This window comes from Eurosta solidaginis, chromosome 2, assembly GCF_040869045.1.
Source record: "Eurosta solidaginis isolate ZX-2024a chromosome 2, ASM4086904v1, whole genome shotgun sequence".
Taxonomy (NCBI): domain Eukaryota; kingdom Metazoa; phylum Arthropoda; class Insecta; order Diptera; family Tephritidae; genus Eurosta; species Eurosta solidaginis.
The window spans coordinates 186,425,110-186,497,198 of NC_090320.1; the positions used below are offsets into that span (position 1 = coordinate 186,425,110).

General features: G+C 37.2%; 1 protein-coding gene across 3 annotated transcripts; it reads right to left on the reverse strand.

The window, feature by feature from the left end:
• Positions 1–6,587: 6,587 nt before the first annotated feature.
• Positions 6,588–31,387, reverse strand: GluRIIC (Glutamate receptor IIC). Of its 3 annotated transcripts, none has more exons than XM_067766571.1 (14): positions 31,239–31,387; positions 31,028–31,180; positions 30,874–30,936; positions 28,574–28,777; positions 28,293–28,504; positions 19,882–19,998; positions 19,578–19,814; positions 19,265–19,521; positions 18,999–19,188; positions 16,905–17,128; positions 10,839–10,976; positions 10,339–10,769; positions 10,009–10,265; positions 6,588–8,120 (listed from the first exon to the last, which is right to left on the reverse strand). In XM_067766571.1, exons 1-14 carry the CDS (start codon positions 31,312–31,314, stop codon positions 7,872–7,874), a joined length of 2,808 nt encoding a protein of 935 aa, XP_067622672.1. In that variant the 5' UTR covers positions 31,315–31,387; the 3' UTR covers positions 6,588–7,871. The 3 variants fall into 3 exon arrangements, with proteins under 3 accessions (XP_067622672.1, XP_067622673.1, XP_067622675.1); XM_067766572.1 differs by having other exon boundaries at positions 6,610–8,120; positions 19,265–19,491; XM_067766574.1 differs by lacking the exon at positions 6,588–8,120 and adding an exon at positions 9,481–9,929.
• Positions 31,388–72,089: the final 40,702 nt, after the last annotated feature.

The following is a 72,089-nucleotide window of genomic DNA, read 5'->3' on the forward strand; positions in this document are numbered from 1 at the left end:
CAACTGCTCCTAAAGTACGCGAACATATTTGACCAGGATGGTTCTAAACCAGGCCGCACCAACGTTGTGAAACATCAAATTGACACTGGAGATGCGAGGCCGATCCGTCAAGCTCCACGTAGTGTTCCACTGGCGAAGCGGCAAGTTGTGAGTCAAATTATACAAGAAATGAGCGACAGCGGCGTCATCGAACCATCAGCTAGTCCCTGGAGCTCACCGGTAGTACTTGTAAAGAAGAAGGATGGAAAAATGAGGTTTTGCGTCGACTACCGGAAGTTGAATGACGTTACGAAAAAGGATAGCTACCCATTGCCAAGAATTGACGACACTCTGGACTCGCTCTCTGGTACGAAATGGTTTTCCACACTGGACTTGAAAAGCGGCTACTGGCAAGTGGAGGTAAATGAGGAAGACAAAGAGAAAACAGCCTTCAGCGTCGGAGATGGTCTTTGGCAATTTACAGTAATGCCCTTTGGACTATGTAATGCACCAGCTACTTTCGAGAGACTCATGGATCAGGTATTGAAAGGACTACATTGGAAAACATGCTTGGTGTACCTGGACGACATCATCGTATTGGGCAAGAATTTCGATGAACATCTTAAGAACTTGGAGGAAGTTTTCCAAAGAATAGCTGGCGCTGGTCTGAAGTTAAGTCCCAAAAAGTGTGCGCTGTTTAAAAAGGAAGTAAATTATTTGGGTCACAAGGTAACGACAGAGGGCATCTGCACTGCGAACGAAAAGATAGAGGCTGTAAAGGATTGGCCAAGACCACAGAACCTACATGAATTAAGAAGTTTCCTTGGGCTGTGCACATATTACCGCCGATTTGTACAAAATTTTTCCAGCGTAGCCCATAGCCTCCATGAGCTTACAAGAAAAAATAAAGCTTTTGAATGGAAGAAGGAGCAAGAAGTGGCTTTCCAAACATTGAAGGAGCGTTTGTGCACTGCCCCAATGTTAGCATATCCGATTCCAGGAGCAACATTTATTCTAGATACAGATGCGAGTGGATATGCTATAGGAGGCGTTTTATCACAACTGGTCGATGGACAGGAGAAGGTAGTTGCATATTACAGCCGTTCGATTGGAAAACCAGAGAGGAACTACTGCGTTACGCGGAGAGAGCTGTTGGCATTGGTAGAGTGCGTTAAACATTTTCACAAATACCTCTACGGCCAGCGATTCCGTGTCAGGACAGATCACGCAGCTTTAAAATGGCTACTGCAGTTCCGTAATCCAGAAGGACAATTGGCACGGTGGATCGAGCGACTACAAAGCTATGACTTTTCCATTGAGCATCGAAAAGGTAGTACCCATGGAAATGCCGATGCAATGTCACGAAGACCATGTAGTTTGGAATGCAAGCACTGTTCAAAAGCCGAGGCTAAAGAAGACATTATAGATGTCCGGCTAATGACTATAACATGTACAGATGAATGGGACAAGGAACAGCTAAGAAAGTGCCAGCTAGAAGATGCAGATCTGTCACGTGTTATGCAAGGGCTCGAACGAAATGAAAGACCAAACAGAGAAGAGATGTCAGCAGAGAGTCCCATTGCGAAGTCATATTGGGCACAGTGGAACAGTTTGGAATTGATATCCGGTTGCCTTCATCGAGTATGGGAGAGTGAGGATGGTAAATACAAGAATAAACTGATAGTTGTTCCCAGAAAGAGGATTCCTGATGTGCTCAGCGAGCTGCATAATGGTCCAAGCGGAGGTCATCTTGGAATCACGAAGACGCTCGAGAAGATTAAACAGAGATTCTATTGGGTTGGTTGCCGTCAGTCGGTCACTGATTGGATTGCGAACTGCGAGGTTTGCAGCAGAGCGAAAGGGCCCAGAACACGAAGTCATGGCCAGATGAAGCAATATAACTCAGGTGCGCCATTTGAAAGGATCGCTATGGATGTCGCCGGTCCATTTCCTACTAGCAACGGCGGAAACAAATATGTACTGGTAGTTATGGATTATTTCAGCAAATGGCCAGAGGTATACCCAATCCCAAATCAAGAAGCGGAAACGGTAGCAGAAGTTTTTATAAACAATTGGGTTGCAAGGTATGGTGTACCAATGGAGTTACATTCTGACCAAGGCAGGAATTTCGAATCAGCTGTGTTCCAGGAAATGTGTAAGTCATTGGGCATTCGAAAAACACGGACAACTGCATTGCATCCTCAATCCGATGGTATGGTAGAACGATTCAATAGAACATTGGAGGAGCACTTAAGGAAAGTAGTGGACAAGTACCATAAAGAATGGGATACCCGCATACCATTATTCTTGATGGCTTACCGATCAGCAGTGCATGAGACAACGGGCCAAACCCCTGCAAAAGTAATTTTTGGCAATGACCTTAGACTGCCAGCTGATTTGAAGTTTGGGATAGATGCCAATGCGGAGAGAAATGTCAGGAAATCCACTAGTGATTTGGAAGAAGAGCTAAGAGAAATACATGATCTGATAAGGCAACGAACAAAGATTATGAGTGACAAGATGAAAGCCAGATATGATAAAGCAATTAATTCAGAAGGTTTTCAGGAAGGAGATTTGGTGCTGTTATACAACCCACAACGTAAAAAAGGTTTGTCCCCGAAATTGCAGTGTAATTGGGAAGGCCCATACAAAGTTGTAAAACGGATCAACGATGTAGTGTACCGCATACAAACCATCGGTAAACCACGAACCAAAATGAAGGTGGTCCATTTGGAAAGGCTAGCAACGTTTAGATCGAGAGATTTGTCTGATCGGGACGATCAGACTTAGGTGGAGGGCAGTGTCACGGATATTAGCATCACTAAATTATCCCATCACTAAGGCGATGCTAAGGCCATGCCAAGCAGTATTTACGTTAATAATTAAATCAAGTATACACATATATAAGGCAGCCCAGAGAGATGTCACACACAGATGCATTTACTTATATGCCTATGTGCGCAAACTACAAACATTCACATCAATAATTCAATCTTTATGTATCTACTTAAACGAATAAATAATTGCGTCTACACATATGTACACATTCCGACGAGCAACATTTACATACAAGGCAGCAAGAGATGAGATGTTACACACCGATGAATTTACTTATACGCTTATGTGTGTGCGGGAGACTGTAAACTACAAACACATGCATATACCTTATCTGAGTTGTCACAAGAGTGAGCAATAATTTGTGCACGAAGTTGTGGCTGGCAATTTTGTAGCCGAAACAACTAGTAAGTTCTGGAAATCGAAGAGCCTAGAAGTATGCAGCGTAAACTATAAAAGCGGCGCCAGCGAGTAAGAAGTAATTCAGTTTGATTTGAGTTGATCAGCAGTTACGACTAAGAAGATATCTAGCGAGCAATACCAGTATTATTTTGATTAGTGGAGTTTCATTTGAGCTATCAGTTTGGTTATTAAGCTATTCGTTGCACAGTTTGAGTGTTATTGTGAAGCATTTTAATAAAGGCCATTTTTCCATTATTCAATATTGGAGTTATTTATTCAACAGTTTAGCGATACGAACCTAGCAAAAGGGGCAAATAAGAGGATTTGCAGAAAATTCGTTACAATATATATCCCATACAACCGATCGTTCAGATAGAAAGATTTTTGGCCATTTCCCCCTTAATTTCCAACCTAAAGACATTAAATTTTATTGATATTTATTCCAATATATCAGAGAAGATTTTCTGAAATATTCACTTTGATCGGAGCTATATATAGTATATATCCCAGATAGAATGAATTTTAGCAATTCAAATAGAATGAATTTTAGCAATTTCTCCCTTAATTTCCTATATAAAAACGTTAAACTTGGTGATATTTATTCTAATATATCATAGAAGATTTCATGAAAAAATCATTTCGATCGGAGCTATATATGATATATATCCCATACAACCGATCGTTCAGATAGAAAGATTTTTGGCCATTTCTCCCTTAATTTAGAAAGTATAAACGTGAAACTCGGTGATATATATTTTAGTATATCATAGAAGATTTTCTGAAAAAATCACTTTGATCGGAGCTATATATAGTATATATCCCATACAACCTATCGTTCAGATAGAATGATTTTTAGCAATTTCTCCCTTAATTTCCAATATAAAAACGTGAAACTTTGGTGATATTTATTCTAATATATCATAGAAGATGTTATGAAAAAATCATTTCGATCGGAGCTATATATGATATATATCCCATACAACCGATAGTTCAGATAGAAATATTTTTAGCCATTTCCCCCTTAATTTCCAATCTAAAAACGTTAAATTTGGTGATATTTATTCCAATATATCATAGAAGATTTTCTGTAAAAATCATTCCTATCGGAGCTATATATATATATATCCCATACAACCGATCGTTCAGATAAGGCAGTTTTTTGCCATTTTTTATTTTATATTTATCTTAAAAATCGTTTAGGTATGTACATCTGTTCACTATATATTTCTTATCTTATACATCCGATTTTTCGGAGATTACGAACGGGATAAAATTATTGTTCAGCCCCATTCATGAAAGGTATGAAGTCCCGTTCTTACTTGTTTATTTTATATTTATCTTAAAAATCGTTTAGATATGTTCAAATTTCACCAAATGCTTACGTGTATAGCATATATTGTTGTCTGAAAAAATCATTGAGATCGGTGGTGTATATAGTATATATCTCATACAACCGGTTGTTCTGATAAGAAACTTAGCGCAATTTCTGCCCCATTTTAACAGCTATAAGCTTCAAATTTCACCAAATGCTTACGTATATAGCATATATTGTTGTCTGAAAAAATCATAGAGATCGGTGGTATATATATTATATACCCCATATAAACCGTAATTTTTGCCCCTTTTTTACGGCTAGAAGCTTCAAAATTCATCAAATTTCAGCAAATAGTACGTTCACGTCATATATTTTTGAAATACGTGATTCGTAGTCATAGTTTTTACACGCAGACCACAAAAAAACGGAAACTTTGCATCTTCACCCAAAGTACCTACCTGTTTTTTATTTTATATTTATCTTAAAAATCGTTTAGGTGTGTAGATCTGTTCACTATATATTTATTATCTTATACATCCGATTTTTTGGAGATTACGAAGGGGATAAGATTATTGTTCAGCCCTATTCATAAAAGGTATTAAGTCCCGTTATTACTTGTTTTATTTTTACCTTTTTATTAAGTCGCTTTCATATTTGTCCCCTCATTTGCATACGAATTTTTGACCCACGGGAAAGTCTTTTTCGGTAACTTTCCGTTGAGCTAGGCACTTGATACTTAGAACATAGTTCAGATCTGAGAGACGTTTCAATGCAAGTGAAAAAAAATCCGGTAGGTGGCGCACGGATCGAGATATACAGAAGATTAATTTTAAAATGGAAATTTTGCGATCGACTTTTAACTAACTTCTCGGTGATCAAGAGACTTGATACTTAGCACATAGCTTGGGAGTCGATGGCACTACAATTCGTGGAAAACAAAATGTCGCCAGGTGGCAGACGAATCGAGATAAACGAAAATCACTGAAAATCCCTGAAAAAACGCAGGGAATCTTGCAATCGATTTTTGAGTAACTTCCTGGTGTTCTGGAGATATGAAACTTGAGCCGGTGAAAATGCAATATTTTATCAGAAATATTCAACTAGGTGGAGCATGGATCGAGATATTAGGAAAACTAATTTTAATTTGGGAATATTTCATTCCATTTTTTACTAACATCTTGGTTACCTAGAGACTTGTAACTTAGCACATAGTTCGATACCCGATGACAATACAATTTACAGAAAACAAAATTCCCCTAAGTGGCGCGCTATGTGAGATAACTACAAATACTTGAAAAACGAGGGGAATCTTGCGTTTGATTTTTGAGTAACTATACGATGAGCTGGAGATATGAAACTTGCGCCGTAAGTCAGAACCCAGTGACAATTCAATATTTTTTCAAAAAAACTCCGCTAGGTGACGTATGGATCGAGATATTAGGAAAATTTCTTTTAATTTGGGAATATTTCAATCTATTTTTAACTAACTTCCCGGTTACTTAGAGACTTGTAACTTAGCACATAGTTTGAGACCCGGTGACAATACTATTTATAGAAAACAAGGTTCCGCTAGGTGGCATGCTAGTTGATATAACTACAAATCCCTGAAGAGCGAGGCGAATATTGCGATCGATTTTTGGGTTGCCGGTGAGATAGAGATTTGAAACTTGGGCCGTGGGTCAGAACCCGGTGACAATGCAAAATTTGGTCAGAACAAATTCGCTAGGTGGCACGCGGATCGAGATAGAAAGAAAAAAGTTTTTAATTTGAGAATCTTTCAATACAAATAAATAAAGATACGAATTTTCACTTAAGCATTACATAAATTACTAATCAAAGTTGCAATTGCCTTTTTGTGGGCAGTACTAAAGAATTGAAAATAAAAAGATGATACAAAATTTTTAAGGATTACCTCTATATAAATGGACAAAAAATAGAAGGCCATTTTTCCTTTAATACAGACATAGCCTTGTTGAATTTTGACTAAAAAACTTAACAAAAGCTCTTGTAAAAGAATTTGGGGATTTAAAATTATAAACGTAGAGTGCGTGTTTAATTTTTAAATAATCAATTAGTTAATCCAATTAGGTACATGGTTTGCCTTAAATTGAAAGATTGCGCTCCACCTTTATAGTTTTAAGTCCCAAAATCCTTTTACAAGAGCAATTGTTAAAGTTTTTTAGTCAAAATTCAACAGTGCTATGTCTGTATTAAAAGAAAAATTGCCTTCTATTTTTTGGTCCATTTATATAAAGGTAGTCCTTAAAATTCACCATAAAAATCATCTTTTTATTTTCTTTTTCTCTAATAAATTTTTGGTTCAATTTATTTTAGTAACTTTTTTCTCGCCACGACTGTCAGTTTACAAACCAAAATGTGTTCATAATCACCCTGGTAGGGCGCTCAAATAGCGGACGAGGCGATACATATGTACATCGATGGTTGCAAAGTAGTGGAAGGAGTAGGATCTGCGGTATACTGGGTTGATCCGGAAATAAACAGATTCTACAAGCTGCCAGAACACTGTAGCGTTTTCCAACCGGAAGTATTAGCCGTAACCAAAGCAGTAGAAACACTGGAAGAGAATCGCTTAAGCTGCAACCGTGTTAACTTTTATATTGACAGCAGCAATAAAGGAAATAATCTCGTATAGCACAGCATCTAAAGATGTGTTAGAGTGTAAGCAATCCCTGGAAAGAATCAAGACGGGGAAAAGCATTCATCTATACTGGGTCCCAGGGCATATGGCAATAGATGGGAATGGAAAAGCGGATGAACTAGTTATAAAGGGCGCATCCCTTGAAGCTTGCTCCGTGGACGTGCCAATAAGATTGGGCGAGATTAAGAGAAGGTGAGAGCTGCACATGGTCGAGCAAGCGGGAAAGGCGTGGGTCCAAGCGTGGGCTGTAAGGTGTCGAAGATAATGTATAGGTCTTACAACCTTAGACTGGCAAAGTTGCTTCTATCATTAAAAACAGAGGACTGTAGACTCATGACTGGTATTCCAACTGGACACTGCCTTCTGGGATCACATGCCTTAATTTGGTGCTCCTTTTCAAGTTAAATGTTTTTCTACGGGGACAGAAAGGTTTAGAAGCGATAATAAAAAATCGACTAATATTAATTTCTCTTTGTTATAATTACAATTCCTAGAATAAAATGCTTCGTTCTGAAAGTCTCGAAATCTCATCCACTTTTATATGCATGGTTACAAATTAGAAACTTTTTTCGATTTGGTACTTCCAATAAACTAAAACTTTAGAAGGCGTTCGTTGAGAGTAAGCAAGCTGGTAAATAATGAACAACCTAATATTGTATACATAATTATAAAAAATACTTTTTAAATATTTGCTTCCTTGATAGTTGACCCATTCGGCTTGCTCTTAATGGAGGTGATTTCACGTAATTCTTCCGATGAATTGCTGGATTCACGAGAATTCTTTTTCGTTGATGATTTGACTGTTCTGTTTGAAGAATGGTGTGAAGAGGCTGTAAGACTTTCCGTAGGTGTGCAGCTAATAGGTTTTCTGTTATTCCAAATTCTTAAAACGAACTTCATTTCATTAACAAAAACCTCTTTAAATCGCAACTGAAAAAGGAAAAAGTATAGGTTTAATCGTTATAAAATCATTAGAAGGTATAAACGTTTATGTCATTGCTAAAATATTCCACTAAGGCGATTTGTAACCATGCAATGCTAAGTTAACTGCTGGCATGGTAATGCCAAGTTAACTGCTAATGGTTTGCTCTTGCGTTTTCCTAGCAAAACTGGGAACTATGGGTGAAGTACAACGAATCTGAATTCGACTTGTTATCACCTTGTTAAGATTATTCATGGTTCCAGCAAATAAAAAATCGTAGGTCTTTCAAATACACACCTGGCCGGTTCCATACTAGCTGAAATAGGTAACTCAGAGTTTGTTATTGTTATTTGCTTAACTCCAGAACGGATGGTTTGTATCATTTCTTGCTGCCCTAGCTTATTTTGCACCTCCTCTTTAATATATCCAAAAATTTAGTAGAAATATCTAGTTTTGGATAGTATGGAACTGTTAAGGTGTGTATTTGAAAGACCTAAGACTTTTTTTTGAATTACATATCTCTGTTTTCAAAGAGTTCTGGGGGCCACAAGTGAGCCGAAGATTTGGCGTAATCTCACAGAGTACTTCATCAAAATTGTCCTGGAATGCAAAGAAGCATTTGAAAAACTTCGCTCAGGCCGGACCATACATCTGCACTGGGTTCCCGGTCATAAAGGAATAGAAGATAACAAATAGCAGATGAGTTGGCAAAGGAGGGTGCAGCACTCGCGTATTCGACGGTAAACATCCCAATCTGATTGGGAGAAATCGCAAAGGGACAGGACTAGGATAGGCGTGGGCAGAAGCGCGGGGCTGCAAATCTTATAAGATCATATGCAAATCCTACGATACTAGACCTAAAAAATGGCTTATATCTCCGAAGACAGAAGGCTTAAGGCTACCGATGTGCATACTAACTGGATAATGCCTTCTGGCGACACATCCTTCTAAGTTAGGCCTCGTCAGTAACAGCTGATGTAGAAAGTGCGAGCTGCTGGAAGAAATAGTTGAGCACGTTCTGTGTTCGTTTGCCGCACTCGCCAAGTCAAGGCTCCCGCTATTAGGAGTGGCAGAGTTGCTAGATCTTGAGGCAGCAATTAAGGTCCTAGAAAATTTCAAGTATTTGCCAAGAGGACAGAGTTATTCTAAAACATAAGTCCTGGCACCTGATTTGGGTTCTTCCTTTTGGTCGTCAAACAACAAATTCTGGTAAAACTATGGACACATTCAGTCCATGTATGGTCTTATTGACCGGCCAATTCAAACTAAGCTACCTTGTTCTGAGTTTATGAATTTAAGCTTCAATGTTCTGCAAGTGGGCCATATAATTATAAAAAACGTTTTCCATACTTATTTTCAGTTAAGTAATTTTATTTTCTTTGCAATAACGATATATTTTTAACAGTTTTGTATCTTCTGATAGAAAACCCCGCCACTGACCTTCCATCACAACTTCGACCAACCCCACAAAGGAGTATCGGCGTGGTGATGGTTGATCACTCAAGAGTCAGTGTACGATAATAAGCGAGAGGTCTCAGCTCTAAAAAGAATTAATTTAGTTTTGCTAAGGTTGACGATATGACACATAACTTGGCCTGCCTATTCACTATAACCAGTTGGTCCTACAAAAACCCCTGATGAGGACTGACAGGCCATAGGGAGCCACTGGTTTCAAGGAACACCACCACCACGTTTACACCACAACCCAAGGTGGAGAAGTCAGAACTCCCCCTTGTAGGTTCTCTTGCACACTTATCCCTTCATTTTCATTCCTTCCCATTGCGCTGCTTTACTACACACTCAAACTATATCAAAATCTAAAAAATAGCATGGAATGATTGACATATTTTTTCCATTATGATTTCAAATGCTCTAAGGCGGTATATTCATATTTACCTTTTCTTCACAAGCTCTTTCATGCGTATAAACTATAAATTCGCCGATACCGAAACAGTAAGCCGTAAAGAGGCCCATAAAAAGCGTGTAAAATATGCCCCGCACTTCATGGAAGCCCATATCAGCATTATCATCGTCCCCTTCGTTATCGCAAGTCGAGTTTTTATTCTTCCACCATTTGTTTTTCAATTCAAGTAATCTGCCAGTTTCACCCAGTCTCAATATTTTAACGCTCAAGTTATAGCGATATTCAGCACCTACAAATAAATGTGCAATATAAATGTATGGAATTCTCTAAAAACCGTACATATAAACCTGACAAACTCTTACCGAATGGTACTGCTATGGCGTAATGCTTTTCCCCGAACTTTTCGCCCACCATGCGCAACTTACAATTACGCTCTGTATTATATTCTAAACTAGTCGTCTCCATTAGGAACATATACGAGCCATTGTTTTTTAGTACACGTTCCACTCCCGCTTTATTATCTTTCGTGTATGCTGAGGGATCTTCGTTGTTCATCTTATTGTATGCCAAACGATAAACAGTTTCATTAGACTCAGCAAACAGCGTGTATGTACTTCCACCTTCCATTGTACCAAATTTAATACTCGTTTGATCTACAAGACTTTTTAGATCTGTTACACTACTTTCCATTTTCGATTTTGTTAAAAATGCGGCTAAATTCGCTGTATATGAATTGGGAATTATTACTGCAATTATCCACCAGGTTGCGCAGAAGGCACGAAACGGGGCACTTCTATAAAAACGAAAAGATTTTTCACGGAATGATACAATTCAAAAGAAGAAATCAAGAAACAGCACTTACTTCGGTAAAATATCACAACCAGCCTGCATGATGGACGCTGCAGATAAATAAAATGTATTGAGTAAACCCCATTTGTTTTCCAATAGCTCAGGATCTTTGTTACAAGGATGTGGGTTTTCCCATTCGTCTTCTGCAATCCTGAAAATATTTAATATATAAATAAAAAAAAAAAATGTAAGGCGCGATAACCTCCGAAGAGATCTAAGGCCGAGCTTCTCTTCCAATTTGCGTCGTGCTCCTCTTGATTTTCCCTACAAATTGGCCGGACGGGACCTACATGCTTTATGCCGACTCCGAACGGCATCTGCAAGGCAAATGAGTTTTCACTGAGAGCTTTTCATGGCAGAAATACACCCGGAGCGCTTGCCAAACACTGCCGAGTGGCGACCCCGCTTAGAAATTTTTTTTTTCTAATTGAAAAACCTTATTTCTAAAATGTTGATGTTGCTTTGCCCGGGAGTTGAACCCAGGGCATACGGTGTGATAAGCGGGGCACGCTACCATCACACCACGGTGGCCGCCGATATATTTTATATATTTTTTAAATAAATAAAATGGGACATATACGTGGTTAAAATAATAAAACAAAAAACCTGGCAACATAACTAACGTTTGAACCACAACTTCCAGAACGACAAGTTAAGTTTACACTCACAGTTAATCTGAAATGATGGGTTAAAGTCATACGTTTTTACAAGTTTTAAAATTAGCTCTGAGTTAAAACGATAACTTGCCGTTTTGCAAGTGAGACTAAGTTAGGTTAGGTTGAACTGGCCCGTCCGGGACCTCACATAGACTGAATGAGTTCATAGTGTTACCAGAAGTTTGTTTAACGACCGAAATAACTCTGTCCTCTTTGCAAATTCTAGAAGCTTTCTAGGACCTGTGCTACACGCTACTTCTGGATCTGACAGCTGTATCTCTCCTTACAGCTGGAGTATCGGACTGGAAAGGGCAGGGTGCGAGCAAAAAACTTGATCGATGATTTCCTCCTCCAACCCGCACTTCGTACATCTGCTATTACTGACCAAGCCTAATTTAAAGGCATATCATGCCAGAAGGCAGTACCTCGCTATGTGTAACAGTCCTCTCTTTTTAATGATAGGAGTGACATTATTAATCTAAGGATGTAAAACCTACACATGATCTTCGACAATTTACAGCCCCGCGCTTGGGTTCACGACTTTCCCGCTTTGTGCAACTCGTCCTTTCTCTTATTGATACGTCTACGGAGAAAGCTTCGAGTAATGCGCCAGTTTTAGCTAGTTCGTCCGTTTTTTAATGCCATCTATTCCCATATGCCCAGGGACCCAATATAGATGTATGCTTCTTCCAATCCTGATTCTCTCAAGGGATTTCTCACACTTAAAGACATTCAATACTCTGCTTTGCGAGATTATGGCGGCCGCCGTTATGTGGTGGCAGCGTGCTCCGCCTACCACACCGAAGATACTGGGTTCCCGCCCCGGGAAAAACAACATCAAAATTTTAGAATCGAGTTTTTTCAATTAGAGGAAAGATTTGCTAAGCGCGGTCGCTCTCACTTCTTCACTCCTCAGTGAATACTCATCTGCCTTGCAGATGCCCTTCGAGTTCAGAGTCAGTTTGTCGAAAAATTAAAAGAAGCACGGCGCAAATTGGAACAGAAGCTCGGCCTAAAATCTCTTCGGAGATTATCGTGCCTTAAGCCTATTTTTGATTATGGCATATATGTTGTCAAATGTTGCCAAAATAATGAAAACGGGTTGCCAAATAGTGTCAGTTGCGTTTGCAGTCAGGTTTGACAGCTTACTGTCAGACAAAATGGCATCCAAGTGAAAACGACCAAATTTCAATTGGTCAGCGCAGGCATTGGCAACGTTTGACACACAAAACAGGTTTGCCAACATGCTGGCAAATCTGTCATTAAACGTGCGCACGGCTGATTTCACACATCACATATAAAAGGTAAATTTTATAAAACTTTATAAAAACGTTTATTTATTAATTTGTTTCATTGTGCTTTTTAGTTTAAAGTTAAAATGGAGGACGTAATGGATGAGTCAGCTTCAAATTCTGCAATTTTCGTTCACCCAGTCGGTAGTACCACTGAAAAAAAAAGCGGGTGAGAAAACTGACCGAAAAATTGGCAGCCGAGCAAACGGAGAGGCTAGTGCAGGAGGTAGAGGTCAGGGAAGGGACCTGAAATTTTCTTTCGCCTCAATACAGGACCGGAATTTGAGGGAGGCTCAATGGTAAGATGTAGCGGATATTTTAAAGATGTCGCGATCTGATGTATCTGCCAAGTGGAAAAGCCTGCCCTGCTCTTTCCGCGTGCGTTCTTTTTTTCTTTATAAATATATAATTGCTAAATTTAACATTTATAATAGGCGGCCTTCAACAGAAAACATCACAGCAAAAGTGGACAAGGTGCAGTACGATCAACTGCCGTAAATCCGCTATACAACTCCCTCAAATTTCTTGAGCCGTCGCTGAAAATTGAGGCCAACACAACGTCCAATCTTCCAAATGTAAGTATATATTTATAAAAATACAGTGACGAATATATGTAAGTTTATATATAATATATTTTTCACCGAGATAGTTTCCCGGAACTTTGTACACGTATGGGGTTATGCGCTCCACAAGAAAGTCAAAGTCCTCCAGAGTCATCCTCAAAAAACTGTTACACCATTTTTGATCTCACACGAACAGCTTAGAACGCAGTGTAGCGTAGAACCCACATGTTCCTCTATCCCGAAACCCTGGCCCAACCCACCACTGCTTCCGCCTCCTTAGCTTGTTCCGCTTTCTTGTCCATGCCCTTAGGCTTGTCTCAAAACAAAGAGTCGCAGCAGCTATCGCCATTTGTTTATTTTTCCGCATTTTTTTTTTGGTTAAATTAATTATTTGATCGGCTTTTACAAAATTCACTTTCGCACTTCTTCTATTTTAATTTTTTGTCTTTTGTTCAAAAGAATGTAACAGCTGATGGGCTGTCAAAAATATTTACTTAACGTTTGACATCATTGTTGAAAACTGGATGTCAATCGACTGGCACCACAATTTGATGACAGTCTTTGACACACACTGCTATATCAACTTCATGCCACTTTTTAATATGTGAAAACACATTTGACACCAAATCGTCATGGTGACAGTTATGTCAATATTTGATGTCAGTGATTTTGACGTAGTGAAAACCAAGCATTACATTTATTTATTCTTTATGCGAGATTATTGCCTTATTTGCTGCTTGACTGTCAATAGGGCCGTTCCATTGGTTTATCGAGCTCTGTCTCAAATATCATTGGAACATCTGGATCAACTTTATGAGAGCTGGCAGCACTAATATATAACATCTGTTTTGTTGAAAATAAGAAGAAACGTACACAAAATTTTAAGATACCGATAGAATTATTAACATTTAAATAGTTTCGCACGTAAGAAAACTATTTATTTTCCTTACATCATCTTCAACTTGTTTACTCTTTCAGTGGTTTTGCTTTTAAATATGGCGAAAGCTTTTATGTATACACAAATGTACACATAATTAGTTCAGTGCTACAATGGCTCAACTATGTGGTTGGCTCATCTCACCATCTGATTTTATTTTTTTCATTTCGCTGGAGTAGAGATTGTCAGAAGGAGATGGCAAACTTTAAATGAAACCAACGAATTTACAACATTTTACTACATACAAATGCTGCTAAGTTTTATGTTTTCATTCCATTCCATTCGTCTAACACCAACGCGCTGATTTTGGCAATGTTAACAAAGGTATGTTGTTGCTGTAGAGATGAGCCAACCATATAGTTGAGCCATGAGTGCTACCAACTCAACATCAATGATCACCACAAGAAGTAAAAAACTTTAGTTGCCTAGCTATAGTCACTGTAAAAATGCTATGAGAGGGATCAAATTTTCGTCGAATTTTTTTTTTTTTTTTACCGTGTGTATGTATGACTAATCTTCCCCGCCTTTATGGTTCTTCAAAAGTACGGTACATCACTCAGTCTTATGCATCCATTTAATATTATTTAAGTACGTGAGCCTAAATCGATAAATAAAGCCTTAGCGTGCGTTCATATCAGAGATGTGATAAGCGATAAGAGCATCGATCAGAGCAGCGACAAGAGCATAGCATCGAGTTTTAGTTTTGTGTGGTGCATATAACAGAGTTGCGATAAGAGCGTTAGTTGCATTTGCAATTTAAGTTTTGAAGAGTGAACAGCTATAATATTTATAATAATGAGTGATTCAGGGGAAGAAAATAATTTGTTGCTGACGCCTACCTACATAATACTGTAAGGGAAAAACGTCAGTTTTCGGCGCATCCTATAAACCAAGCAAGACTAGAACTCGGAGAATTTCACCATCTCAATAGTAGTTTGAGACAGGGTCCAGAAAAGTTTTTCGAATATATAAGAATGACAAGCGATACACTCGATTATATTCTGTCTTAAATTTCGGATCTACTGCAGCATAATTGGCAAAACTGGCACAACCGGCCAATCTTGCAAGAGGAGCGATTGATGCTTACAATAAGGTGCGTACGAATAAATTTATTGGAGAAAAATTAACAAACAATTGTTAATAAAAAAAAATTAATAATAATTAAAATTAATATAATTAAAATTAACAAACAATTATTAATTAAATCAATTAAATTGATATTTTAAGCAATAATTTTACAATAAAAAACATGAAAACATATTATTGCACTTACTTGTTGTATTTAATTATTTGGATATCTGTTGCCACAATTTATCCAAAATCAACCTGTTGTGGTGATTTTGATCTTTTTGATCCCAAATTGCAGTTTTAAAAATACTGCACTTATAAAATCTTCTGTGTCCATCATCGATAATAGCGAAGAAATTACTGACCTACAATTTCTACGCTCTTATCGATGATAGCGAGCGAAGAGTGAGTTAGCGCGCTGCTCCGACATGCACACTTCCATTAAAAAACAATTTTTTACGCTTCGCTCTTATCAACGCTCTTATCGCTTATCGCATCTATGACATGCACGCACCCTTAAGGTTCATGCACATTATACGACGCGACATTTATCGACACCGGCACGACACGTTCCGACAAAATTTGTCAATGCACACTAAGCGACAGTGGCGCGACACGTTCCGACAAAAATAATTGTTTCTTTGTGTAAACACATGTTTCAATGAATTTGTAAAATAACATTTTAATTAAATAATAAGGCATTTTATACCATTTCAATAAGTCCAGGCGATGTCGGGCATCAGCGACATGTTTGTAAATAATTACTTGAAAATGGTATGACATGTGGTAGAAGTGCCACGAGGTAATGCACACCTAGCGACAGTGGAACGACACGACGCGGCATTTTTGCCTATTTGGTCAACTTGGTCGTGTCGGGTCGTGTCGTACGACTGTCGCTAGGTGTGCATGGTTCCATAAGAATACATGCAAAGAATATTTTGTCGGAACGTGTCGCTACATGTCGCGTCGTATAATGTGCATGAACCTTTAGACGTTTTCAGTGAAATTTTCAAAAAGCGAACGAAAAATGACACTAAAGATGTCACAACGCCGGAACCGATTTCCCTGCAAAAAAAAATTTGATAAGCGATAACGGAATTTCGTTCCAATATAGTTACATGAGTAAGAATGTACTAAGATCTTTATAAGCGTCAATCGATTGGATAACCAAAGTAGGTGTCGTTTTAAATCAAAAAGTCATTTAAGACCAAAGACTTCAAAAGATAGTTATATGCCAAAGCAAGACAATTGAAGCGACACACAGATTTCGAAAACCGGACATCCAATAAGAAAGTTAAAACAAGAGATGCGATTTATATGGGTTTAGATGGTGCCGAAAGATATGTGAAACGTAAATCTTCAAATAAAACTGAAACCAGTACAACATGGCACCAGCACTCGTTATACACTGAGTATATGTAGCTGTTTGTTTAGTGAAAATTTTAATCATTGCGTCCCATTTATTCGAGCCAAGAACTGTGGAAAAACGCTCCTTATAGAATACGAATGCCGCAAATCAAAAAAGTATATTAATTTGTAAATTATATAATTGAGATTACTTACCTGGCCGAGAACACAAACAAAAAGGATATGACATATATGGCAACCATGACATACATCCACACTTCTCCTTTCAATGGTTCTAAAAAAGCAAACAAATCTTTTGGTGCTGGCGTCTCTGCGTATGCCAATATACTAACGCCAAGTTGCATAAAGGGTACAGTAAAGTCTACAGCTGTTCGGCGAGCCTGTGTTATAGTCAAGTCACAAATACCCATATGGGCATCCTAAAATAACAAAACGGATATGAGTTCAGGTGAGACAGAACATATAAAATATGTTCAGCTGCTCTTTCTGCAAAACGGGGAAATAAATAAACTGCGCTAAAAGAAACCAGTTTTTTATACTCAGCTGTACTTGCACCTGGAGTATTAGAACTTCACCTCAGTAAAATGGGTTGTACCGGAACAAAAGAATTGAGGATATAAACTACCATCGTAGAGTACGCTAATTTTTCATTGTAATAAGCATCGGCCGCAAGGTGTGATTTTAGCGTAGACCGCCTACCACACCGAAGATCTACGGTTCAAGGCCCGGGCAAAGCAACATCAAAAATTTAGAAACAATTTTTTTTTTTTTGTCAATTACAAAAAAGTTTTTCTAAGCGGGGTCGCCTCTCGGCAGTGATTTGGCAGCACTCCAAGTGTATTTCTGTCATGAAAAGCTTCTCAGTGAAAACTTATCTGCCTTGCAGATGCCGCTCGGGGTCGGCATAAAATATGTAGCCAATTTTTAGGAAAACTCATAAGGAGCACGGAGCTCGGCCTACATCCCTTCTGAGGTGTATCGCGCTTTTTATTTATTTGATGAGCATTCCACAACACTCAATCGTATTATAACGAATTTACTGCAATTCCCTTTATTTGCAACCTTCTGCTAACGTTCGAAACACTAAACTGTTGAATAAATAACTCCACCATTCAATAATGCAAAATGGTCTTTATTAAAGTACTTCAGAATAACACTACTATTGCTCTCCAGATAGCGTCTTAAATCAAAGTGATTGTCGTGCCTCTACTGTTGCTGCTTTTTATACTGTCTGGTTTCCTCGTTGCATACTTCTAGGCTTTTCTATTCTAGAATTTACTAGTTAGTTATCCGCTACAACTACGTTTATAGTTTCTCATATGCGCGTGTATACGTGAGTAATACTTGGCTCCTTTATTGCTGTTGTGCATTTATTTATTAGCAGCTTAGTGATGCTAATATTTGTCACAATATATGTATACATACCCCGTAGAGTACGCACATCTAGAACACTGGAGCTATGCCTGAATTATTTCGAGCCTCAGCGGACTTGATCGTCCTTAACGTGTTGGAAGATGATAAATGGTGAAGGCTGAATTTTCTGGCTGTCATTGCACGGACCGTCAGGGAATGTTTTTTCTAATTTCTCAAAAATATGTATACGTAGGCCGCATCATCTGGTGGTGCGTAGGCGTAGATCGCCTTGAGTTGTATAGCGGCAGGTCGCTCGATCACAGCTGAGAACGAGAGCAATTGAAAATGTAAATTCAAAAAGGAAAGCATGAACACAAATTTGTTTCCTTACTATAGGACATGAAAAGCAATTGCTTAAGTTTTTCACTAAGTATTCAACTCTGTAGCTACCATCAAATGTTTATTTTAGCCTTGTCTTAATAGCGTCGCACTTCGCGAAAACATAACAGGCTTTCTTGTTCGAGTTTCTTTCCTTTCCTTCAATTGATGCACGTTTCTGATCATTATACCATAAACTGATTTTATTTTGACCGCTGTTATAATTAAAAGTGGTTTTAACGTGGCGGGTCCCAAGCCCTGGACAAAATCCAGTGACTAGGCATCTATAAAATCCTTATCTAAATTTTAGTAAATACGTGTTCTATTGATCGTTAATGAGGGTTGCTAAAAACGCGAACATAAGGGTATTGATCAATTGGCTTTTGTTTGCACTTTAAACATTTTTATGTATGTTTCTATCTCAATTCCTATATACCGTTACAATCTATTATGTGAGGAAAAATGTTAATAAACATACTCTTTGTACAGCTACAGCTGAGTTAAAAAAATAGATGTGTCCAACGTCTTTTAACTAAGATATTAGTAGGGTATACAAACGTTGTTGACAATCTCGCCAATGATGCCGTTCCATTGCTTAGTGTCCTTATTGTATTTGCCATATTGGTTGTCCGCCACTGGTACAAAAACAAATTCGAAATCTAAAAGTCCAGCCAACTCCTTGATCAAATCAACTGCATAACCCATATATCGCTCATTGCCAGTTACATTAAGCTCTACCATCTCCGGTCTAGAATGAGCGAAATTAAGTGTTTTTGCAAATGGAAAAACGAAATTTATATCTTAGATATAAACAAATCACCAACATTTCCATGAAGTAGGGCTCCCCTATCCGCGTCGCTACGCGGTAAACTAATTTCTTCGCACTGCTTGTTTCTACATGTTGCGGTGTAATTTGCCCTTTTGTATCCCAGAATGCGATACCGTAATTTTCTAGTGGTTCGAAAATTTCAATACCAAAATTAACACGCTGTCCATCCTCATCAAACTGCAGGTCAGTTGAGCGATAATCCGTGTTATTGACGCCGGATGCCTGAAAAACAAACAGCGGCAATTGAAGCAACTGTAAGAATGTAAAATCGAAACTCTCGTTGAAAGGAAAAAGTAAACATAAATTACTGCTTTCATCACGCGATAAATGTAACGTCCCATAGCCCATGGTTGTACTGTGCCGTAATCACTAAAATCACAACGTACGCGAGGCGTGTTTATCTGATAGTAGGTGCTGACATTTTGAATTGCATTTGCGAAAACGTTTAAAGCGTCAAATAGCAAATCGGGTAGGAGTGTGCGTAAAGGCTGCCCAGATAAAGGGTCGATGTCGTAGAGGGCAGTTTGCTGCAATGCGCTTATATTCTATTTAAGTAAATAACAGTACTTAGGCTTTGTTTATCAGTAAGTAAGTAGGCAACTCTAAACTCACATAAAAGTGGTCGTTCAATCTCAGACGTGCCGCTGTAATGTTCGCTGCAAAGGTAACGTTATCCTGCAGCTCTTCCAAATGTGCACTATGGGTTTCTAAATTGGTGAGGAACAAGTGCTGAAAAAAATAAGTTTGTTTAAACTTCTATTACACATACATATTTAGTTCTGCTGAGCACATATGTAAGCTGTTAAAGGAGCATTCCATGATAACGTGCTTTCCGGCCAAACCAAAGGCCTAAGGTTCAAGTATGGGGTACGGTTATATGGTGTTGAAATTGGTCAAAATTTGATTTAAAAATTATTCACCAGTCTACATTGATTGAAAATATTTTGAATGAATGCTGTAAAAATCGTTCTATGTTAACAGCTGCTTTGGTTAGGCTAAACAGGCCGGTACGTAAGGACCACACATAGGCTGAATATGAGCCTAAAGCTGCCTCTCTCTTCGGTGATAAAATATGCAACTCGGAGATTTCCTGCTACATCCGCCATTGGCAAATCTTGCTATTTTTATTTAACCCAGTTTCAGCCCATTTACTCTGTTAAATGCTTTATAGCAGGGGTCTTTACTCCATAAGCGCTTTCACGCAATTGTTTTTGTAAAACGCTTAGGCAAGCGCACCGCATAGGCAAGCGCACCACACATCCCCGCGCGCACGCATTCTAACCTCTCGCCAACAGCCGTATGTATTTTCTGTACCCATTAGGAACTCAACTGCTATAATTTCGTATAAATTACTTTTGAAGTAATATTTTTGGGTATATTTTTGTTTCACCTGTACCAAAACAATGAAGCTTTGTTTGATTTATTTAATAATTAAATTAAATTTGAATTGAACGCATGTAGAAGTATTTTTAAATGCTTTCAAGAAAACAATGCAATTCGTTAATTTTGAAAGCTACCAAGTCCGACTGGGTCAGAATACGTGCCAGCGCCATTTATGCTCGCAGAATGGTTGTAGCTATTTTTTTAGAAAACAAAATGAAAACTAGCCGTGCAATGATTGGTTGTAGCTATTTTTTTAGAAAAAAAATGATGAATAGAAGTGCACTGACAAAAGTTTTGTTTCGTCTCACTTGATTTAACAATTGAATATGGAATTTACATATTAGTGATCAATTTGAAGTACATGCATGCTTTGTTTCGCCATTATTAACCGGAGAAGATAATTTAGGATTATCACTCATTTATCTAATAGGATATAACAAATAATAGCCGGGTTTTTTTAACGGTTTTATTTAGCGAACAGAATTTTAATCGAAATTTAAGTAACTTCCCGATAAGCTACAAGCTTGAAACTTGAAATATATTTCAGAACCCGATGACAGTGTCCTTCTCATTCCTCTTCATCCCTTATTGCCAGTCCCAGAGGGTGGTATGCATTATGTTCCAGCCCCATTACGAGTCCCACTCCCAGTAACACTCGCGTCTCAGTCCCAGTCCTAGTCCTAATCCCAGTCCCAGTCCGTCTCTGGTCTAGATATAGAAAAATTAATTGCGGACAATTTACAGCAGGTTAATATCCCCACTTTAATCCTTTCCGAAATACTATTAAATAAAAAAATTAAGAACAAAACAAAAAAAAAATTTTTAAATATACAAAAAATAAAAAATAAATATATAAAAGATTAAATAAAATAATTGAATGAATACTTCTTTTATCAGAATTACAAAATCATTATTATTTATATTATTTTGTTTCTAAAAAACGAAACAAGACAAAAAAATAAAAAATAAAATAAAAATTTTAAAAAAAAATTTAACAAATATAAAAAATTTAATTAAAAAAAATCGAATGAATTTAACTTCTATCAGGATTACGAAATGTATAATTTTCTTTCTAAAATAAGATCATTTCATGAATTTTCGAAGTTTTTACAGTGTACCTTTTACTAGCTTCGTTGCCATTTTTATACCTTTCATGAAAATGAAATGGTATATTAATTTCGTCACGAAACCGAAAATTGTAAGGCCTTAAAGGAAAATAGATAGACCCACCATTAAGTATACCGAAATAATCAGGTTGAAGAGCTGAGTTGATTTAGCCATGTCCGTCTGTCTGTTTGTATGCAAACTAGTCCCTCAATTTTTGAGATATCTTGATAAAATTTGGTGAGCGGGTTCCAACTTCACCATATACTTTCGTATATTGCACGTATTGTTGCCTGAAAAAATTGATGAGATCGGTCGTATATATAGTATATATCCCCCACAACCGATTGTTCAGATAAGGAACTTTTCGTAATTACTGCCCTATTTTAAGAGCTAGAGGCTTCAAATTTCAACGAATGCTTACGTATATAGCATATATTGTTGTCTGAAAAGATCATAAAGATCGGTGGTATATATAGTATATATATATATATATTTTCGCAAATTTTAGCCCCATTTTAACAGCTAAACGCTTCAAATTTCACCATATGCTTACGTATATAGCATATATTGTTGTCTGAAAAAATCATAGAGATCGGTGGTATATATATTATATACCCCATATAAACTCTAATTTTTGCCCCCTTTTTATGGCTAGAAGCTTCAAAATTCATCAAATTTCATCAAGTAGTTACGTTTACGTCATATATTGTTAAAATACGTGATTCGTAGTCATAGTTTTTACACGCAGACCACAAAAACCTGAAACTTTGGATCCTCACACAAAGTACCTACCTGTTTTTTATTTTATATTTATCTTAAAAATCGTTAAGGTATGTAGATCTGTTCACTATATATTTCTTATCTTATACATCCTATTATTCGGAGATTACGAGCGGGATAAGATTATTGTTCAGCCCCATTCATGAAAGGTATGAAGTCTTCGGCACAGCCGAAGACAGTCCCGTTCTTACTTGTTATTTTTTTTTTATTTTAAAGTAGGTGTGGTTACGCTTCCATAAGAAGCTTATGGCGATCCCTGCTTTATAGTCTTCATCGTAGCACACCGTGCATGTGGTAGGGCTCGATAAAAATTAAATGACGCTGTACTTTTAAAGCCGCATGACTTGCAGCCAAACTTTGCGGAGGCATTACGCTTGTTCTATTTATTACCACAATGGTCATGGCCACTGGGTCCAATGTCGGGATGTGTAGTGTGGTATACATTGCTGCTGCCTGGGAGGCTTTCAAAGCTTCTGTTCTTCCAGTTCTTACTATACATATTTTTTGTGTGCCTGTCCATCAAATAAATCCGTATTTAGGCTTCACAATCGTTTAAATAAGTTATGAAAAAGAAGGAGGCAGGTGGGTGTGATATACTACACCACGACTCGGCTACATGCATTGTATGGGATGCCGAAATATAAGAATAAAACCCGAAAGTTCTACCACCGGACTATGACGATCTGATAATGGCCATATCCCTGCTAGAGAATAATAAGTCGCCTGGTAATCATGAACTAGACGCCAAGCTGTTCAAACACGAAGGCGAAAAGCTTAAAGCAACTTGCGATCCCACAAAACGCGCCAACTATCGGTGAAAAAGCCTACTTAATTTTGTGTATAAGGTTTCATCTAGGGAGTGCCACGAAATCCCAAAAAAAAAAAAAATACCCAATTACAAAATCCCCAAAGAAAAAAAAATACCCAAACATATAATCCCCAAATTCAAAATCCCAAAAATCAAAATCCCCAAACACAAAATCCCAGTGCTATGATAAACATCATGACCGTGTAAAAAATAGCAATATCTCTTTCCTCTTTCATTCATATTTATGTATGTATAACTATATAGGGAGGGTGGGGCCGTGTGTAGAAGTCCACGAAAGTGGGGAAAGCTTCTGACCGCCATTCACCTGGGAATGGCCAGAGCGATTCTTTTGCATGCGGTTCAAGCAGCTCACTACTGCCGGTCGCTTGCGGCCAAGTATCCTCTGGGTAGCCGCTAAACATCCGTTTAGCGGTGAGCTAATGTGAGAAGGCGACAACCTGGCTAGGCCACTCTGACATAATCAGTTTAAGGGCTAGCCGGGGGAGATCTCATCGGCAGCGTCTGTACACCTCTAGGTGCGGCTGCAAGCGGGCGTCTGTCTTGGAGCAAGCGGCTCGCTATATAAACGTGCAAGTAATATTTTCACCCCCGCTGATCGGGTTGTGCGCCGGGCTTGGGACCCGCCACGTAAAACCATACTCTAATGAAATATAACAACAAGCCTCGGATAAATACACTCTCTATTGATGACGAACATGGCAAACGTTTGAAGGACAATGAATTGAGGGCATGCACCTGGAATGTCCGCTCCCTGAATGGGATTGGTGCAGATGCCCGGCTGGTTGATGTCCTCGTCAAAGCAAAATCTGACATCACCGCCATCCAAGAAATGCGTTGGACGAAGCAAGGAAGAAAGATCAAAAATTGTGACATATATTGGAGTGGCCATACGAATAAGCGCAGTTTCGGTGTCGGATTCGTGGTGGGAGAGAGACTTTGTCGCCAAGTTCTGGCGTTCACACCTGTGGACGAGCGCTCGCCGCTATCCGAATAAAAGCAAAATTTTTTAATATATCATTCATCTGCGCCCATGCGCCGACAGAGGAGAAAGACGATGAGGTGAAAGACACTTTTTATGAACAATTAGAACGCACATACGAGCGCTGCCCCCGTCATGATATAAAAGTCGTGCTTGGCGACTTTAACGCCAGGGTGGGCAAAGAAGGTGTTTTTGGCCCTACAGTCGGAAAGTTCAGCCTACACAATGAAACTTCTCCTAACGGACTGAGGCTGATTGACTTTGCCGGTGCTCGAAACATGGTCATATCCAGCACGAGGTTCATGCATAAAAAGATACATTAAGCTACATGGCTGTCTCCTGATCGAAATACTCGCAATCAGATCGATCACGTTGTGATAGACGGACGGCATGCCTCCAGTGTTTTAGATGTGCGCACGATCCGAGGACCTAACATCGACTCGGACCATTATCTCGTTGCAGCCAAAATACGCACCCGCCTCAGCGCGGCTAAAACCAAGGAACAAAAAACACAAGGAAAGCTAGACGTCGAAAAGCTTCAATCACAACAGACTGCCAATGACTTCGCAACTCGACTCTCACACCTGCTCTCTGAGAGCACAACTCATCCTGAAGGAATGTAGGAGCAGTGGGAGCATATCTCCAAAGCACTTCGTACTGCCGCCGAGGAAAAAATTGGTTACCGGCGGCCACGAAACAACAACTGGTACGATGAAGAATGCCGCGTTGCAACCGAAAGAAAAGACGCTGCCTACAGGGCTACGTTAAAAGCGAGCGCGACAAGAGGAGTGTGTGAACGCTATCGCGAGTTGAAAAGGGAAGCGAAACGCCCTTTCAGGAAGAAAAAAACAGAAGCAGAAAGGCGTGAGTGCGAGGAGCTTGAGGTTCTAGCCACCAGAAATAACGCGCGAAAATTCTACCAAAAAATACGGCGACAGACGGAAGGTTTTAAGACTGGGGCAAACTCCTGTAGGAATGAAAACGGCGACCTTGTAACTGATGTCCAGAGAGTGCTTAGATTATGGAGGGAATACTTCTCTGCTCTCCTAAATGGAGGCAGCAATTCACCGCGCAGAGATGAAGAACCCGATCCCGCAATCGATGATGATGGAATATATGTCCCCCCGCCCGATTATGACGAAGTTAGAATAGCAACAACAAGATTGAAAAACAAGGCGCTGATGGATTGCCTGCGGAGCGACTCAAGTTCGGCGGCGAGGAGTTGGTAAGGCGCATGCAGCAGCTTCTTAGCAAAATATGGGCGGACGAAAGCATGCCCGACGGTTGGAATCTAAGTGTTCTTTGCCCAGTCCACAAGAAGGGAGATACTGCAAAATGCACCAACTATCGTGGAATCAGCCTTCTTAATATCGCAAATAAGGTCCTTTCAAGTGTATTGTGCGAAAGATTGAAGCCCACCGTGGACCGGCTGATTAGACCTTATCAGTGCGGCTTCAGACCTGGTAAATCTACCATCGACCAGATTTTTTAATGCGCCAAATCTTGGAAAAACCCCGTGAAAAGAGAATCGACACACATCACCTCTTCGTCGACTTTAAAGCCGCCTTCGACAGCACGAAAAGGAGCTGCCTATATGCCGCTATGTCTGAATTTGGTTTCCCCACAAAACTTATACGGCTGTGCAAAATGACGTTGAGCAACACCATCAGCTCAGTCAGAATTGGGAAGGACCTCTCCGAGCCGTTCGAAACTAAACGAGGTTTCAGACAGGGTGACCCCCTATCGTGCGATTTCTTTAATTTGATGCTGGAGAAAATTATACTAGCTGCAGAACTTAACCGCACTGGAACAATATACTATAAAAGCGTGCAATTACTGGCATATGCTGATGACATTGATATCATCGGCCTAAACACCCGCGCTGTTAGTTCTGCTTACTCCAAACTGGAAAAAGAAGCGGTAAAGATCGGTTTGATGGTGAACGAGGACAAAACGAAGTACCTGCTGTCATCGAGCAAAGAGTCAGCGCATATGCGCCTTGGCAACCACGCTACTGTTGGCAGCCATAATTTCGAAATAGTAAAAGACTTAGTTTATTGGGAAAAAGCATTTACACAACAACATCAGCTCTGAAATCCAGCAAATAATCACTCTTGCCATTAAATGCTGCTTGGGACTAGCTGGGCAAATGAAAAGTAAAGTCCACTCTCGGCGAACGAAAATCGTACTACAAGTCACTTATCGTACCCGTCCTGCTATATGGGGCAGAAGCATGGACCATGACAACAGCAGATGAAGCGGCTTCGGTAGTGTTCGAGAGAAAATTTCTTCGAAAGATTTATGGACCTCTACGCGTTGGCGATGGCGAGTACCGAAGAAGATTTAATGATGAGCTGTACGAGCTTTACGCAGACATCAACATAGTCCAGCGAATTAAAACGCAGCGGCTGCGCTGGCTAGGCCATGTTATGCGAATGAAAGATGATGCTCCGGCCAAGAAAGTGTTTCTATCGGAACCCCCCCCTATGGAAACAGATGTAGAGGACGGCCCCCACTCCGTTGGAAGGACCAGGTAGAAAACGATTTAAACTCCCTTGGTGTGACCAATTGGCGCCGGTTGGCGGAGCGAAGGAGCGACTGGCGCGCCTTTTTGGACGGCCATATCTGTTTAGACGGTTAAGCGTCAATTAAGTAAGTAAGTAAGTAACTATATATTCACGTTTTGGCAATACATATTTTTACTTATCCATATATAGGTCTGCTAGTCGCTCTAATTCGAACAAGCTAACAGAAGCGTGTACTACGCAGAAGGGCATCACCGTGGCGGTAGCCACGGTTATACCATACACCCGGACTTGGCAAGGCGTAGCCCAGGGTTATTTTTTATAAGCGCGGCCGAAGGAGTTTGGAGATTTTGATTTTGGGGATTTTGATTTGGGGATTTTGATTTTGCGGATAACGTGGTAGACCCTTCATGTAGCGTTAACGAACTGATTGAAACTTGTAAATATACTATCGACCAGTTTTTTATTATGATGAAGTATATCTTCATTACCTGAAGAAGACTCATGATAAGAGAATCGACAGGCACCATCTTTTATCGACTTCAAGCAGCGTGAAAAAACGTTCCTTAAATGCTGCCCTGTCTGAATTTAAGTTCCCTTTGAAGCTACTAAAGCTTTGTCAAATGACATTGAGCAACACCACCAGCGCCGTAAAGGATGGGAAGGGCCCCATCGGCCTTTAGAAATCAAAATAATGCATCGAACAAAATGAATTTGATCGATGTAATGTAAATGTGGCGCGCTCGCCTACCACCATATGTCTTTGGTTCAAGTCCCAGGAAAAGCAAATCAAAACACTTTAGAATGGTTTAGGTCGCCCGTCGGCAGGGGTTTATCAAAAACCTCGAGGGTATAACTGTCATAAAAGTTTCTCACAGTCATAAAGGTTTCAAGACTATGAAGGACTTTGTCTATCTGTGAACCAGCCATAACAGCGAAAACAGTGCCAGCCTAGAAACAGAATGGAGAATAACTCGGCGAACGAAAATAACGCTTCCGTTTATCGAAATCGTTTGGCAATCACCACTATCTATTGAATGAGATTAAATTTAAAATGTATTGCAAATGGTGTTAAGTGGTTGAGGTATCCAAACGAAAATATGTAACATGCGTACCTATGCCAAGTTGGTAAACAACGGAACATACATAAATTTGTACAGCTAGACATGGTCTTTTCGAATCGATATCGCGGACAGTCGAACCTAAGAGTACAAAATAAAATACTTTTGCTTGGATGATCCACGATTGGGAACAAACACAAACGTTCCTTTCCTTCGGTCAAAGCATCTTCAAAAACTCATTAGTTAAAAAAAAAAATGAAAACATTTTAAAAGACTTTGATGAAGCAGGAGATAACTGTTACAGTTCAATTTTGTTAGTGAATTGATTTTTCTATAAAATTAAATAAAGGCATACTTACATTAAACTGTCGAGTTAATCTAAATTCAATAGATGCATTTAACAAAGTAACCAGTAAATCCGGTTCACAATCCAACAAAATTCGTCTTTCACCTTTTATACTTTTCCACATCACACGATAATCATCACCGCGTTTGTATGTTCGAACGCGCACAACATCATTATGAATATCGCGTAATTGTAGAAGGTCCTGGAGGCGTGTTGGAGCCTGTACTGTAAAGAAGTAAATTTTTAAAATCATGAATAGCCATTTAAAGCTTATTTTCGAAAATTTCCATTTACCACTTTCACCATCATAAACAATTGTAAACTTTCGCCATCCAAAAGTTTGCACTATGTCTGCATATGCTTTGGAAAGCATCAGCTGAGCTGGATAAACGTTCAGCGTCATCTGATGATTGAGCTTCTCGGCGGCAGTTTCTTCGTTAGATAGATCAAACTGTATGTGCGGTATACCAGTGTTATTACAGAGCAACGAAACAATGTCTAATAATACGTTTTGAAAAAGAGGGAAATAGTGGGTGGAAATGATGAAGTCACACAGTATTGATCCATACATGAATACATTTCACTTAGTAAATATTTTCATCAAATAAAAAAAATCAATCGAAATTCGGATGCAAACAATCGTTGTATACCCAGCTGTTTAACCTTAACGACGGCTAGAGAGTTTGGAGCACAGTCGTTCTAAAGTTAGCGTCAGATTATAGGAAATTATTTCGAAAATAACATACCTAAAAATTTGCTTTTCGATACTTTGTAATCTATTATAAGCTATTATTAAAAAAGAGAAATATTAAAGTTTTTCTAACAGCATTTCTTGTATTTCTACTTTTCTTCAATTCAAAATCAATAAAATTTTCAACAAATTAGCTATGAAACTGAGTTAGTGAGCAGCAAAGTCGTTCTCGCAAGTGAAAAAGTGTTGGTTAAAATATCAAAATTTTCCGATTTGTGGTGCAAACGTATCCTACATAGAGCCAGAGCCTTGCCTGTTGCTGGTGATAGAATTTTAGTCCAAACACAAAATTTAAACAAACTCGCTGCATTAATCTCAAAAGTTTCAGCGAATGCTCGCGCTTTCCGTGCTTCAACTTAGAAATCATTGAGCCAACGAAAAAATACTTCATGCTGGACATATGGAAAGTTTTACAATGTAACATTCGTACTAAGTGAAAAACGTCAGCAAGCCATAGTAAACGCGATATTTGCGAAGATCTAAATTTTGAAACTTCTGAACTCGAGTGTCTAAATGCTTAAAATAATCATTTTCGCAAGTTTTTCAATTGCTTGCAAATAATCTTCTATAAAGTCAAAGAGACCATCATAAAATTCGACTAATTTTACCACCCAATATTGAATATTGGGCGGTTTTAGAGATTGTTGATACGTTGCAAACATCTTTCCGTCAATTAAGTGATAGAAGTTTTGTTTTATGAATGGCGAGTTGAGTAAACTGTCAAATGAAATTACTATCCTTCAACTTTAAGGAAAATTACTTCTTAAATTATTTTATACACTTCACCATAACAGTAAGAGTAAAAATTTTATTTGTAGCCTACGCTTTAAAATGTCAAAGATCCTCCACATGGACGAATTAATACGTTGAACAAATGCAGCAAAAAATATTTCTGCTCAGTAATTTGACGTAAAATTCCAACCGTTGTGTGGATCGTACGTAACTGGTGCGTTCAGAAAGTTTTCACTAAACGACTGCTCAACATTTGTGTTTACTGAAAGCACCCATTATTGAAAATTAGCAGTAAGGAATGGATATTTGTGTCGAGCGGTGAAACGGAAGTCATGCTGCATTTGGCCTTAAGTACTCAAATTGTATCACAATTTATATATGTTTCAATAAGCCATCATGAAAAAAAAAACGTTTATGCGGGAACTGTAGTCTTATATTAACGCCAAGTTATCTCAATCCATCTATAGACTAACGAAAGCTTAATTTCCCGCTGACACAAAAATAACCCGATCTACTTGTACATATGTGTTTAAAAATTAGTAGTTACCCACCGACGTGTGTAACGTACGTATACGTATCCCGTACGTACACACATTTGTCGAAATTTATGCCCGTAAAAGGAACGAAAAAAATGTTGCCATCGACCTGTTTGAAAGCATGCATATGGAACCATCAACTTTTTCTATTTTAATTTCTGATGTTGTAAAAGGCTAGAATTAATATTAAATAAGTACAAACAGATACATATTTATAATCTGAACTTTTACAAAATTAATTTCGATTTATTTCCACAATTTTTCAAACTTTAATTCGGTGTTTTTGCATAAAACTGCAAACGATCAAAAATAACGCACAATAGTTTACTAGGCAACTCTGTCTAGTGAGAGAACGATCAGCTGACACGTTATTATGGAAAAAATCAAAGTTGTTTTGATTTCTACGTTCCGGGCTATGTAAGTACGTGTGTTGAACGTCGGTGAGTTTTCGTTTACATTGCACTTTCATAAGACAAGTCGTGTCAGCTGACACGTTTTTTGTGCGTACGTTCGTGGGTAAAGAGGGCATACGTATTTGTAAATTTTTCAAAACATTAAATATCCCCTTCATTTACCGCTGTCCGCCTTTGAACTGGGTCCAAAAATAGCTGCGACACCATTATCAATGAGATCACACGCTGTACGCACGAATAAAACACAGAAGCACATTGATGTTTTGTATGTATTATATGTTTTCTTTTTATCTAAAGAAATATTTTTTCATCAAACCTTCTCGTTGTAAAATCATACTGCCATCCGTATCACTAACACGTCTTATGAGTGGCAGCATTTTAAAGTTATTTCTTTTTTCACTATTAATACTATCAACAGTCACCATGAAACTCCGTTCCAAATCGAATTCATCTTCGTAGAATATTGCACCTAGAATTATAAAGTGTTTTAGATTTGAATATTTTCAATATCACGTTAATTTTCTTACCAATGTTGATTTGCTGCAAGGCGTACATATATTTTGTTAAAATGCAAATGAGTACAATGGCGATCACACATTTCATCTTTGTATCTATGTCTGTATACGAATTATGTTAATAATAGAAAGTTCATATTTGGTGTGTCCAGACAGAGTGAGATCTCCAAAACAACTAAAATGTTTGCTATCAAAAATTTGTTTCCTATGGAATATGAAAGCACTTGAAGCGAACAAATTGGAAGAATAAAAGCACTTACGGAGCTTTCAATACAAACCAATTTTAAGCATTGAAAAGTTGTAAGAGAATAATAAAACCATTAAAAACTTTGGAAATTAGCGTATACATATATGATCTTTTAACGGTTTCGCATCTACAATGAATCCTTAGGTGAATACTGAGTTGAATTTCTTCTAAATATAAATCAAATATATAAGCCAACGATCATTCAAAACCTTTAAGAAATCTCCTACATGCCCAAAGACAAATCGGATGTCCCTACAACGTTAGTTCAAAATATGGGGAATTGTGGATGCAGTGAGTGACATAAGATAACGGACACAACATACACTGACCTTGCGACCACTTCAAATAGCCACAAAATCAATTCATGTCATAACCACATGTAATGGTCACAACGTCAAATTTTGAAATGGTCATTATATCGGTGGAATGAAATATGGTCAACGATCTTAGGATCAATTGCTTTTACTAACACTTCAAATAATTATAAAGTGCGTTGACTTTATTACCTTTCTTTATTTTACTTAACGGTCATTTTGGAAATTTCCGCTTGACTTTATGACATTTTCAAGAATATGACCATAAACAGAAATTAAGGATTAGACGTTTATTTCATTATGTTCTTCGTTTTTCAAAGGAATCTTCACCGACTTAGCCTTTAATCCAATTTCGCAATGAAAAAAAAAAAAAAAACACAGAATACGAACAAAAGCGCCGCAGGGGAAATTTATATAAAAAATATGTAAAATCAAGCGAAATTTACATAGAATTATGGTGAAATTACTTGATATTGAATTGGTCCCCGTTGGCGCGCTACCGAAGTTAGTTTTGGGTGCACGGTTCCACAGTAGGCTTGTATCACCCATATACATATATCGCCCATTTACTTCAATAGTGTCATAATTCCAAAAACACGAACTCTGAGTTAAAAACGAAGAAATGTGCTAAAGGAATTTAGCGTATTTCACGCCACCCATTAGGTATGCAATTGGCGCTTTACCGAGTTAAATTTTGTATAAAAACATATGTAATATGTAAGTGTGACACAAAACGAAGATTTCGAATAGAATAAAAAATAAATAAAAATATAAAAAATTATATAATGAGAAAGAAGGCAGAGTTTACTAAAAAAAATTTAAATGAAAGAAAACAAATAAGGAAGGTTAAGTTCGGGTGTAACCGAACATTACATACTCAGCTGAGAGCTATGGAGACAAAATAAGGGGAAATCACCATGCAGGAAAATGAACCTAGGGTAACCCTGGAATGTGTTTGTATGACATGTGTATCAAATGGAAGGTATTAAAGAGTATTTTAAAAGGGAGTGGACCATAGTTCTATAGGTGGACGCCATTTAGGGATATCGCCATAAAGGTGGACCAGGGCTGACTCTAGAATTTGCTTGTACGATATGGGTATCAAATCGAAGGTATTAATGAGGGTTTTAAAAGGGAGTGGTGGTAGTTTTATATGCGAAGGCGTTTTCGAGATATCGACCAAAATGTGGACCAGGGTGACCCAGAACATCATCTGTCGGGTACGGCTAATTTATTTATATATGTAATACCACGAACAGTATTCATGCCAAGATTCCAAGGGCTTTTGATTTCGCCCGGCAGAACTTTTTCATTTTCTTCTACTTAATATGGTTGGTAGGTGTCACATTGATTTTACAAAGTTTTTTTCTAAAGTTATATCTTGCGTTAATAAACCAATCCAATTACCATGTTTCATCCCTTTTTTCGTATTTGGTATAGAATTATGGCATTTTTTTCATTTTTTGTAATATTCGATATCGAAAAAGTGGGTGTGGTCATAGTCCGATTTCGGCCATTTTTTATACCAATACAAAGTGAGTTCAGATAAGTACGTGAACTTAGTTTAGTAAAGATATATCGATTTTTGCTCAAGTTATCATGTTAACGGCCGAGCGGAAGGACAGACGGTCGACTGTGTATAAAAACTGGGCGTGGCTTCAACCGATTTGGCGGTTTTTCACAGAAAACAGTTATCGTCCTAGAATTTAAGCCCCTACCAAATTTCACAAGGATTGGTAAATTTTTGTTCGACTTATGGCATTAAAAGTATTGTAGACAAATTAAATGAAAAAGGGCGGAGCCACGAGCATTTCAAAAAGTTCTTTTATTTTTGAATTTGTTGCACTGGAGTTGAATGATGACATAATTTACTTATATACTGTAAAGATATTCAATATTTTGCTAAAATTTGACTTTTAATTTTTTTTTATGTGGACGTGTCGCCATGCGATTTTGCTAATTTTTAATTAAGCACACATACAGTAATAAGAGTAAGGTTCCTGCCAAATTTCATCATGATATATTCAACGACTGCCAAATTGCAGCTTGCAAAACTTTTAAATTACCTTCTTTTAAAAGTAGGCGGTGCCACGCCCATTGTCCAAAATTTTACTAATTTTCTATTTTGCGCCATTAGCTCAACCCACCTAACAAGTTTCATCGCTTTATCTGTCTTTGGTAATGAATTATCGCACTTTTTCGGTTTTTCGAATTTTTCGATATCGAAAAAGTGGTCGTTCGACGATTTCGTTAATTTTAAATAGCAACCTGTGATGAGTGCCCAGGAACGTACAAACAAAATTTCATCAAGATACCCCAAAATTTACTCAAATTATCGTGTTAATTTACAGACGGACGGACGGACGGACGGTCATGGCTAGATGAATTTCTTTTTTCGCTCAGATCATTTTGATATATAGAAGTCTATATCTATCTCGATTAGTTTATGCCGTTATGTATTACCGTTATGCGAACAAAATTATATACTCTGTGAACTCTTCTGCTCTATAAAAAAGGAACTATACCAGTCTTTTTGAAACCGCTTTACCAACAAGCATAACTTTAGCACATAATTACATACGAAGTATGTAGTGTGCAAAAAGAATAAAATATGGAAAGAAGGCAATTGGGATAAGGCATGACGTGGCTGAATGCGTATGTAACACTTCAACCATCGTAGGAGTGCGGGTTCAAATCCCTCTTCCGGGAGAAAGAGAGAGATTTACAAGGTATAATCGAAACAGCTGTCGCTTTGTCCGTCATGATGTCACGTTGTTTAAATTTTTCCCAAATTATTAAAAAAATGTATTCTTATTTTAAAGAAATCCACACTGGACTAGCATTAAATCCGGAAATGGGACTGTAGTTTAGAAAAAGGAAGCTCCGCTGGGGAAAGTTTGTAATATAAATGTCCGCAAATTTTATTTTAAATTTTCTCTTCTTAACTCAGAAAGGATCTCATTGGGTTAGTATTGGGCTGTATTCGAACAATTTGAAATAAATATGTATTTTTTTTCATGAAATATAAAAAGTATAGCGAAACAAAATATGTAACTGTAACTAAACAGTTTGTAACATTTTAATTGGCCTTATGCACTCCTGGGCAAAAAAATTTTACATTTCTGATATGCAGAATGGTCATTATATCAATATCGTTTACACTGGACCGTTTGTAATTTGGCGTTGTGACCATTTCATTGGTCATATCTTTAATTGATTTTGTGGCCGTTTGAAGTGGTAATAAGGACAACTGGCGTTATGATCGTTGACCTTATGCCACCCCCCTATAATTAAACGATATTCATAAATGCTTCTCGAAATAGTCGAAACTTCAACTTTTTTTCAAGTGGCCATAAGGTCAATTATTTAGTTTTGCACCTCCAGGTATTTCAATTTTAACAGCTGCTGAATCACAGTTATGTTTCATTGTTTTCGCTATATTTTTGTTTAGTCGAATGAAAAAAGAGATTATTTTATTTAAAATTTTTGAAAAAGGTGCTCCTTTTCCTATATTTTAGTCACGTTCCCATGAAAACTCTCGCCTGAGGCGCTTCTCAACTAACTCAACAACTCACTTAAATTAAACTTACTGGAAATTTAAAATAAAAATCGCATTACTTCTTATTTAAAATTTTCGTCTGCAGCGCTATTTCGTTGCAGTACAAAATCTGATTAAAAGCAGGGCCGGTAAGGATTTATGCGAAATAAAAACATGTTCACCTTAACGCCTAACAGGTCCTACGGAAGTTTTTTTGTTTTTGTGCTGATCTTGAGTTGCTCTATACTGTTATGGTATTTTTCCACCCCAGCGGGTTAGGGGGCCAGAATATTCCCGCGGTAGGTATGCCTGTCGTAAGAGGCGACTAAAATACCAGATTCAAGGGGCTGCGTAGCGCAACCCTTCAGGTTGCCAGCGCAAAATATAGCTTCTCCAAACCCAATTGTCAACCTTACCTATACGCGGCGAATCCTGTTTCACTAACAGACGAGGCTCTGGCGACCCAAAGTACCTCATGGAACTTGGCGGTGGGGAGCGAGGGAATGGACTGAAGGTTTAATGTGGCCACATAAATCGTTCCCGAGATGGTCGGGCTAGCACCTTAATGGTGCTGTTGTACCGGAGCGTACCGGATCTGTATCCGGCAAAGGACCATTACATCGATAACACTCCCCAAAGCCTTCGGGGAGCAACCTTATCGCTACAACAACAACAACATGGAAATGGTCCTAAGCTTAAACGGAAACTTTCCCCATGGCCGTAGGGCAAAATTAAAAAAGGGCATAGAGTCAATTAACCTTTGAAGTAGTCATAAAGGCAGTTCACCGTATGGCCATTTTAAGTGGTCATAACGTCAATTGACTACTTGGCCATTTACCTTATGTCACCGCATCATTCAAATGATGTCTGATATTGAAAACAATTGTCTTAAACTTTCACTTAATTATTATAGTATATAGTTTTTGGACAAAATAACAATAATAATAATATTACGACGCGATTTACCTCTGGAAAGATTTAGGCCGAACATGTTTTCCAGTTGTTTGGGAAAAATCAATTTGACAAATCTGATTCCAGTGCAGAGCTAAGTGTTTTAGGTTTAGATAATGATTTGGAGAGTAAAAAAAGAGTCGAACACCCTACTTGTTGCTCATAAATACAAATTTACTGCATGCATTTTACCTCGAAAAAATTGTAGATTTCATACTAACGCTAAGCTCAAAACAAAAGTGTACTTTAGTAGAGCTTATAAATGCAAAAGCGGGGGTTGAATGCATTCATGTTGATTCTTTGCATACTAAGTACATTTAATCACTGTGTGGAATAAAGAAACTATTTCCCTCTGCTAAACTACCTGGAATGACTTTCATCATATACGGCTTATGGCGGTAAACGCCATTTTTAATCCAAGTTGCAAATATATACATACATATGTTCATTTTACTTACATATGTATGAGTGTTAAGCATTCCTATAACCCACTGAATAAATTGATCCGACTGTTTTGCCGGAATAGTTACTCTGCGTCTAAAAAATTTAGAAAAAAATTTTGTAAAATTTGATGTAACTGGATAAAGTGCCAAAACTAATTTTAGATCCGTTTTAACTGCAACTTAAATTCGAAATGAAAAATAAAACCTCAGCATCAATCCCAAATCTAGCCAAGTTTAACTAGTTATCTCGAAAGGAAACCTTCTCATGTTCCATACAGTTTCTAGGTCAGTGCTCCGCATACCGGAAGTTTATACGAAAGTTTAGCGAAAAGTTTCTTTAGAATCTATCGAAAGGTTTAGAATTTCGAAAGAGATTCAAATTATCTAGATCCGTGCGCCATCCAACGATATCCCTTTCACTTTCAGCATGTTCTGTGCGAAAGTTTTAACTAACACAGTGTTCGAAAAAGTTTTCTACCTTACGATTCTAAATATCTCGATATATTCTGAAAGCATTTGGCAATGCTGAATGTAAACATATGTAACTCTACTCATCTTACTTGGATTTATTTTTGTCATACCTTACACATTTACCATTTTGACATAAGCTTTCTTTTTGCAATTTCTGCTTTGCTGTGTTCGCAGAAAAAAATAAGCGCAATATGTTCGCATAATAGAGGAATTACTTTGTTATTTCCTACACTGTAGTAAAGCTGGCAGGCAAGCTCATATTAATGCGGACAAACTTTAATCCTGGCTAACAGGCCGCTTAATGGCGCAATATGGAACATATACGGAGATGTACGTGCCATCCATCCGCTACGTTTGCCGTGCATACTCCCACTTGTAATGACTTCTGGATGTTCCCCAATGCGGAAGTTGGATGTTCTAGAATATAAATTGCTGGGCATTATTATATTCGTAGCTTATGTTGTTTATACATTCAGACTTATTTCATGCTCATCAAGTTTATGAGTTTTTGTTTTCTTCTTTTAATACTCGGTTATGTTTACATTGAGAATAAAGTAAAAGCAATAAAATAACTTGCAGTATTCGCTTAAGTCGACTTAAGAAAAATTCATATGGGTTCAAACGGTAACAGTCAATGACAATTTATTAACAAATACATAATAGAATTTCTTGAAAAATTTATCATAAACACTTTGCAACAATCTACTTAGGTAACCTAGGTAAATTTAATTTAAATATTTATTTAACGATACACATTTGCCTAAAGAAAGTCCAAGCTTAAAATATGAATTCGAAAAAAAAATTTTAAGTTTGTTTGTTTTAATGGTGTGTTCAATTTATACTTATTATTAAGAGCTTAACACCGGCTTATAATAATTGAATATTCAATTATTAAGTTTTTCTTAGAGAAACTGAAAATAAAGAGAGAAACATTTACTGGCATATTGCGATAATACAATTTCGAAAGCCGCCACGAATTCATCGTCAGGCAATTTCGTAAAGTTATCAAAGGCTTCACCGAGATTCGAACCGCGAATCACACGATGAAACTGCAGTTGCCTTGTCAAGCTCATGAATTCTTAATAATAAATAAAATTCTAATTTTCACTGAACTGAATTATATGACTTAAGCAATTAAGGCACAAATATCTGCAGATGATATGCCTAAGCCAAACAAGTAAGAAGTCTAAATTCGGAAGAAACCGAACATTTTATACCAGGGTTGCCATGATATTCAATACCAGCATTTTCAATTATTTTTAATTACTTTAAATTGTTTAAAATTTTCAAAATTTTTGCAAGAACAAATAGTTTTCATCGCTAAATAGCCCAAACAATACCCCATATTCCAAACATAGATCTTATTTTTTAATAGCAGCCATGTTATTTTTCAGAATAAGTAAGCACTTGGTCAGATGTACGTCCGAGGAGATTTATGCCGAGATTCTCCAACTATTTGTATCGTACACCTTTTTAATTTTTCCGGGACATGAATCCAGATCTTCGCTGTGTGTGTAAAATTAGAGGAAAAACATGGAAGGTGTCTAAGTGGGTCTACCACGTTATCCCCAAAATCAAAATCACCAAATCAAAATCCACCGTGGCGGCCACCGTGGTGTGATGGTAGCGTGCTCCGCCTACCACACCGTATGCCTGGGTTCGCACCCCGGGCAAAGCAACATCAAAATTTTAGAAATAAGGTTTTTAAATTAGAAGACAATTTTTCTAAGCGGGGTCGCCCCTCGGCAGTGTTTGGCAAGTGCTCCGGGTGTATTTCTGCCATGAAAAGCTCTCAGTGAAAACTCATCTGCCTTGCAGATGCCGTTCGGAGTCGGCATAAAACATGTAGGTCCCGTCCGGCCAATATGTAGGGAAAATCAAAAGGAGCACGACGCAAATTGGAAGAGAAGCTCGGCCTTACATCGGAGGTTATCGCGCCTTACATTTATTATTTTTTTTTTTATTTATAATATACCTTATTATGTAGCTTATTATTCTAGTCTACGACCCTTTTAAACATCTTCTATATGAGCCGTTTATTTTGAAAGTGGCATAAGTCATTTCCAACTCATGGTCTTAAATGCATTGTTATTTTTGAACGAATGCATATATAGATGGTTCTACAATTATAAAATAATAATAAGAATTGCATCTTTTGGATATTGGACTCTAACAAACTGGAGGCGAGGAGAGATACAAACAAATTATCCACGAACCTAAACGACATAAAATGACTTATGCCACTTTCAAAATAAACGGCTCATATAAATGTGGGCGTCGTCTTTACGATTCCGCCCATAAGTTTGATTGGATAACGGATGGTTGTACATATATAAAGGAATTGAGATAGATATAGACTTCCATATATCAAAATAATCAGGATCGAAAAAAAATTTTATTGAGCCATGTCCGTCCGTCCGTCCGTCCGTACGTCCGTCCGTTAACACGATAACTTGAGTAAATTTTAAGGTATCTTGATGAAATTTGGTATGTAGGTTCCTGAGCGCTCATCTCAAATCGCTATTTAAAATGAACGATATCGGACTATAACCACGCCCACTTTTCGATATCGAAAATTTCGAAAAACCGAAAAAGTGCGATAATTCATTACAAAAGACCGATGAAGCGACGAAACTTGGTAGATAAGTTGAATTTATGGCGCAAAATAGAAAATTAGTAAAATTTTGGACAATGGGCGTGGCACCGCCCACTTTTAAAAGAAGGTAATTTAAAAGTTTTGCAAGCTGTAATTTGGCAGTCGTTGAAGATATCATGATGAAATTTGGCAGGAACGTTACCCTTATTACTATATGTACGCTTAATAAAAATTAGCAAAATCGGAGAAGGACCACGCCCACTTTGAAAAAAAAATTTTTTTTAAAGTAAAATTTTAACAAAAAATTTAATATCTTTACAGTAGTAAGTAAATTATGTCAACATTCAACTCCAGTAATGATATGGTGCAACAAAATACAAAAATAAAAGAAAATTTCAAAATGGGCGTGACTCCGCCCTTTTTCATTCAATTTGTCTAGGATACTTTTAACGCCATAAGTCGAACAAAAATTAACCAATCCTTTTGAAATTTGTTAGGGGCATAGATTTTATGACGTTAACTGTTTTCTGTGAAAAGGGGCGAAATCGGTTGATGTCACGCCCAGTTTTTATACACAGTCGTCCGTCTGTCCTTCCGCATGGCCGTTAACACGATAACTTGAGCAAAAATCGATATATCTTTACTAAACTCAGTTCACGTACTTATCTGAACTCACTTTATCTTGGTATGAAAAATGAACGAAATCCGACTATGACCACGCCCACTTTTTCGATATCGAAAATTACGAAAAATGAAAAAAAAATGCCATAATTCTATACCAAATACGAAAAAAGGGATGAAATATGGTAAGGTAATTGGATTGTTTTATTGACGCGAAATATAACTTTATAAAAAACTTTATAAAATGGTTGTGACACCTACCATATTAAGTAGAAGAAAACGGGCTTCACATATACAACTACCACCACTCCCTTTTAAAACTCTCATTAATACCTTTAATTTGATACCCATATCGTACAAACTCATTCTAGAGTCACCCCTGGTCCAACTTTATGGCGATATTTCGAAAAGGCGAACACCTATAGAACGAAGGCTCACTCCCTTTTAAAAATACTCATTAACTCCTTTCGTTTGATACCCATATTGCACAAACGAATTCTAGAGTCACCCCTGGTCCACCTTTATGGCGATATCTCGAAAAGGGGTCCACCTATAGAACTAAGCCCCACGCCCTTTTAAAATAATCATTAACACCTTTCATTTGATACCCATATCATACAAACAAATTCTAAAGTCACCCCTGGTCCACCTTTATGGCGATATCTCGAAAAGGCGAACACCTATAAAACGAAGGCCCACTCCCTTTTAAAAATACTCATTAACACCTTTCATTTGATACCCATATCGTACAAACAAAGTCTAGAGTCACCCCTGGTCCACCTTTATTGCGATACCTCGAAAATGCATCCACCTATAGAACTAAGGCCCACTCCCTCTTAAAATACTCATTAACTCCTTTCGTTTGATACCCATATTGCACAAACGAATTCTAGAGTCACCCCTGGCCCACCTTTATGGCGATATCTCGAAACGGCGTCCACCTATAGAACTAAGGCCCACTCCCTTTTAAAATACTCATTAACACCTTTCGTTTGATGCCCATATTGTGCAAACAAATTCTAGGGTCACCCCTGGTCCACCTTTATGGCGATATCTCGAAACGGCGTCCACCTATGGAACTAAGGATTACTCCCTTTTAAAATGCTCATTAACACCTTTCATTTGATACCCATATCGTACAAACGCATTCTAGAGTCAACCCTGATCCACCTTTATGGCTATATCCCTAAATGGCGTGCACCTATAGAACTATGGCCCACTCCCTCATAAAATACTCTTTAATGCCTTTCATTTGATACACATGTCATACAAACACATTCCAGGGTTTCCCTCGGTTCATTTTCCTACATGGTTATTTTCCCTTATGTTGTCACCATAGCTCTAAACTGAGTATGTAATGTTCGGTTACACCCGAACTTAACCTTCCTTACTTGTTACTAGATATATTTCTTGCTATATAATATACTTTATTCCCAATTTTATTACGATCCGTTAGTTTTTCTTGGGGTTATGGCTACCGAAACATAGAAACTTTTTTTATAATTCCATTTAGAAAGTAAAACACCATTGATATTAAAAGCTCTTTTTCGCAAAGATGTACATTTTTATATTCGCCTACGACCCTTTTGAAAGTGTTTTATATAAATGTGGGCGTGGCCCTTAATTGCTCTCGTCCATTTTTAAAAGAAATTTTTCCCGCTATAGGGAAAATATGTGCACCCAATCTTATTATAATCCGTGAATTTTTCTTCGAAAAAAATATTGCTTAGTCAAGAAAGGGGCGGTGCCAAGCCCATTTTAAAAATTTTTTTTTCCTTTTTCTTGTTATAATTTCACTTGGGAAATGAAGCATCATTGAAATAAAGCTCTTTCATGCAAAGATATAGCTTATTTTATTCATCCACAACCCTTTTATAAATCTTTTATATAAAAGTGGGCGTAGTCCTTAACCAATTTCGTAAATTTTTTTCTAAGCATTCTTTAATGTAAATGTAACCTCTCACTGAAATTCGTTATGATAACTTTAACGGGTTTTGATTTATGAATAATATTTACATTTGTAAAACTGGTTTTATACACCGAGTATATTAACTTTGGTAACATAACGGTTGATCGTAACGGCATAAACCAATCGAAATAAATATAGACTTCCAAAAATCAAAGTTCCCAGAATGAAAAAAGGATTTGATTTAGCCATGTCCGTCCATCTGTCTGACTGTCTGTCTATGTTCACGATAACTTGAATAAATATTGGGATATTTTATTGAAATTTGATATATGGTGCCTTGGCACTCGTCGTCCATTGCCATTTAAAATGAGCGAAATCGGATGATAACCACGGCCATTTTTTATATATTACATTTGGAAAACACAAAAAACATGATTATTTAGTAAATAAAACATTGATGTGAGGACTGGTATTGAGGCTCTTGGTAATAATTTGAAAATGTGCGTGATACCGCCCAAAATCAATTTTACAATGAAGTGCTTCGAAGAAAAGTAAACGAAATATTTGAAGGAGCATGCCCCTTTTATATAAAAGATCTTTTAACTTGGCGAAAAATAATTTCGCATCAATGATATTCCACTTACTAAGTTTTATTGTAAGAGGAAATTGGGGGACATTTTTTTTAAATGGGCGGCTCCACACATCTATTTCGATCAAGCATAACACAACCTTTCGAGAGCCTCCAAAAAATAAATCCCACCTAAAAAAAATCGAAAAATTAATTTATCTGAAATGAACTGTAAATTTGAAACTCACGCTGAATATATAATGTTCGGTTGCACTTGAACTTATTTCATATTTTCACTTGGAAAACCCCTTACATTTATTCCAAATTAGAAAAAAAAATTTATATAAAAAATTTTAGGTCGTTTGCATAATTATTGGACGTGCCTTGAGCGCGCAAACTTTGCTAAAAATGTTATTTTTCTCACTATGGCTCAATTTAATTGTTCTTAACTTCAGTAATATTTATTTTATAGAAAAACTTTATTCACAAATATTCTAGGGACATATCTGGCGAACATTGTTGCTCTGTATTAGTTTTCTTTAACAAAAAAGCGGCGTGGTCATAGTCGGTTTCGTTCATTTTTTTACCAAGATAAAGTGAGTTCAGATAAGTACGTGAACTAAGTTTAGTTAAGATATATCGATTTTTGCTCAAGTTATCGTGTTAACGGCCATGCGGAAGAACAGGCGGACGACTGTGTATAAAAACTGGGCGTGGCTTCGACCGATTTCGCCCATTTTCACAGAAAAAAGTTAACGTCATAAAATATATGCCCCTACCGAATTTTAAAAGGATTGGTAAATTTTTGTTCGACTGATGGCATTAAAAGTATTCTAAACAAATTAAATGAATAAGGGCGGAGCCACTCCAATTTTGAAATTTTCGTTTATTTTTGAATTTTGTTGCCCATATCATTACTGGAGTTGAAAGTTTACATAATTTACTTATATACTGTAAAGATATTAAATTTTTTGTTAAAATTTTACTTTAAAAAAATTTTTTTTTTTAAAGTGGGCGTGGTCCCGCTCTGATTTTGCTAATTTTTATTAAGCGTACATACAGTAATAGGAGTAACGTTCCTGCCAAATTTCATCATGATATCTTCAACGACTACCAAATTACAGCTTGCAAAATTTTAAATTACCTTCTTTTAAAAGTGGGCGGTGCTTCGCCCATTGTCCAAAGTTTTACTAATTTTCTATTCTGCGTCATAAGCTCAACTCACCTACCAAGTTTCATCGCTTTATCTGTCTTCGGTAATGAATTATTGCACTTTTTCGGTTTTTCAAAATTTTCGATATCGAAAAAGTGGGCGTGGTTATAGTCTGAAATCGTTCATTTTAAACAGCGATATGATATGAGTGCTCAGGAACCTACATACCAAATTTCATCAAGATACCTCAAAATTTACTCAAGTTATCGTGTTAACGGGCGGACGGACGGACATGTCTTAATCAAATTTTTTTCGATCCTGATGATTTTGATATATGGAAGTCTATATCTATCTCTTTTCCTTTATACCTGGTCAACCAACCGTTATCCAATCAAACTTAATATACTCTGTGAGCTCTGCGCAACTGAGTATAAAAATTACAGCGAAATTTTCACATATCTTCGCATTCTTTGCATACGAACATATTTTCATTTAATTATTATACTCAGCTGAGCAGAGCTCACAGAGTATATTAACTTTGTTCGCATAACGGTAATCCGTAACGGCATAAACTAATCGAGTTAGATATAGACTTCTATATATCAAAATGATCTGGATGAAAAAAGAAATTCATTTAGCCATGTCCGTCCGTCGGTCCGTCTGTCCGACCGTCCGTAAACACGATAACTTGAGTAAGTTTTGAGGTATCTCAATGAAATTTGGTACGTAAGTTCCTGGGTGCTCATCTCAGAGCGCTATTTAAAATGAACGAAATCGGACTATAACCACGCCCACTTTTTTGATATCGAAAATTTCGTAAAACCGGAAAAGTGTGATAATTCATTACCAAAGACGGATAAAGCGATTGAACTTATGATGCAAAATAGAAAATTAGTAAATTTTTGGACAATGGGAGTGGGAACGCCCACTTTTAAAAGAAGGTAATTTAAAAGTTTTGCAAGCTGTAATTTCGCAATCGTTGAAGATATCATGATGAAATTTGGCAGGCGCGTTACTCCTTTTACTATATGTGCGCTAAATAAAAATTAGCAAAATCGGATGACGAACACGCCCACTTTAAAAAAATTTTTTTTTAAGTAAAATTTTAACAAAAAATTTAAAATCTTTACAGCATATAAGTATATTATGCCAACATTCAAAAACTTTGTAAAATGGGTGTGAGACCTACCATATTAAGTAGAAGAAAATGAAAGAGTTCTGCAGGCCGAAATCAAAAGCCCTTGGAAACTTGGCAGGAATACTCTTCGTGGTTTGACATATATAAATAAATTATCGGTACCCGACAGAAGATGTGAAATTTGGTAGGTGCATAGATTCTATGACGGTAACTGTTTTTTGTGAAAATGGGCGAAATCGGTTGAAGCCACGCCCAGTTTTTATACACAACCGACCGTCTGTCCTTCCGCTCGGCCGCTAACACGATAACTTGAGCACAAATCGATATATCTTAACTAAACTTAGTTCGCGTACTTATCTGAACTCACTTTATCTTGGTATAAAATATGGGCGAAATCCGACTATGACCACGCCCACTTTTTCGATATCGAAAATTAAGAAAAATGAAAAAAATGCCATAATTCTGTACCAAATATGAAAAAAGAGATGAAACATTGTAATTGGATTGGTTTATTGACGCAAAATATAACTTTAGAAAAAACTTTGTAAAATGGGTGTGACACCTACTATATTAAGAAGAAAATGAAAGAGTTCTGCAGGGCGAAATCAAAATCCCTTGGAATCTGGGCAGGAATACTCTTCGTGGTTTGACATATATAAATAAATTATCGGCTCCCGAGAGAAGATGTTCTGGGTCACCCTGGTTCATATTTTGTTCGATATCTCGAAAACGCCTTCACATATACAACTAAGGGCTACTCCTTTTTAAAACCCTCATTAATAGCTTTAATTTGATACCCATATCGTACAAGCGCATTCTAGAGTCACCCCTGGTCCACCTTTATGGCGATATCTCGAAAAGGCGACCACCTATAAAACTACCACCACTCCCTTTTAAAACCCTCATTAATACCTTTAATTTGATACCCATATCGTACAAACAAATTCTAGAGTCACCCCTGGTCCACCTTTATGGCTATATCCTGAAATTGCGTCCACCTATAGAACTATGGCGCACTCCCTTTTAAAATACTCTTTAATACCTTCCATTTGAAACCCATGTCATACAAATACATTCTAGGGTTACCCTAGGTTCATTTTGGTAAATGGTGATTTTCCCTTATTTTGTCTCCAAAGCTCTCAGCTGAGTATGTAATTTTCGGTTACACCCGAACGTAGCCTTCTTGTTTGTGTTATAAAACTACTTTGCTTATTTATCACTTGTTAACAACATAGAATATTTAACTTAGTTGTATTGGCTTTGGAATTTCTCTCAGTGAATTAAAATATGTATTGTAATATTTTTTTACAGTCGAAATTCCCCACTAGAACCAAGCAACACTACATAACAAAACTTGAAAATTTATATAGTGCATGGAGAAAGTGAATAAAAACACTAAAATTAAATCAGAAACGCAAAGAGGAAGAGAAGAGATGTGGACGTCGAAGTTAGATGACTTATTTGATATAACAAGTGCAAATGCACTGGATCTTATTACAAATTCAGAGGACAAATTATTTTTGGAGAGTCAAAGAAAGAAAGGTAGACCGGGGTTTATGTATGTATCGATTACAAAACAGCAGTAAGTGAAGTAAGAATGGAAGAACGTCAACAACATCATTTAAAACGGAAAGAGCAGAGTGATGGTGCATTAGCTGTTTCTAGTAAGAAAAAATTGTATATTATTTTTAATATAGTATAACATATATTTATTTGTACTGTCTTTATTCAGACGAAACAGCTGAAATTTCCTCCTGCAGTTCGGAAAGCGATATCAGCAAAATTGCTGCTAGCTATGAGGTAAGTTCAAAGTAATAAATTATAAGTAAAACGTGAGAATGAAACTATATAAAACGTAGATGAGAAATAATTGAAACACACAGGGTTACATTACAAAACTATAACCAGAACACTTAATTCCTTTTTAACAGGTCGTGGGAGCAGAAGCTGTAATGCCAACGCCAGCCAAAAAAATGAGACGATTTAGAAATATAATGACTCCAAAACTTGCAGCCGCTTTAGATGTTTGCAAGGTCAGTCATCGAAAAGCCGTGCATTTAATTATATCTGTGGTTGAAGCAGTCGGTCTTGAAGTACAACAATATATTATAAATAAAACGTCTATACATAATTCAAGGAAAAAAATACGAGCAGAACAGATCAAAAATATAAAAGAACGTTTCAAAAAGAACGAACTTGGTGTAATTTGTTTGCACTGGGACGGCAAGCTGTTACCAGCTCTTACTGGGAATGAAAAAGTTGACAGACTTCCAATCATAATTTCATGCGGGCGTACGGGGCAACTACTTGAAGTGCCCGCCCTTAAAAGTGGAACTGGCAGAGAGCAGGTGTCTGCTGTTTGAAAAGCTATATTTGAATGGGGACTTTAAGATCATATTGTAACGAATTTGCTTGCAAATCCTCTTATTTGCCCTTCTGCTAAGTTCGAATCACTAAACTGTTGAATAAATAACTCCAATATGTAATAATGCAAAATGGCCTTTATTAAAGTACTTCACAATAACGCTCAAACTGTGCAACGAATAGCTTGCTTAATAACCAAACTGATTGATAGCTCAAATGAAACTCTACTATTCAAAATAATACTGCTCTTGCTCGCTAGATAGCGTCTTAATCGAAATCTCAAATCAAACTGAATTCCAGCGCCTCTACACTTGTTGCCTTTTATACTCTTTGATTTCAACGATCGCATCTTCTAGGCGCTTCCAGAATCTACTAGTCCATCAGGTCTCAAACTTCTCAGCTGTAACTACAATTCCACAATTTTATAGCTTTTCTCATTGCATATGTACTTTCAGGATATATGCATGCGTTTGTGCATCGACTCTCCGCTGCTCGTATACGTACATGGTACATATGTGTAGACGCAATTATAGTTTCGTTTATGTAGATACATAATGATTGAATTATTGATGTGAATTCACGTCGCTGCTTAGCATCGGCTTAGAGATAGCAGCACGCCTTAGTTTTGCTAATATTCGTAACAATATAAAAGCCTTAGTGTTCGACACAACTGCCGTAGATATGGGCCGTTTTAATGGAACCTGTACGACTATTGAACAGAGTCTTCACATTTTGGAAGTCGTATTAAAAAGTGTCTTTGAAGTTAAGATGAGCAAATCCGAAAGCCCAAATGTAAAAATATTTGAGCAATCTAAAAATACATAGGGAAATATTAACCAAAATAATTATCAGCCTGTAATGGAAGATAATGATGTCAAAAAATATTTAACAGTAGATAAAAATAAAATAATTGGACTTGTGAACGATGCGATCAAAACTAAACAGCCAAGAGATGATTACAGAGAGTTTCTTGAGCTAACACTAATTTTTTTTGGCTTGACTCCACCTATTCGCGATGCAGCTTTTCGTGCCCCTGGGGCTTACCGCCACGCGAGATGGATGGAAAAATCTATATACTGCTTAAAAATATTTTTATTTCGACGTGAATTTAATTTGGCAGTTAAAGATAGGAAAGCTTTACGTAATATACATATGTATTTTTATTGTTTCAATATATGTTGAGATGTGGTTCTCTGCTCCTTCTGCTGCACAAGCACCATACAAAGATTTCCGGCTTTTGAAAAAACTGGATTCTGTTAAAAAAATTTATGATGATATATCTCAAGTTATATTACACAAATTTAAAAACCACTTATGGTACTTGAGTCCTGAATGTATGGCTTTAGCAGTGTTTGATAACTGTGCTTCTGTTGAGTCAAAAAAAGAGATGGTGAATGCATTGAGTCGTGAGACTTTAGATGAAACTTAAAACGCGCCTCAATTCAAAATTTAAATGTTATGCATGTTATTGAAGGCGGAATGGATCAGTTCATTTCTTCCGAGACAAACAATTTTTTCCTTCGCTTGAAAATCGATACAGCATTTTTGAAATATGATCCAAGTTTATGGCCTGCGGATAGTAATTTTAAAACTGCTCTTGAAATTGTTAATGGCATTCACGTGGTAAACGATACAGCTGAACAGTGAAGTGGTGAAATTGATGCAAGACTACAACACAATGCTCACGAAAGACGAGGAACAAAAACAATATATATTGCAAGTTGTCAAAAACTATCAAAAACAATATCCTTTGAGCACGAAGGAGATTTTATTACAAAACTTTTTATAATAACTCCATTTAATAAAATAAATAACCATCAGGTAAAGAATATGAAGATATGTGAAAATTTCGCTGTTATTTTTCAATTTGGTTTGTTCTGGATTAAATATTAACGTTAAAGAAAACTAATACAGAGCAACATTGTTCGTCAGATATGTCCCTAGAATATTTGTGAATACAGATTTTCTATAAAATAAATATTACTGAGGTTAAGAACAATTAAATTGAGCCATAGTGAGAAAAATAGTATTTTTAGCAAACTTTGCGGGCTCAAGGCACGCCCAATAATTATGCAAACGATCTAAAATTGTTTATAAGTATATAGTTCTTTTCTAATTTGGAACAAATCTAAGGGTTTTCCAAGTGAAAATACGAAAAAAAATAACGGTCACACTAGTGCATAGTGTCAAATCTTCTACTTGCTGCTTCTAGATCTAAAAGCTTTGCTACTGGTAATGCTTGGATTTGAGATCTATCGAGTGCAGATCTCCTGCTTCTAGAGATATACGCCGAAGATAAACGCCGCCGCCGCCGCCGATTTTTGTCGTTTTTCGCACGCCGCCACCGAATGTCAAGAATATCGGCGCGACGGCGGCGGCGTCTGGCGGGTTATTATATATTCTACTCGTTTAAGACATACGAAAGTTGGTCGGATGTGGTCGAAAGTGGTATCAACGGATGCGCATCACTACCAGTTATAAGAAACTCATTGCGAAATTTAACTCTTTATAACTGTTCAAAAGTTATTTAAAATAACAGCCGCTTTTGATGTAAGCTTAACACGGACTTTGCATCACCCAAATCACCAAGTTATTAAAACAAAACACTAAAAGAAAAGTTATATAAAAAAATTTAAATGCTCACTTTGCATATTTTTTGTGCTAACGTAGTGGACAGTCGAACTAGTCTGAAAACTGAAGCTACGCTGTCATCCATAACGAGCTCTTATATCATAAGGCCGGAAAACAACAGTTAACATCTTTCAACTTAAAATCGGTCGACTTTCATTCTAAAATATCATTTTGATTTAACGAAGACTATTGAAATCAATGTTGTGAATACAAACGTCTGCAAACTTAGGTCTACATTTTAAAAATTTTATCCAGGGTACTTGTAAAGTTTTAATTATGTAGATGCACCGAGGATTATACGATTTCCACCCATGAGTTAAGCAATGAAATCCACTTAGATTGCTTATTATTTCGAGGGCGGCATCCTTGGCCGAAAGGTCCTTCCCTAACATTTCAAGGTGTTTCTCTGGTGTAGCTCGGCAGCAAAGCGCAAAAACACCGTTAGAAAGTCTTCGGAGCTACACCTAGAGCTTCTAGGAAAGCGACGTCGGCGAAGGTAAGAGTTCGAAGTCATAGTCCTATAGCTTCTGTGCTGGCATATGGTGTGAGGGTCAGGAGGCGTGGTAGCGACTAAAAATATTAAAATAAATGTAAGGCGCGATAACCTCCGAAGAGATCTAAGGCCGAGCTTCTCTTCCAATTTGCGTCGTGTTCCTCTTGATTTTCCCTACAAATTGGCCGGATGGGACCTATATGTTTTATGCCGACTCCCAACGGCATCTGCAAGACAGATAAGTTTTCACTAAGAGCTTTTCATGGCAGAAATACACCCGGAGCGCTTGCCAAACACTGCCGAGTGGCGACCCCGCTTAGAAAAAATTTCTTCTAATTGAAAAACTTTATTTCTAAAATTTTTATGTTCCTTTTCCCGGCGTGTGTACCTGGGGCATACCGCGTAGTAGGCGGAGCACGCTACCATCACACCACGGTGGCCGCCGACTACTGTTTCTACTGTTAGCACATCGGAAATTGTAGCTCTTAAAAACATCCGAAAAAACTGGAGGCACCCTGTGCCACGAAAGTCAAGAGTATTAACAGACCATTAATAACAACCGTAAGTCGCCTTTGTGCGTGACCGCCAAGGAGCCACAGATGATTTAAAGAAAATGTGTTCGCGACGATTATTAGGAGTTAACCCTAGGCGAAACTAGGTTTTGCACGAGATATACCGACAAAAGTGTGACCATTTTATGTATCTCTATTTCTTTTCAGCAGACGCAGCAGTGCCAATTCCAAAGACCGGGATTAGGTTCGAAGCCACTTTGGAGTAAGTGAACGAGGGACAATCCCTCCGCAAGGGGCTCCTCCTGAAAATTTTTGGACGAGCTGCGAGATTTTGAGGTAAAAACCCCGGATCTTTCCGAAATTGCCAAAACGTTGATTTCCTTAACTACATACAAATAAAACCTTTCCTGAATATTATTTTTTTAAATAGAACAAGTAAGGACGGAACTGTCTTCGGCTGTGCCGAAGACTTCATACCTTTCATGAATGGGGCTTAACAATAATCTTATCCCATTCGTAATCTCCGAATAATCGGATGTATAAGATAAGAAATATATAGTGAACAGATCTACATACCTAAACGATTTTTAAGATAAATATAAAATAAAAAATAGGTAGGTACTTTGTATGAGGATGCAAAGTTTCAGGTTTTTTGTGGTCTGCGTGTAAAAACTATGACTACGAATCACGTACTTCAACAATATATGACGTAAACGTAACTATTTGATGAAATTTTATGAATTTGAAGCTTCTAGCCTTAAAAAAGGGGGAAAAAAATAGAGTTTATATGGGGTATATAATATATATACCACCGATCTCTATGATTTTTTCAGACAACAATATATGCTATATACGTAAGCATATGGTGAAATTTGAAGCGTCTAGCTGTTAAAAAGGGGCAGAAATTGCGCACAGTTTCTTATCTGAACAATCGGTTGTATGCGATATATACTATATATACCACCGATCTCAATGCTTTTTTCAGAAAACAATATATACTATACACGTTAGCATTTGGTGAAATTGGAAGCTTCTAGCTGTTAAAATGGGGAAGAAATTGCGCAAAGTTTCTTATCTGAACAATCGGTTGTATGAGATTATACATACCACCGGTCTCTATGATTTTTTCAGACAACAACATATGCTATACACGTAAACATTTGGTGAAATTTTAACATATCTAAACGATTTTTAAGATAAATATAAAAAAAAATAGGTAGGTTCTATGTGTGAGGATGCAAAGCTTCACGTTTTTTGTGGTCTGCATGTTAAAACTATGACTGCGAATCACGTATTTCAAAAATATATGACGTAAACGTAACTATTTGATGAAATTTTATGAATTTGGAAGCTTCTAGCCGTAAAAAGGGGCAAAAATGACAGTTTATATGAAGTATATAATATATATACCACCGATCTCTATGATTTTTTCAGACAACAATGTATGCTATATACGTAAGCATTTTGTGAAATTTGAAGCGTCTAGCTGTTAAAATGGGGCAGAAATTGCGCAAAGTTTCTTATCTGAACAATCGGTTGTATGAGATATATACTATGTATACCACCGATCTCAATGATTTTTTCAGACATCAATATATGCTATACACGTAAGCATTTGGTGAAATTTGAAGCTTCTAGCTGTTAAAATGGGGCCGAAATCGCAAAAAAATATATATATACTATATATATATACTATATATACCATCATATATATATTATATATATCACCGATCTCTATGATTTTTTGACACAACAATACATACTATATACGTAAGCAATCGGTGAAATTTAAAGCTTATAGCTGTTAAAATGGGGTAGAAATTGCGAAAAGTTTCTTATCTGAACAATCGGTTGTATGAGATATATACTATATATACAACCGATCTCTATGATTTTTTTCAGACAACAATATATGCTATATACCTAAGCAATCGATGAAATTTGAAGCTTATAGCTGTTAAAATGGGGTAGAAATTGCGTAAAGTTTCTTATCTGAACAATCGGTTGTATGAGATATATATTATATATACAATGATCTCTATGATTTTTTCAGACAACAATATATGCCATATACGTAAGCAATCGGTGAAATTTGAAGCTTATAGCTGTTAAAATGGGGTAGAAATTGCGAAAAGTTTCTTATCTGAACAATCGGTTGTATGAGATATATATTATATATACAATGATCTCTATGATTTTTTCAGACAACAATATATGCCATATACGTAAGCAATCGGTGAAATTTGAAGCTTATAGCTGTTAAAATGGGGTAGAAATTGCGAAAAGTTTCTTATCTGAACAATCGGTTGTATGAGATATATACTATATATACAACCGATCTCTATGATTTTTTTCAGACAACAATATATGCTATATACGTAAGCAATCGATGAAAATTGAAGCTTATAGCTGTTAAAATGGGGTAGAAATTGCGAAAAGTTTCTTATCTGAACAATCGGTTGTATGAGATATATACTATATATACAACCGATCTCTATGATTTTTTTCAGACAACAATATATGCTATATACGTAAGCAATCGATGAAAATTGAAGCTTATAGCTGTTAAAATGGGGTAGAAATTGCGAAAAGTTTCTTATCTGAACAATCGGTTGTATGAGATATATACTATATATACAACCGATCTCTATGATTTTTTCAGACAACAATATATGCTATATACGTAAGCATTCGTTGAAATTTGAAGCCTCTAGCTCTTAAAATAGGGCAGTAATTACGAAAAGTTCCTTATCTGAACAATCGGTTGTGGGGGATATATACTATATATACAACCGATCTCATCAATTTTTTCAGGCAACAATATGTGCAATATACGAAAGTAAATGGTGAAGTGTGAAGCTTCAATCTGTTAAATTGGGTAAGATATTACAAAAATCCTCTTTTTCTGAAAAATCGGTTGTATGGAGGATATATGCTATAGTGGTCCGATCCGGTCGGTTCCGACAAATGTCTAATCGGACACCCAAATACACCCGCTCACCAAATTTTATCAAGATATCTCAAAAATTGAGGGACTAGTTTGCATACAAACAGACAGACGGACAGACGGACACGGCTAAATCAACTCAGCTCTTCAACCTGATTATTTCGGTATACTTAATGGTGGGTCTATCTATTTTCCTTTAAGGACTTACAATTTTCGGTTTCGTGACGAAATTAATATACCATTTCATTTTCATGAAAGGTATAATAATCAAGCTTTTTAAAACAAGAACACCGGCGTACGCCGGCGCGCCGCCCACGCCGCCGTCGCCGGTATATAACGAAGCCTACGCCGCCGCCGCCGAAAAAAGTGATCGGCGTAAACCTGTACCTGCGTCTAATATCGCTGACTGCTCCTAACTTAAAAGCATGTGACGTCAGTAAAATACCCATCATAAGTCTAGTCCAACTTTTTTTACTGAGAAGAGCAGCTTGGTTGGTTTAAGGCCATAAGACCTACACATAATCTGCAACGCTTTGCAGCACCGCCTTCGGTTGGACATCTTTTCTGCTTGGTAGATCACGTGAAACTCTATGGTACTAGCTTTTAATTTCAGCTAATCCCATATGGCCGGTCGCAATAAATTTGTATGTTAATTCAAAATTTGACGCGGCTGATATTTAAACTGTTTTCCTCGGGTGCTTCTACTACTTTATTCATTACTGCTACTCTCGCCTGAAGACATTGGAATCTGTTTCATTTTCAGATCAGCACGGAATACCGTAGACCTTATCACTTCCATTACTTTGGAACCAAACTTGTATACGTCTATCGCATCGTCCGTCTGGCGCTAATCTTACACCCCCATTGTGGGTCTAAGATTCCCGTCGAAGCCCAGGTACGGTATCCGTAGAATTGGCTGCGGTCAAAATTACCAAGAGGCATTGAGTCTCACTGCATTTGTTAATGCTATACTTTTCACCACCTGATCTGCAGACGTCATATGCAAAATGACATACTTTGCAGCCAACGGGTTTTTTTCAAGGAAAGCATTGCTAGCCTGCGTACCTCTCTAATTTCTTAAGGCGGGCTTTTTTTGCGTGGCTTTTCACCAAATGTGAACAAGGTTTTTACTGGCGACCGCCGTGGTGTCATGGTAGCGTGTTCCGCCTACCGCATCCAAGATCCTGGGTTCACGCCCCGGGCAAAGCAGCATGAGAATTTTACAAACAAAGTTATTAAATTAGAAGAAATTTTTTCTAAGCGGCATCGCCCCTCGGCAGTCGCTCCTTAGATTAATTTATTTTTGTTTTTATATCTCCTGCAGGATCACCCCTCTTAGCTTAGGCCAATTCCTGACTTTACAGTTAACAATTTAAGATGCGTTTTCTTCGCACTGGCGGTCAACCTGATGTCCAGGTAGTCCCGAACCGCCCTACCTAATCAATCAAAGAGGTAATTCTTCGTGAATGTTTTCCACTTATCTACCGCATTCTGCGTACGTCGTAAGTTTTACGAATTCCTCGACGAAACGCTCGAACAGTTGATTGATAATCAGCGTCTGAAGCAGAAGTAATAATACCTCTGAATATGTGACTTCATACAGATGATGCATGTACTTAAGAACTCAATCCCAAGGTTCTTTCGTAACAGCGATTAATTTGAATGCAACATTCGTCATTCGGTATCCCATTCTTAATTTTTCGAAAGATTGATATGAATGGATTGAACTCTTGCACGGAACCGCTTCATGAACCCGTTCAAGTTTTTCCAAAGTGGTTCAAACCACTGAAACGAACCGCTTCGATATTTCATGGCTTTTTGCCCCTTTTTATGTCCAGCGTTTTCTCTCATATATATCATCATCATCATCATCATCCTCCTCAACTCCTATTGGAGCATAGGGCCTCGACCACCGACTTAAATCTTATTCTGTTAGGTGCAGTTCTTGTGATATCATTCCACGTATATCCTGCGTCTTCGAGTTCTTTATCCACAGTTCTGCGCCAAGTTTTCGCAGGTGCACCAGGTCGTCGGCTTCCTTGTGGATTCCATCGCAATGCTTGTCTGGCTATATTTACTGGAGGTCTTCTGAGAGTGTGACCAATCCACGACCATTTACGCTTGGTTATTTCTGTGGTAGCCTTAGGTTGATTTGTTCTAGACCATAAGTCGTCATTTGAAATTCTTTCCGGCCATCGAATTTTCAGGATTCGGCGCAGACATTTATTAATAAAAACTTGTAGACGTTTCTGAATTGAAGTTGAGCTTTTCCACGTCTCGCAAGCATAAAACAGTACTGATTTAACATTCGAATTAAACAGTCAAAGCTTCGTTTTTAAAGATATTTGGCTGGACCTCCACACGTTTGCCAGTTGCCCAAAAACCATTCCTGCTTTGTTTATGCGAGACTAAACGTCCTCATCTGCACCGCTCTTATTTGAGACAATACTACCAAGATAAACAACGGACTCTACACCTTCGATTTCATTTTCGTCAACCGTAAGCGTCAATGGCCTTGATGAAATACTATAGCCGCATCTTATGACTTTGGTTTTCGCTGTATTGATGCTTATTCCGGCCTCCTTTGCATGCGTGTTGACAGCTTCTAAATTGTGTTGAAGGTCAGTACTTCTGTGGCTTAGCAGACAGAGATCGTCTGCATATTCTAAATCCCCTAGCTGAGTGAAAGGCGTCCACTGTACACCGTGTCCACCATTTTCTGCGTTCCTCATAATCTCGTCTAATGCCAAGATAAACAAGAGCGGCGAGAGTATGCATCCCTGTCGCACCCCGCTTTTAATTTCGAAGGGTTCTGAGAGGCGCCCATCGTGACTGACCCGGCACTTAAATTCAGCATACATTGCCTTTATAATGTTGATTATTTTATTGGGCATCCCTCGTTTTCGTAGTATTTCCCAAATATATTTCCTGTCGAGACTATCAAAAGCCTTTTTAAAGTCGATAAAAAGTAAATATGCTGATGTTCTGTATTCACAGCATTGTTCAACAATGATTCGGACGGTATTTATTAGATCAACACAGGATCGGTTTTGTCTAAAGCCAAACTGATTTTCTCTTAGAGTTCCATACACCGCCTCTTGAATTCGGGACAGTAAGATCGTGGAGAACACTTTGCTAGGAATCGAGTGTAAGGTGATACCTCTGTAGTTGTTACAATGAGAGGTATCTCCCTTTTTTGCGACTTTTACAAGTATGCCTTCATTCCACTGACGAGGGTAGGATTCTTCTTCCCATACCTGACGGAAGATTGGAAGTAAGGTTTCAGCTGCGGTATCTGGATCTGCTATGAGGTATTCAGCATATATGTCATCAGTTCCTGGGGCCTTGCCCTTTTTTAAGGACTTGATTGCTGAAATTATTTCATTTTTCGTAGGGGGTGCGCTGTTTACCCCATTGAAGGATTTAAAAGAAATGCCAATAGTTTCGTGAAGTGAATTTACAATTTTTTTTTTAAATATTAGTATTTTGCGCAAACAGGTGTACAGGTAGTTAGTGCCATAAATGTATTGCCAATTTTGTGATAGATAAAACTTAAAGCAATTTTTTCGAGAAAAGTCAGCGTGGGCATTAACAGATTTTCTAAATATAATACCGAAAACCATAATTCAGCGAAATTGCACAGTGCTACTGACGGCTTCTGAATTATGAGGTAGAAAACATTTAACATTTTTTCCTCCTAAATGTGGGCGGTGCCACGGCCAGTATTGAAACTTTTACTAAGGCCTGTATTATGTACACAAACGTAATTCTTTGCGTCGCAGTCACTCATTTCACTTTCTCCTAAAAGTTCGTATTTTATAGGCGCTTGCGTTTTCGCGTTCACGTAGTCACTACGTATTCATTGCGACTGTCAAACCAATTACGTCGCCAGCACAGACACTTATATATTATATTAATTTTGTTAGCATAACGGTACCCTGCAAAGGCATATACTAATCGAGATAGATATATATATATATATATATGTCCGTCCACCCGTAAACACGATAACTTGAGTACGTTTTGAGGTATCTTGATGAAATTTGGTATGTAAGTTCCTGGGCCCTCATCTCAGATCGCTATTTAAAATGAGCGAAATCGGACTATAACCACGCCCATAATAACGGGCCATAGTTCTATAGGTGGCCGCCATTTCGGGATATCACCATAAAGGTGGACTAGGGGTGACTCTAGAATGTGTTTGTACGATATGGGTATCAAATGAAAGGTGTTAATAAGTATTTTAAAAAGGCGTAGGCCTTAGTTCTATAGGTGGACGCCTTTTCGAGATATCGCCATAAAGGTGGACCAGAGGTGACTCTAGAATTTGTTTGTACGATATGGGTATCAAATGAAAGGTGTTAATGAGTATTTTAACAATCCTAACAGTCTTAAAAGAATTTACGGGTTTGTTAATTCAAAACGAAAATCTTCGGGATTTCCATCATCTTTGTCTTTGGGTGGCAAGAATGCTAGCTTTGACCATGATATTGCCGACTTATTCGCAGCCTTTTTCAAATCGACCTATTCGTCAACCTGTACCCAAACCGGTAGTTATCCGTTCGAAATAGTTAGTTCTAACTGTATTCTCAATCCAGTCCCTGATAGTGCCACTGTACTTCAGAGTTTTTTTTTAGCTCTGAAACCGATTTTTTCTCCAGAGCCCGATGGTATTCCTGGCTGTGTGCTTAAGTTCTGTGGCGTGAACTTAACAGAACCGATCGTAAAATTGTTCAATTTATCTTTGCAATCGGCGTCATTTTCATCAATTTGGAAACAGTCATTTATCAGACCTCTGCACAAAAAGGGTAGTAGATCTAATATTGAGAATTATAGGGGAACTGCTAAGCTTTCAGCTATTCCTAGAACCTTTGAACACATAATTTCCTGTTTGCTTCAACGTTCGTGTACTTCCATATTACACCCTTTCAGCATGGGTTTGTGAGATTAGATCAACCACCACAAACCTACTTGAGTTTACCTCTTTAGTTCGGGATGGTTTTTTTGGCTAGCAAGCAAACAGATGTGATTTATGCGGATTTTAGTAAAGCTTTTGATTCAGTGAATCACGAACTTCTGATTTTGAAGCTTGATTTACTGGGCTTTCTGAAGAATCTGACTTTATGGCTCTCAAGCTATCTTTCTAATACAACCAAAAAGGTGCTTTATAAAAATACTATTTCAAAATCAATTAATGTTAGCTCTGATGTACCTCAAGGCAGTCATTTAGGCCCATTGCTTTTTACTCTTTTTATTAATGATCTGCAACAGATTTTGAGTTATTCACGAGCTCTACTGTATGCCGATGATGTAAAAATTTGCTATACATGCTTGCCTTCGGATTTAACTCGCTCAAATCTACTTCAGGTTAAATTGGACTCATTTCAACGTTGGTGTACAATAAATACGTTAGTTCTAAGCTGTTCTAAATGTAAGTTCACGACATTTCATCGCGTGAAACCTGTCCTGTCGTCTTATGCACTTTATGGCACTCTTATGGAGCGTATATCTTCGATTAACGATTTAGGTGTTCTGTTCGACTCGAAACTGAGCTTCAATTCACATATTTCAGCTATTACTAATAAAGCAATGGGTACTCTTGGTTTTGTTAACGCTGGCCTAAGGAGTTTAACGATACGTATCTGAGCAAAGTTCTCTACACTTCGCTGTTCTGCCCAATACTTGAGTATTGCTCGTGTGTTTGGGGTCCATTATATATTACTCATATAAAGCGTATTGAGTCTGTGCAGAAACAATTTTTAGTTTTTGCTCCAAGGGCCTTTAACTAGGACTCAAATCTTCATCTTCCATCTTATAGCAGTAGACTTCTTCTCATTGATTTGCCAACTCTGGAAAATCGTAAAATATTACTCGGGGTAATGTTCCTGCATAAGCTAATTCTAGGTGAGGTTGACTCCTCTGAGCTGCTAAGCCGATTGAATTTTACAGTTCCTGCTAGGTAGTCCAGATACTACGGGCCCTTCCATTTACCCCTGTGTCGTATAAATTTTGGTAAAAATGATCCTGTACGTGTTTGGTGTTCGTACTCTAACGACTTGTATAATTGCATTAGTATCGAATGTTCGTTTGTTGCCTTACGCAATGCTATACTTTTCAGGCTCAACTGATATCTTAAAGTTTACTTGTTTAATATGTAACGATAGTTTAATTTTAGTTCTTGTTCAACGTCAAACAAAATTGTAAATTTTTAATTAATTCCATTTTTAATTCTATACTTGTATATGTTTTTATGCTATTTTTTATGTTACTTTCCTTTGTATTTTGTTAGTCGACAACTCTTGTTAGTTGACTTTAAATAAATAAATAAATAAATAAATAAGTAAATAAATAAATGAATAAAAGGGAGTGGGCCTTAGTTCTATAGGTCGACGCCTTTTCTAACATCATCCGTCGGGTACCGCTAATTTATTTATATATGTAATACCACGAACATTAATCCTGCCATGATTCCAAGGGCTTTTGATTTCGCCCTGCAGAACTTTTTCATTTTCTTCTACTTAATATGGTAGGTGTCACACCCATTTTACAAAGTTTTTTCCAAAGTTATATTTTGCGTCAAAAAACCAATCGAATCACCTTGTTTCATCCCTTTTTTCGTATTTGGTATAGAATTGTGGCATTTTTCGAAATTTTCAAAGTCGGTTTCACCCATTTTGAACACCAAGATAAAGTGAGTTCAGATAAGTACGTGAACTAAGTTTAGTAAAGATATATCAATTTTTGCTCAAGTTATCGTGTTAACGGCCAAGAGCAAGGACAGATGGCCGAATTTGTATAAAAACTGGCGGTGGCTTCCATCGATTTCGCCCATTTTCACAGAAAACATTTACCGGCATAGGAGCTATGCCCTTACCAAATTTCAAAAGGCTTGGTAAATTTTTGTTCGAATTATGGCATTAGAAGTATTCTAGAGAAATTAAATGAAAAAGGGCGGAGTCAGGACCATTTTGGAATTTTCTTTTATTTTTGTATTTTGTTGCACCATATCATTATTGGAGTTGAATGGTGACATAATCTACTTATATACTGTAAAGATATTAAATTTTTTGTTAAAATTTGACTTTAAAAAATTTGTTTTTTAAAGAGTGGGCGTGTTCGTCATCCGATTTTGCTAATCCTTATTTAGAACATATATAGTAATAGGAGTAACGTTCCTACCAAACTTCATCATTATATCTTCAACGACTACCAAATTACAGCTTGCAAAACTTTTAAATTACTTTCTTTTAGAAGTGGGCGTTGCCACGCCCATTGTCCAAAATGTCATAAGGTCAACCCATATACCAAGTTTCATCGTTTTATCCGTCTTTGGTAATGAATTATTACACTTTTTCGGTTTTTCGAAATTTTCGATATCGAAAAAGTGGGCGTGGTTATAGTCCGATTTCGTTCATTTTAAATAGCGATCTGTGATGAGTGCCCAGGAACTTGCATACCAAATTTCATTAAGATACCTCAAAATTTACTCCGTGTTTACGGACAGACGGACGGACATGGCTAAATGAATTTTTTTTTTCGCCCAGATCGTTTTGATATATATAAGTCTATATCTATGCCGTTACGGGGTACCGTTATGCAAACAAAATTAATATACTCTGTGAGCTCTGCTCAGCTGAGTATAAAAACACCGAAATATACAGAATACTGCCAATGCAGCGACGGAATTGAAAGTCTAGAAGCTCGCGAGTATTACGAGAATTTCGAGATTCGAGAATCTCGCGAGAAGTCGAGTTCTCTATTTCTCGGGTCTCGAACTGATACCTTAACCATTTTAGTATCAGAAGTGTGAAATCGGTTAATTGAGTCGGCTCGGTCGTTTAGGGAGTATCCAGATCCCTACTTCCATGATGGGTTAAAGATGGCAAGTACATTTGGTATCTTTTTTTTTTTTTTTTGTTTATAACCGCATGATTGGGGAAATAGAAAACTAGCAAATACCATTGTGCAAATTTTCAAATGAATCTGACGTAGAGTCGCTACTTTAGGTGGTTATAAAAATTTTTATTATATTTTACAAAGAGGGAGGAAAATATTTCAACATTTTTTAAGAAAACGTAGGTATGTATCCATGAATTTTTTCTTGGTATAATAGCAACTCGTTCAACTTCAAAAATTCATACAATGTCGTGCCTTTCATATGTCTTCTTTGGACCGTCATTATTCATTTTGAGAAATTAAATAAAATTTATGCTGAGAGGTGAAATATGGCAGTTCAGCGCTAGGTAGCCAAAGAATGCAAGAAAATACAGTGAATGTGTGATAAATTTATTTATGTAATACAGATTTTAAGCCCAGTTTAATGAAACCAGAAGCGTTCGCATTCAAGATGCCACACTTACATTAACATAGCGAAAGTTGTTGTTTTTGCATGTCCATAAGTACGTAGTTATATAACAGCATATACGATGCAGGCGTGTGTAACTGTAAATAAATTAAATGTTGTCATTCACAAAGCAGGTGATTTATGCAGAGGCACTTTAAAGGGCTCTGGGCAAATGGACGCAGGGTTTATAATAATTCAGAATAACACAGCCACTCATTTTTGAAAATTCTTAAGGTCATTGTAAAAACATTTCCATAATATTGCAATTTGTAAGTAACTTTAAAAATATATGCGTAGTAAATATTTTAATATACATATATAGGAAGTATGTTTATTTAAGTTTTTATTTTGAAGGTAACTACAGCACCTTGACTATTTTCCAAACAATTTTTATTGCATTTGCAAAGTCCAGATAAATATGTTCCAAATAGCATGGTAGTAATTTCCTAGATAGAAATATATGGAATTGCATTGACTCCAGCTTAAAGATCCTTTTTCGCCAAGAGTCGTAGGGATGTCTTACACTATCTCAAGATGATATGGCAATCACAACCCACATTTTTAGTCAATTAGTGACCACGTCGGAGAAATTCGCGCAGATTTTGATTTTCGGTCGCCACCATTGTCGTGAGGCGATTTGCTACCACCACAAAATGCTGATATTGGTAGGTAAATTTGCGTTCGTGGTAGAACAAAATATATAAGCAACTTTTATAAGAAGTATTATAAGAAATTAGCTGCGTTTTCAACGGGTACAAATACAAAATTTTGCAAAAATCGTTTAATGGTATGAACAAATATTCTCTGCTTATGCGGTAGATGATTTCTTTAGCTTCGTTTTTCCCCAAGGGCATGGGATCATCTAGGCTTCCTGCCAAACTCTCGCCCAGTTCGGTTCAGTTACGTATGTTTTAACCCTGTAATTTACTATATCATATTTATTGACATTCTTCTCGTTGGAAGAATTCTTACTTACTTACTTACTTACTTACTTACTTACTTACTTACTTAATTGGCGCTTAACCGTCTAAACGGTTATGGCCGTCCAAAAAGGGGCGCCAGTCTCTCCTTCGCTCCTCCAACCGGCGCCAATTGGTCACACCAAGGGAGTTTAAATCGTTTTCCACCTGGTCCTTCCAACGGAGTGGGGGCCGCCCTCTACCTCTGCTTCAATAGGCGGGTTCCAATAGAAACACTTTCTTGGCCGGAGCATCATCTTTCATTGGCATAACATGGCCTAGCCAGCGCAGCCGCTGCGTTTTCGTTGGAAGAATCCGCTCAATCAAATGGGTGCAAACAATCACAAATTATCATCGATATCGTCTAACGGGAGTCGAAGGAAACTTGCAGTTTCAACAGGGCTGGGTCAAAAATACATGGGTTTTGGGGACGTTGGTTCCACATTGTAACTGAAAAGATGGTTGGGGACGTGTACTAGATAAGTAAGAATTTATCTTTTTACAGTATCCAGATCGAAGTTGTGCCCTAGTGGGAATTATTCTTTCCTCTATTGTAGGTTTCTGATATTGAGGTTCGGGGGACACTTATGGGTATATGACTTTTCCGACTGCTTGTGAATGAGTTTGAGGGCCTTTTTGTGCTCTTCTAGCTCAAACGTCTGAATTCTTGTTCAAGCTTTCTGAAACTGCAGAGAAATTGATTTTTCAGCATTTACTTTCTTCTTTATATCTCTTAAATTAGATGTTCAAGGGACATAAAGATTTTGTTACGGATCAAAACTGTAGGTTCAATTGTCGGACGTCATACACAATATTTTTTGTTCCGGTCAGTTGGCAGCGTAATGCCATCGCCGTGGGTATAAAATATTTCATACATTTGCAACAACCATGACAAAATAAGGTCGCAGAGGGCTTTTTCGCCTATTACCAGAACCTGATTTTGCTATCAGTCATCGACCTAGGAAATAATGGTGTCTTTTTTGGCGGAGGAATTTCGAGACAAAAAAAACCAAACAAAAGTGGGGAGGCAGTCCCCTGATATTTATTTTGTTTTCAACGTTAACGATTGAATTTCGATTCGTTAAATTGGTTCTTAAATGAAACGAAATTGTTTTGATAATTTATTTTCTCGCTTTAACAAAACGAAATAGATTTATTAAGCATCTCTGGTTCTATGGTGGTCTTCTTGGTTCAATCCGCAATTTATATGAGTATGAGTGGCATTTAGCTTGGTGGCAGTGCTATGTAATTTTCGAAAGCAATGCTGATAATTGCTTTTGTTACAAGTCTGAGCAACAAAAAAGTATCACTCCCACAAAAATTTGTTGAAGTTACCATTTTTCAATTTAACCCATATGGCAAGGTTATTCGTAATGTATACAAACAATTAGACTTCAAAAATGTCTGTTTCCATCAAATATTTCCAAATGAATTTACCTTTAAATTCTTACACCATGTTGAAAAGTATGATAAAAAAAATTAAAATTTTTTCCATTGCACTGCCTTACCCATGGTTGAATAACGAGGTAAAGTAAACCGTCAATTTTCCTGCTCTAAATTCCTCTTTGTTCACTCATTAAGCTATCTAAAAAATTTCACCAATGTTTTCCTCGAAAAAGTGTTGTTTTTTGCATTTTTCAGGAGTAAGATATGCTGCTACTTTTAGTACGGTTTTCACATAAACTATTAGGTGACTATCGATGGGTTCTGACTGGATTTAATTGCAGATATCCCTATTTTAAATTCCTCGGTGAACGGCTTCCCTAAGTAAGGCCGTGACAAACTATTACTTGCATATATACATAGTTGACGATATATTATATGTTTAATTTGTTCAGCGCTAACGAAAACTTTCGAGGAATGTTTTTGTCAATCCTACACCAAGAACACCAAAATTGTTTTCATACCTTATTTACGTAAAAATTTCGCTTAAACAATGTTATGCTTAATATACCATAAATATAAACCGATTGTTGCAGTTTTTCTCTTTTAAAATTTAGAAGAATATTTATTCATAATTTTGGGTCGCCATTTACAATTTAAGAACCCGGTTAGCGCTTAACATCTTCTGGTACTTGGCTGACTGCCACGGGGCCCATTTATCCCTTGACACATTTGGTGAATAATAACTTGGTAACATTAGTATTTCATAATGAATTCAACTGTCAAAAGCTTTTGATGAATCATCTGATCAATTTGTATAAAAAATTAAGATGGCATGTGTTTTACATACGAATTCCAACGACAATTCAACAAAGTAGCTAGAAAGTCGTACGTTTTTTAGGAATGAAAACACATTTGAAAGTATTACGGCCAATTCCAAAACGGGTATGTAAAACTTTTAATCATTGCGGCACAAGTAGTCGAACCCATCATTTTATCATTTAAGTGCCGCAAAATGCAGTAACGTAATCAACTTTCTGACATACATACATACTGTATATATGGATAGCACCTCCCCGTATTCTGACAAGTTTTTCAGTGAAAGTTTCAACTACAGTTAAAGTTGAGGTCAGTTTAGTTTTGCCGTAACCATTGAATTATACTGCTCGTCACAGGTTAAGTGGCCAAATTGATTTTTTTATTTAAATTCAGTGCTTAGGAAAATGTAAATTCGCCAGGGTCCTTATTATCTCCATTTTTATTGGCGTTCGGTGGCGCTGTTATCCTGAAAAAAACAGTTTCTCTTGTTTTTCTTTATCGGGTAAACATTTATCCCTCCGTGGCGGTTGAAAATACACCCGCACCATTTCAGATAGTGTACATCTCTACGTTTTTGTATATACTTCACCTGGTGACCCCACTTTGTCCTTGCCGACAGTTTCCAGTGATTTGAATTGTTTGTATATTTATGTAGCAATCCAGGCGAACTCGCATTCACGCAATTCACTTAAGAAGTAAAATAAACATGGTATAAAGTGTGTTTTCTCAAAGATACTGCATTTTTCATCACCCGATTTCGCTCATTTAAAACAGCTATGGGAAATTTCAATAAGATATCTCGGACATATACTAAAGATTGTTTTTTAAACCTGTTAATTTTAATATATCTCGATTAAGCTATGCCGTTACAAGCTACGGGTTCATAACTGAACCAATGTGAATTCATTTTGGGATTGGTCAGCGGATTATTTCGGGACTGTTTTCAAAACATTTTGAGATAGTTTTTGGGACTATCTGGAGATAATTTCGGAACTTTTTTAAATTTTTTTTGTGTTCTTTCCGGGACTACCTTGAGACCAATTTATATTTGTCCTAGAAACCATTTCTGGATTTCAAAAAGTAGCATTCGTGAGGCTGAAGGACGTGAGTGTGAAGAGCTTTGCAATATTGACTTGATCTGTCTGGCTTACTGCATCATGGTTTTCCGTGGCTCTATGTCATAACATATAAGCCTTGTTCACACAGTCGATTTCGAAGAATTCAAATAAAATAAATGTAAGGCGGGATAACCTCCGAAGAGAGTTTAGGGCGAGCTTCTCTTCCAATTTGCGTCATGCTCCTTTTTTGATTTTTCCTACGAATTGGCGGGACGGACCTATGTACTTGTTTATGCCAACTCCGAACGGCATCTACAAGGCAGATGAGTTTTCGCTGAGAGCTTTTCATGGCAGAAACATACTCGGAGTGCTTGAAAAACATTGCCGAGGGGTGACCCCGTTTAAAAATATTTTCTTGTAATTTAAAAAACCATCACACCAAGGCGACCGAAGATTGTCATTTGTATATTCCATTCCCAAACTTTTGTAAATAAAGAACTAATCCGATTTCAGAGAACAAATCTAGTAAAAATATCAAAACCACATCAAGTGCTTTTCTTAACTTTTCGAGTTTATAGGACTATAAATATCCTATTTTTAAGTGAATTTTTTTATATTTTGCTTAGGCATTTTAAAGGTTCCAGTCTTTCTTAATTTTTTTTAATTTATAGAAATTTATTCCATGATGGATGAGAAATAAGGCTGAGGCTGTAGTCCTCCAGTTCTGGAAAAATTATGGAAATTTGGAATTTCTGGTACTGGACTTACTTGTTTTTCCAGGATTTCTCGTATTGGAGCATTTTGTAGAGAAATGCAAGCAAAGATTCACTCTCCGGGACTAGTTTAATGCAACTCAGTACCGAAATGCATTAAGGAGAGAAAAGATATATATAGGCTATTGATTGCTTTTCGTGAAATCTGTACAAAATTCATGTGTTTTGATGAACGAGTAGAATTGTAGTGCAATGGTTCGAGGACTGTGTTTTGGTACATGATAAATTATAATTTAAAAATAATAAACACCACTTGCAGAAGGGCAAGTTATTTTTTTTTAGCTCAGAGTTAATTTAAAAAATGCGTGAAAAATGTGTGAGTTTAACCCCTCATGTCAGGCTAGCTATGAGTTAAAAAGTTAACTTGCCGTTCTGCGAGTGGTCCTAAAAATTTTTAAATTTCAGATTGGTAAAATTTACAACTTCTATAGAACAGCCCATATATATAATTTGATATATATTTTAGGTGACTGAATTATAAAAAAATATAAATAAAAAAAGCCTCAAAATTTTTGGTGGTTCGGTTTAAGATGTAATCGTTTCGAATGAGTTGGCAACACTACTTATATCCTTATAGGTCAAATTTGCAAACTTATTTTCAAACGAACCTGAGTGGCCAGATTCTTACATGATATTTAATTCATGCCTTCGACGATAGCGTAAGAATAACATTAATTGAAAGTATAACAGCTGAATTTAGTAAGCCGTCTCTGGTCGTTATTAGAGACTGTTTGGGGTGAAAATCACTTTTGTCACTAATTTGTGAGTTAGGCCCGGGCAGATCACAAACATGAAAATTTCGGAAAAAGTATGAAAATTATTTGCCAAAAAAACTTTAATGTTTAAAATCAATTTTTTTAATTTATAAAATTTAAACTGGAATTTTAAATGAATTAAAAAACAATCAAATATTTAAAAAAAATCGAAATCAAGGTGGCGCTACTGAGACTCTTGAGGATTTTCTATACAGAATTTTGTTGATGTGGTAAGTTTTTCTGTGTCTTTCATTTACTGAGATGAGATAAGACTGAATTACAGAACTCATCCGTAATCATACAGGTAAAATACAGAGGCATCAAATAAGTTTTTCATTCCACAACAATCTTAAAATTGAGCACATGTTTCCATCTTACATTTTCCAAACTTTGTGAGATATTTGATAATCACTTTTCTTAATTTTTCATCATGACATTAAATTGCGCTGCTATTTCTCATGTGAATGAGATTAAATGAAATCGCATTAGCAAATGCATTAGTGAAATTACTGCTGTTGCACATTAAAATAACGTTGTCAAGTCATTCCAAACCAACGCAGGTACTTAAACTAACGAAGGAAAACTTTCGTGATCATGCAAATTGCTTTCGGTATAAAGATTATAAGTGTTTAATAGAGAGTGTGAAAATGTCTAAATTTACAAAAACACATATTAAGTGTATGCTTATTTCATATCACTCATACGCCATGGTGTATTCGTTTGCACCTGCACACAGGCAAACTGCAACTTGAGCAAATCTGGGTCGTGTGAACAGAAAATAAGCAAATGCTTTCTTTTCAGAATATCTTTAACTTAAAATAAGTGAACTTTTATGAAAAAACTTCAAAAATTTATTTTAAGGTTATTATAGATAGTGCAAGAGCCCGTGACTGCCACATTTTCGTAATTTTATAAAAGCTGAAATTTCGCCAGCGCATACTTCCATCTGAACTAGGAATGTTGGTACACTATGAAGCTCGAGTCATAGTGGCTTTAGCAGAAATCGTGCAAAAATGTGCAAAAATTAGACTTTGCTTACGTTATTTTATTAAGTTAAATTCTGCTACGTAAATTATCACTAATCGGCTAACTGTTTGCATTCGATTAGTGACAGATTCCACTATTCGATGTAAGTCATCTGCAGCTCACATATTTGAATTTTGCATCTTTGACATCCTTGGAACAAGAATATATTGGATATATTGATTTCACAGTGTAATAAAAAAACTTCAAAAATGACTCCTTGTATCCGTTTTTTCGGTAAAAATCATTAAAATAAAAGAATCAAATCAAAAGGATGCATTGGTATTATGTGGGTGGCATTACTCCTTCAATATCATATTTTGGTTAAATATTTGACCAATGCTAGTTACTTGTAATCCCCCAACAAATTATTTTATTAAGTTACAATGATCTGCTTACAGTTGGCATTGTCTTCTTGATAAACAACTATGTTTCATTAGCATGTTCCTTAAACGCTACATCGCCGGCTCCAAAATCTCTGCATTTTTACAGAAATGTGCACCAACCTTGAAACATTTGGTCTTTCGCCGAATATTTTGGTGAAATAGAATGATATTCCTATTGGCTAATAGCTCAAGCTCTACGAACTCACGACCTTCTGCAATTACTTTCTTTCTGGGAAGACAGTCAGAAAAGAAACTCAGACTTTAAGGAAATTTTTTTTTAGTTTTGGATTCTGTTCTCTTTTTGAATTGAACATAAGGTGGCTATTATAGTTAGGCGTAGTGCTCTAAATTTTGAGCACATTACACTTTAATTATCATTACAATATTGTGATGAATATGAGTGACACTAAGTGATACTCACATCCCTAGCCTGATGCTAAGTAAATGAAGTCACAACAACAATAAAGCAGACAGTCACTTGTATCTACATAACCGAATCAATCATTATGTCTACACATATGTACGTACATGCAGCTGAGAAGCAACGCACGGTCATATGCATATATCTGAGATACTCCCGAAAGTATGAGGGAAGCTATAAAATCGCGCAATTGTAGTTACAGCTGAGAAATTTGATAGCTGATGGCCAACTAGTAGATTCTGGAAATGGAAGCGCCTAGAAGATGCGAACGAGGAAATCAGAGAGTATAAAAGCGAACAACAGTCGAGGCGAAATAATTCAGTTTCGATTAAGCACGCTATCTGTCGAGCAATAGTAAAGTTATTTATTGTGGTTGATGTTGTTTTTGTTTTTATTTTCGGCCTTTTAAAAAGTTATATCAAGAAGAATTTCCGAGCTCTTATTTATTGTGAAGTACTTTAATAAAGGCCATTTTGCATTATAGAGTTATTTACTGTGAAGTAATTTAATAAAGGCCATTTTACATTATTAAATATTGGAGATATTTATTCAACAGTTTAGTGATTCAACTTAGCAGAAGGTTGCAAATAAGAGGATTTGCAGTAAATACGTTACAATTGGTGTCAGAACAGAAATTTTTGAATAAATTCCAGAGAACAACAAAGACATGGTAAAGTTCAGTGAGTTGAAGATCCAGCAACTGAAGAAGGAGTTGGAGAGCCGTGGATTGAATACAACCGACATTAAACTCGAACTTCAGGCACGACTACGAGAGGCAATGGAAGCAGAAGGAATTGACGTAGAAGAGTATGTCTTTCATCTTGTTGGAGATGAGACAACAAAATTGGAGGAGAAAAATGAAACACCGCAGGCAATGGCGAACACAGACTCGAACATGATATTGGCTGCAATATAGGCACAAATGTCCGAAATGTCATCACAAATATCTACCAACATGTCATCACAACTGGAAGAACAGAAGACATATATGGAATCCCAGGAGGACCGCATAACATCCAAGATGGAAAAACAACTAGAATCGCAGAATAACCGTATAACAGCGAAGATTGAATCACAGGAGACACGTATCTCAGAAATGTCGTCAGAAATAACATCTAAAATTGAAGCACAAGAGGCACTTATTAGAAATGTCAACACAAATTTCAGCACAGGTATCATCGCAGATCTCTGTACAACTAGAATCGCGTATGGAAGAGAAACTAACGCAGTCTCAGGAAGGGTTCGGTGGCCGACAAGATAAAATGGAAGCCGAGATAGATGCTTTAAAAGATCGTATTCAGGAGTTGCAATTGAACCGTCCAATAACGTCAACGTCTACTCTAAAGGTAAAATCCCCAACGTTTGATTGTTCTGTTCCTTTCCAAGTATTTAAGCTCCAATTTGAGAAGACGTCGACAGCGAACAACTGGAATGCTGAAGATGAAGTTGCAGCTCTGTTTGTGGCATTGAAAAGGCCAGCAGCCGAAATCCTACAGACGATTCCCGAAGGAGAGCGGAACAACTATGAAGCATTGATGGCCGCTGTCGAGAGACGTTATGGAAGCGAGCATAGAAAACAGGTATTCCAAATTGAGTTGCAAAACCGTCATCAAAGAGCGAATGAGACTTTGCAGGAGTTTGCCTCGGATGTTGAAAGATTGGCTCATCTCGCAAATGCGGATGCACCCGTGGAATACACGGAAAGAGTGAAGATTCAGAGCTTTATAAATGGCATACGGGACGTGGAAACGAAGCGAGCTACATACGCAAACCCAAAGCTGACATTTGCTGAAACGGTATCACATGCATTGACTCAGGAAACTGCCTCCCTATGGAGTAAACCAGCATATAAGGCTCATCGTGTGGAAGTAGAAAGGCCAGAGTGGGTAGACACAATTTTGGAAGCACTGAAGGGATCACAACAGAAAAATGCCGGTTATTAAATGTTTCAAGTGCGGCAACGCAGGTCATATTGCACGACATTGCAGCAGCGGTCCCAATAGCTCCAACAATGTGGGTGGCCGTAAACGTAGAGCTGAAGGATAT

What these genes read in the sequence shown, in the direction of transcription:
- GluRIIC (XM_067766571.1), bottom strand. Translation starts at nt 31,314, where the DNA reads ATGAAATGTGTGATCGCCATTGTACTCATTTGCATTTTAACAAAATAT. An exon ending in CTTGCAGCAAATCAACATTG is followed by an intron (nt 31,181 to 31,238) that starts GTAAGAAAATTA and finishes TTATAATTCTAG; the next exon opens with GTGCAATATTCTACGAAGAT. An exon ending in CGCCATAGCAGTACCATTCG is followed by an intron (nt 10,266 to 10,338) that starts GTAAGAGTTTGT and finishes ATTTATTTGTAG; the next exon opens with GTGCTGAATATCGCTATAAC.